The 72,089-nt window shown below is 39.0% G+C and overlaps 4 protein-coding genes and 2 long non-coding RNA genes across 7 annotated transcripts in view; 2 read left to right on the top strand and 4 right to left on the bottom strand.

Annotated features, from left to right (window-relative positions):
• The window catches only part of LOC124264919 (uncharacterized protein K02A2.6-like), a 1,115-nt gene extending 986 nt beyond the window's left edge, over positions 1-129 (bottom strand). The window contains exon 1 of the mRNA XM_046699700.1: positions 1-129. This exon is cut by the window's left edge and continues 986 nt beyond it. Coding sequence (XP_046555656.1) covers positions 1-91 — 91 coding nt within the window. The 5' untranslated portion in view covers positions 92-129.
• Positions 130-16,907: 16,778 nt separating this feature from the next.
• On the bottom strand, positions 16,908-22,103 carry LOC124264885 (glycoprotein-N-acetylgalactosamine 3-beta-galactosyltransferase 1-like). The gene is made up of 3 exons (XM_046699663.1): positions 21,386-22,103; positions 19,275-19,933; positions 16,908-17,753 (listed from the first exon to the last, which is right to left on the bottom strand). The coding sequence occupies exons 1-3, from the start codon at positions 21,654-21,656 to the stop codon at positions 17,580-17,582; spliced, it is 1,104 nt and encodes a 367-aa protein (XP_046555619.1). The 5' UTR covers positions 21,657-22,103; the 3' UTR covers positions 16,908-17,579.
• Positions 22,104-24,532: 2,429 nt separating this feature from the next.
• On the top strand, positions 24,533-35,182 carry LOC124264888 (glycoprotein-N-acetylgalactosamine 3-beta-galactosyltransferase 1-like). Its single transcript, XM_046699668.1, has 4 exons — positions 24,533-24,694; positions 27,194-27,651; positions 33,089-33,747; positions 34,423-35,182. Exons 2-4 carry the CDS (start codon positions 27,381-27,383, stop codon positions 34,594-34,596), a joined length of 1,104 nt encoding a protein of 367 aa, XP_046555624.1. The 5' UTR covers positions 24,533-24,694; positions 27,194-27,380; the 3' UTR covers positions 34,597-35,182.
• Positions 35,183-42,977: 7,795 nt separating this feature from the next.
• On the top strand, positions 42,978-43,553 carry LOC124264889. Of its 2 annotated transcripts, XR_006895285.1 has the most exons (3): positions 42,978-43,249; positions 43,432-43,476; positions 43,523-43,553. It is a non-coding gene; the product is annotated as an uncharacterized LOC124264889 (long non-coding RNA). The 2 variants fall into 2 exon arrangements; XR_006895284.1 differs by having other exon boundaries at positions 43,432-43,553.
• A 4,836-nt stretch (positions 43,554-48,389) lies between these two features.
• Positions 48,390-58,144, bottom strand: LOC124264918 (glycoprotein-N-acetylgalactosamine 3-beta-galactosyltransferase 1-like). Its single transcript, XM_046699699.1, has 3 exons — positions 58,045-58,144; positions 55,184-55,842; positions 48,390-48,572 (listed from the first exon to the last, which is right to left on the bottom strand). Exons 1-3 carry the CDS (start codon positions 58,142-58,144, stop codon positions 48,390-48,392), a joined length of 942 nt encoding a protein of 313 aa, XP_046555655.1.
• Positions 58,145-60,949: 2,805 nt separating this feature from the next.
• LOC124264937 lies at positions 60,950-66,102 on the bottom strand. Its single transcript, XR_006895290.1, has 3 exons — positions 66,090-66,102; positions 63,857-63,861; positions 60,950-61,025 (listed from the first exon to the last, which is right to left on the bottom strand). It is a non-coding gene; the product is annotated as an uncharacterized LOC124264937 (long non-coding RNA).
• Between the last annotated feature and the right edge of the window lie 5,987 nt (positions 66,103-72,089).

The raw sequence follows: 72,089 nt of genomic DNA, 5'->3' as shown, positions 1-72,089 counted from the left end.
CAGAAAACAAAGTTGGATACTTGTCTACAATGCCGTGAAGTTCCTCAGATGCTTCTACCGACTTTGATTGTATTTGGTTAATTTCCACCATCTTGCTTTGCTCAAAAGTGAATATCCTCGCAATATCCCTTGGCTCAAGTTGCAGCACTTTAATCCAGTTTCGTCCCAGCAAACTTGGACGTTTCCCTTGGACGTTTAAGAACCTGGTTATGGTACTTTACTGGCACAACACAAACTCCTGATGCGAAGTTCTAAACTTGTCCTCAGGTTGAACCTCAAGATTTTTCTTCTCATTCAAATAGTTGAATGTTGATTCATCCACTACAGAAACCGCAGCTCCTGTGTCCAGTTCGAACTCTTGTGGTTGTCCATTCACTGTCAGTTTTATTACATAGGGGTCACTTCTTTCTACCTCTAAAATAAACATATTGTATCAAACGTCCTCTTGAACACTCTCACTGTATAGATCCATATGTGCTAAATCCATATTTTGTTCCTCAGAACTCTCCATCCCAGCAAGAAAATTTGTTCTATTGCCTCTCTGCGACTGTGAACCACGACTGCCTCGGCTGCCTTGATGTGGACCTCGACCTCTACTTGGACAATGATTAGTGGGAGTACGTGGCTTCCCATGATTTCTGTTTCTACATTTCTGAGCAATATGTCCAACTTGATGACAAATATAGCACTCTGAATCTTTGTAAAAACAAACAGATGATGAATGTTTACCTCCACAGCGAAAACAGTCTCCATTATGGTTATTACTTGAATAGTTTCCTCTTCCCCTCTGGATCCTATGTCCACCCCGCTGAATATGGTGATTTACAAATCTGCTGTATTCTTAGCTGTAGTTTCTGTTGCTCGTGCCAATTCCCATGCTCTTTCAAATTTCAAGGAATCTTCTGCTAACAAACGTCTCTGAATTCTTTTTATCATTTATGCCACAAACAAGTCTATCTCTCAACATATCCTCTAAATAAGTTCCAAAATTACAGAATTCAGACAATTTCCTAAGTTCTGCCACGTACTCACTCACTTACTCGGCGGATTTCCTACGGCGTGTGTGAAACTTGAACCTTTGCACAATCTCTGACGTTTGGGGATTCCGATGCTTTCTCACTGTTTCCACGAGCTCGTCGTATTTCTTGTCTCCTCATTAACGAATATGTTTTACTACCACAGACACTCAACAATATAGCTTTCTTCTTTTCCTCCTCTATCCCATTAGCCTCGAAATAATGTGACAGACGCTCCGTGTACTGTGACCAGTCCTCGTCTTCGTTAAATTCGCTGATAGAACCGAATGTCGCCATCATTCGACTGCTCTAGGATACGAAGTTAATCCTCGTCGCCAATTGTAGTGTATCACCTTCACATATCACCATACAACATCTTCTTGTTTCACACACTTTAATCGCCCCAAGAGAAACATTAGAGGTACATCACTAGGTTGGAGGATGGCCGCCGAGTGACGTCACATAGCACTCGCTTATATTTATACTCTACCCTAAAGTAATCTCTAATCCAGCCATGCGGCAAGCCCATGCACGTGAATAACATGAATATCCTCATTCCAAAGTTCAACCAATCAATACATTACAAGGTTTCGTTTTAATATTCTGCAATCCATTTTTAGTACTATCCTTCGGCCCGGATCGGCCCGAGTTTTTGGCACTTCTCCCTTCCCCCCCCCCCCGTAAATCGCAACAATTTGTGGTCGAATAGAATCACATTTTACAAAGTCTATGTATGAACGTCCCCTGGTTGCCTGATCACTACTTATTCCCACTACTTATCTAACTCCCGCCTGTCCGACCATCAGTGGGCAAATGTGACATGTTTAATATAAGTAACATAAGTTAAAGCTGTTACAGCTTTGCTAATTTACTAGAGTTACACATGAAGGCAAATGGTATTCTATCTATCTAAATAGCACTTCATAGAGTCTTATTGCGTAGTATTTAAAGCAAGCACTTTGCTCAAAGCGAAGTCCTCTTTTCTATTTTCTTAACATAGTTGCTATATCCGGCTTGGCCCGGGCTCTCAAAAGTTACAAAATGCTACATATAATGATGACTGGTCCGTTAAAGTGAAGCCGTTTTCCCTGCCAATTCCCAATATAGCCTCAGTCAAAGTGCCTGATCGGTACGGTTTGGCCCGGGCCGTCAAAAACAACTTAAACCTCAAACACGTATCTTGAATTCATTTTAAATCCATAGATTAGTATTATATCAACCTAAATAGCACTCCATAGAGTCTTATTGCGTAGTATTTGAAGCGGTGATCGGAAAGAAACTCAAGGTGTGTCTGAGAGTTGTGTCCTTATTGCCATTCAAATAGTTGAATGTTGATTCATCCACTACAGAAACCGCAGCTCCTGTGTCCAGTTCGAACTCTTGTGGTTGTCCATTCACTGTCAGTTTTATTACATAGGGGTCACTTCTTTCTACCTCTAAAATAAACATATTGTATCAAACGTCCTCTTGAACACTCTCACTGTATAGATCCATATGTGCTAAATCCATATTTTGTTCCTCAGAACTCTCCATCCCAGCAAGAAAATTTGTTCTATTGCCTCTCTGCGACTGTGAACCACGACTGCCTCGGCTGCCTTGATGTGGACCTCGACCTCTACTTGGACGATGATTAGTGGGAGTACGTGGCTTCCCATGATTTCTGTTTCTACATTTCTGAGCAATATGTCCAACTTGATGACAAATGTAGCACTCTGAATCTTTGTAAAAACAAACAGATGATGAATGTTTACCTCCACAGCGAAAACAGTCTCCATTATGGTTATTACTTGAATAGTTTCCTCTTCCCCTCTAGATCCTATGTCCACCCAGCTGAATATGGTGATTTACATGGTGAATAGAAGATGTAGGATTCCCAGAAGGAAGTTGTAAATCTGCTGTATTCGTAGCTGTAGATTCTGTTGCTCGTGCCAATTCCCATGCTCTTTTCAAATTTCAAGGAATCTTCTGCTAACAAACGTCTCTGAATTCTTTCATCATTTATGCCACAAACAAGTCTATCTCTCAACATATCCTCTAAATAAGTTCCAAAATTACAGAATTCAGACAATTTCCTAAGTTCTGCCACGTACTCACTCACTTACTCGGCGGATTTCCTACGGCGTGTGTGAAACTTGAACCTTTGCACAATCTCAGACGGTGGGGGATTCCGATGCTTTCTCACTGTTTCGGTAATAAACAGAATATTATATGAGTGCCCATATCATACTATGTTTACGACACTCGTGCCTAAATATCGGTATATCCCTCGCTCTCGCTCGGGAAATACCAATATTTAGGCACTCGTGTCGTAAACATAGTATGACATGGGCACTCATATAATATCCTCTATGTATTGTGACTTTTTTTCCTGTGTTTTTTTATCCGTGACTTTTTATCTGTGACCTTCTTTCCTGTGACTTTCTTTCCTACATTCTTTGAAACAAACACTTTGCTCAAAATGAACCACTCTTTTCTATATCAACTTAGTTGATGTATCAACAGTGTTCGGTCCGGCTTGGCCCAGGCTGTCAAAAGCAACTTAAACCTCACACATGTATCTTGAATTGTGTTTAAATCCGTATATTAGTATTACATCTACCAGAATGTCATTCTGTAATGTCAGGAAATGCCACATGTAAAGATGACTTGTCCATTACTGTGAAGCCCTTTTCCAGCGTTTAAAATTCCCGCCTGCCTGACCGCCCGCGCGGAACGGTTTGTTTTCATCTCGGACTGTCAAATTTGAAAAGAAGCCTGTCTGGTGGTCTGGTAGATATATTTACCCCTAGCATTAAATATTTCATAATATCAGACATTATATCTTGTCGTCAGTTTGAGGTGTTTGAGGTATTATGAAAATTATGTTAAACTACTTATGATTGGACAGTTCATGTTACGATAACCAATCACATCACGTGTCATTTCAGTTCATTGTTTGTATCCGGACTGGCAATTTTTTTTAAGTTACCAGTCCGGCTGTCTGGCTTGGAATTGTGTGAGTTTTAAACACTGCCGGATTTTTCCCTCTCCATTACCAACATGGCCTCAATCAAAAGTGTTCATGCTGCGTTTGCACAAGGCCACGATTATGCTGATCCGACACGAACCAAATATCGTAGTACGAGGGGATATCAAAAAGTTCCAGTTTTCACCAAGACATATTAAGGGTAGAAACTTTATTTTGTTTTCTTGTCCTTATGACTTCTTTACATAGTCACCATCTAGATATAGACATTTCTGCCATCGTTCTTGACCTTGCGCAGACCGCCTGAATAGAAGACCCCTGATCTCAGAGAAACCAACCCTCCACCTCTTGAATGACGTCATTCGTGTCGTCAAAACGACGTACACGAAGTGGGTTTTTCATCCCTGGGAACAAGAAGAAGTCACTTGGTGCGAGTTCAGAAGAATAGGGTGGATGTAGTAATATTTCGAAGCCACAGCGTCGTGCCTCCACAGCAGCTGCTTGACAGGTGTGGGCTGGTGCATTGTCAGCTAACAGGCGTACACCTTTGGTGATCATACCGCGGCGTTTTTGTTTGATGGCATCTCGTAACTTGCTCAGAAGGTTGCAGTAGTAAGCTCCGGTGATGGTCTGACCCTTTGCCTGATAATCTGTAAGAATAACTCCACGACAGTCCCCCAAAAACAGACACCATGACCTTCCCTGCAGAATTTTGAATCTTGGCCTTTTTCGGAGCTTGTGACGTTGCATGTTTCCACTCTTTGCTCATCTCTTTTGTCTCAGGATCATACAAATAGACCCAGCATTTGTGCATGGTTACAAGACGTCTAAAGAAATCCTCTTCATCCTGCTCCAGAAGCTGCAACGCCTGTTGTGACATGTCCCGTCGAGTTTGTCTTTGAAAAAGAGTCAGTAAGCGAGGTACCCAGCGTGCTGACACTTTGGACCCGTGCAGTTGGTTACTGATGATGTTCTACGCGCTGCCGTAACTCAAATGGGTCTCATGCATAATCATTTGTATTGTTACACGGCGATCTTCCTGAACCAGCGCCTCGACTTTGTTCACGGTGTCCATATCATCAGCAAGTGAGGGGCGTCCACTTCTTGGGTCATCTGTGGGGACATGTGACTGGTTTGGAAATTCCTTTTCCATCTCACAACAGTATCATAGGATGGGCTATCATCACCATAAACAGGTTTCATCTCATCGTGAATTTGTTGTGCAGTGCAGCCCTTCAAGTGCAAGAACTTATTACACTGCGCGCCTCAATCTTCTCCATACTTGGGGGTACTGGTGTGTAGGGTCAACTAGCACAAGACTAAATGTAGTGAAAGGGATAGTTCTTGGTCCAAGATCTAGATCAGGATGTTACAGTCAAAAAAATTCTTGATTGCTCAGTAACTTTTTGATGATCGTGGAACATTTTGTATATTTTCCCCGCTCTTGACGCTCTTTTACGATTTCATACGCTCTGCTAAGCATAATTACGATCGGATATCCGATCAGTTACACTTTAACCCTTATCCCACCAAGTGGGTCATTTGAGGCCCGAAGTGCACTTTGATGGTATGCCAAAACTTCATTTCTTTATATAAAGTTCAGTGTTCAATGTATTCCTGAAAATTACAATACTGATTGCAGAGAAAAATTTCAGTTTAATTATTTTGAAATAATTACCATTAATTTTAAAAAGCAAATATTATTGCATTAACTGCTTTGCCGGGCCTCTGAGGCCCGGTCACCCCGCTCAGCGTCCAGTCAACACCCTTGATAAAGCTTTCTTATGAAAACATTGCATAGTAACTGCAAGTCAAAGATGAATCGTCGAGCAAGTTTGAGAAGAGGAACACTTTTTATGAATAGACAAATTCTTTACTGCAGTGGATGCGACGTTTCTGTGTAGATCCTAACACCGTTATCAAGCAAATGATACACAACATATGCACAAGGAGAATTATATACATGAAGGATATTTGGGTTTACATGTACGAGTCTCCACATTTGCATTGAATGTAGTAGACAACGCCTGAAGGGTCTTCTTTGTTGCTTGTAGCTGGTTAACGGTTGGCTTTTAGGATATGCTGAATTGATGTTCCTCTCTGGAACACAGCATCTATGTGCGGATATGGTGGCTGGTTGTATCGACATATGGTATACTGGTGATGAACGGGGATGATTGTTGACGTGGTGGTTTATCTTTTGGATTGAGGGTGGTCTTGATGGTTCTGTTGACTAGATTAGCTGGGTACTGATTAAGGTTTATGAAGACATGGCGAAGGTGTTCTAACTCGACTTCAAGGCCTTGGGTTGTGGAGCTGATGTTCTTTGCTCTTCTGGCTAGGGTGGCGGTTATACCTCTCTTGACTTGCAGTGGGTGATTATTGCAGAAGTGAAGATAGTGGTCTGTGTGGTTTCCTGTAGACAGTTGTTTGGAGTTTGTTGTTGTCTTTATCTACTTGGCCGTCGAATTTCATGCGTGGATGTTGGGCATTAAGGTGTTTGAGAAGGCAGATGGGATCATCGGTGGGGTTGATTATGACAAAAGTGTCGTCTTCTTTCCGGAACCAGCATAATGGTGTGGCGGGTAAGGTGAGGAGGGTCTTGTCTTCGCGTTCTATCATGTAGATCTTGGTGATGATGGGGGAGAGAGGTGATCCCATAGGTAGACCATGGGTTTGTTGGTAGATTTTATCAGACCGGGTGAAGTATGTTGAACTTATACAGGAATGGATGAGGCGGATGATGCTTTCTACTGTGAGATGGATGTTTAGGTTTAGCGCGGATGTCTTCAACTTTTCTTCTATGATGGCTAGGCCTTCGTCTCTTGGTACATTGGTGAATAAATCAACCACATCATAACTGATTATTTTGCCTGGCTGGGTGATGGTGCTGATCTTGTTGCAGAATTCGTTGGAGTCCGAGATGAAGGATTTAGCTAATTTACCTAGAGGGTCGAGAAGGCAGTCGAGATGCTTGGTGGTATTGTAATGGACCGTGTTTCGTGAACAGACTAGGAGACGGGCTTTGATGGGGTCTTTGTAGACCTTGATGGTGGCTCGTGCGTAGGGTGGTCTAGGATGGGGAACTGTGAGCTGCTTGTGTAGAGTCGGACCTATCTCGTTTTGTCCCTAAGTTCTTACAGGAGGGTTTTATGGTCTCGTGGAAGCAAGGCTGTGGGGTCTTTCTGTGTCGTCTGCTTTCCGGAAACAGCATATTGATGTGACGGGTGAGGTGAGGAGGGCCTTGTCTTCGAGTTCTGTCATGTAGATCTCGCTGTAATGGGGGAGAGATGTGATCCCATAGGTAGGCCATGGGATAAGAGAACTCTTAGAGGCAATCAACATCAAACGGCTCAACCCGACAATCAACAGAGATCAACGTTATTACATACGTACATCTTACGATCAACTAATCAAGAATAACCCATCCTTTGTCTACTGGCTTCAATCATTTCTTATCACAACAAGCCTCATGTCAACACACATCAACCTCTTCTATTGTATAAACCCAAATACCCGTCATGTATATATTTCTCCTTGTGCAGATGCTGTGTATCTGGTAATGGATATGGAGAAAGCTTGGTGGGATAAGGGTTAATGAAGATCTGTTGCGAATAATTAACTATCTGTAGCGACATTTTACGACCATCATGATTTAAGTATACGATCTGTTGCGATTTCGTACGTTTTGAGACGTTCATAATGATCTGCTGCCTTTTGTTCCCTTCTGTTTAGACAAAGCTAAGAAGGGAGCATGATAGATCGTGGACGTTATTCGTAGTACAACGTGTTAAAAGGTTCATAGAGATGCATTGAATCGTATTAGATCGAGATAGATTGTGTACAACGTAACACAAAGCAGGATATCATAATAAAGTCGTAATAGATCGTAATCGATCTTTATAGAATCGCAATAGGTCTTGGTAGAATCGTGGGACAATGGGAACTAACATCTCATACTCGTTATTACGATGTTTTACGATCATACTGACATGCTCCATTGCGCTTTTTCACGCTTTCACAAGATCTTATACGATTTGTTCCGATCCCCACATTCTACTACGCAGTACTACGTTCTGAAACGATAGCTAAACATGTTTAATATTTTGCCACGATTATCAATTCAAGATGCCTCACGATCATGGAGATCTCCTGCGATCACCACGATTTAGATCTGCGAACTCTCACGCTCTGATCGGTGTGATCACTAACGCCTTGATCGGTCCGACTTGGCCCGGCCGTCAAATCAACTTAAATCTCACACATGTACCCTGACTTGTATTTATATCTATAGAATAGAGTTATATCTACCTAAAAGCCTATGAATAAAGTCTCAGATCGAAGTTATTTAAACAATCACGTTGCTCAAAGCAAGCTCTTTTACTCAATCCCAACATATTACAAATCATTGGTCCTGACTGTCATATGAATCCCTGTTATCATAATTGTTAGGTCTCACTTTCATTTTCTACGATTCCTTGCTCCCTGCATTTTCTGTTTTGACGATTCGCATTTGTTTGATCAGAAATTCACGAGGGAATAGTTACCAGGCCAGGCCACAAGGAGGCACAAGGAATTGCTGGCCCCAAAAGTGTATTACTGCAAGTTCGTTCGTGTTGCTGCGCATTACTCTTCCTGAGCACGTGGCTGTCATGCGTACTGCCTGGCCATCTCGCCACTAAGTTATTACATACCGAGGCAAAAGGATCAATTTTAGTACAATTCCATGGTATCATTGCACCAGGTGCATACAGCAACCACTGCCATTATAGTATATAGTATAAACATGCTTCGAAAACAACATATGGTGTCAAGATAATGAGTCGTTTAATCGTTTCAGATATGTCAATTTTCTGTTGCCGATACGTATTTCAACTTTGTGACAATACTGCCCTTCCTTTTATTCAATCTTGGCAGACGGAAGCTTAGCTTATTTCTTCCCTTCTTAAATGATTTTGAAAGGAAGTCCTTACCATATATTGAGTTGCGCTATTCTTGACAAAGAGCTGGCTGCCAGTTGCAACAGCTGACTATTGTCAAGACAAATGCAATCATAACATGTTTTCGTCATATATGGTTTAAACAGTATTTTATTTCCCGAAAGGCACGTAATATACATTACACATTAATAAGTTACAAAAGGAAAAACGATCGGCAAACAGGCTGCATCAGCCTGTGTAAATGCTTCTCCTAAACATAGACTAGTAAAGAAAGAATTCGTAAATACATATGGGGAAATAAATAATTTCAAACTAAGTACAGCATATGGTATCACACTTTATGGAAAACGGCTGGTATCATTCAAGAAATTATAGACCGATTTTATTATCATCAATTCGTTTTCATACTGAGACAAAGATTAATTGTCGTTTAGAATAGCATGTAAACTATTTGTTAAATCTAAATCAGCCATATATATAGAGGACACTGAAGGAAATAATGGAAAAGATCGTCTCGAGTGTTTCCACAGGGGCAAGTTCAGCTGTATGATAAACATCTATCAAACAAGTGGGAGTTAAGATCATCGCAGCCCAGGCGCGAACGGCAGAGAAGAATTTGACCTCGCCTAGGACCATACGATGTATAATTATTAAATGTCTCGTCACAAGATATACATTTCTTAAATTGTAATAATGACTCAACATTTCTAATATTTATGTCTAGCGAATTCCATGCCTTAACAGTAGATGGGAGAAAAAATGATTAAAGTAAGACATACACCCTGCATTGAAGATTATCGGAGTTTCGCAAATTATAGCTGCTTTGATTTGAAACATTTGGTGGTACCCATATTGAGAGATATTGTGGGATCAACCCATTTACCATTTTGTAAAACACACATAATTTATGATAGGGGCGCCTTTCGACTAAGGAGCTATATCTTGTCTCAGCACAGAGTTTTTCGTGACTTGTGCCTCTCACTGCACCTGAACTAGTCTTGAGGGCATCTAAATGTAGCTTCTCTATCAGATGAGCCTACTCCTTGGTACAGTTATCCCAGATGGTATCACTAGTCAAAATAAAGGATTTATACATAGTTTCAAGCGGTATTCTGTTCAGCCTGTATTTCAAACTTCTCAGACAATGTATTAGTGGACTTGTTTTGACTAGTATATAATCAATACGTTTCTGCCATTTTCCATCATCTTGTAAAATCATACCAAGGTGTTTATGTTCACAAACTTCAGAAATCGTAGTATTGTTAAGTGTTAGTTGCATTAGCCTTACTGGAGAGTAACATAGTTTCAGCCTTACTGGAGAGTAACATAGTTTCAGTCTTACTGGAGAGTAACATAGTTTCAGTCTTACTGGAGAGTAACATAGTTTCAGTCTTACTGAGAGTAACATAGTTTCAGTCTTACTGGAGAGTAACATAGTTTCAGTCTTACTGGAGAGTAACATAGTTTCAGTCTTACTGGAGAGTAACATAGTTTCAGTCTTACTGGAGAGTAACATAGTTTCAGTCTTACTGGAGAGTAACATAGTTTCAGTCTTACTGGAGAGTAACATAGTTTCAGTCTTACTGGAGAGTAACATAGTTTCAAGTAACATAGTTTCAGTCTTACTGGAGAGTAACATAGTTTCAGTCTTACTGGAGAGTAACATAGTTTCAGCCTTACTGGAGAGTAACATAGTTTCAGTCTTACTGGAGAGTAACATAGTTTCAGTCTTACTGGAGAGTAACATAGTTTCAGTCTTACTGGAGAGTAACATAGTTTCAGTCTTACTGGAGAGTAACATAGTTTCAGTCTTTTCAGGACTGAAATTATCCTGCCACTTGCTAACCCAGTCTGAAATTCGTTCTAGGCCATTATTAAGCAATGTCTGAGTCTGAAACGGATCTTCAATTGCTAGATATAGGGAAGTATCATCAGCGATGAGTTTAACGTTACTTATTATTCCATTTGTTAAATCGTTTATATAGACGAGAAATAATAGTGACCCCAAGACAGAGCCTTGAGGAACCCCAGCTAATACAGATTTTGGACTTGATTTGTGGCCATTAATAACACTCACTGTTTTCTATAACTAAGTTAATTTTCAAACCAAAGCAATAGTTTTCCAGTTATTCCTATGGATTCACGTTTTGATACCATCCCTGCGTGCCAAACACGATCGAAGGCCTTGCTGATATCACAAAAGATGACTTGTCACATTTGGCATAATATGATCGGAATATTGATGGATGCTTTCGCATCGTTTGTCTTTGACAATCAGAATTTGAGAAAATTTACATTCTCGTTGGCAGTTAAACACTTTAAACACTTGGTGGGAATGGAGAGGGAAAAGAGTTTTACTTAAACGGACCAGTTATCTTTGTATGTGAGATTTTGTAACACTACAAAGTGATATTTAGGTTGTTATTTGCTTTGTTTAACGTCGCACGCACAACTAAGGTAATTCGGCGACGGGGTAGTACACTCATTAAGAAATGATGGGGAACAAAAAATAGAAATTTTGAAAGAGTGGTGGTATAGTACTACCGCCAAGAAAAACGACCCCCAAAAACAAACAAAACAACAACAACAAAAACTGAGTATTAAGGGAAATTTGAATGGGAGGCCGAATTAAAAAGGTAAAACATATGAAATAAATAAAGATTAATAGAGATTTGGAATTTAGTATAGATGTAGTGTAGTAAGTGGTTATTGTTATTGTTATTGTATTTTGTTTAACCATCCCATGTTTAAAAAGATATTTATTATGTGAATAATGATAAATGTATAAAAGGTTAAAAAATGAAGTTGATAAACTAAGAGAACACTTTTGAAAAGTTAAAAGAACATATATACATATTTATTACAGTGTTTAAAATGGTAAAAGTGGTATTATTGTTTTTGTTGCTATATTGTTTGGTATAATTTTGTTTGAATGAGACATTTAGTGAGTGGTTTAATTAATTTGGGGTTTGTTAGAACGTGCTTGGGATCAGAAGAGTTAGCATTGTTGAGGTACTGTTTTAAAGCATTGGTAAATGGGGTTCTTTGTTCATTATATTTTGAGCAGTAAAAGATAGTGTGGGCTTTGTTTCAGGAATTTGGCAAGTGATACATTTTCCGTTTGGATGAGGATTGATTTTGTGTAGATAGTGATTAAGATTGCAATCTTCTAATCTTAGTCTGGTTATGGCAACATCAATTCGGCGTGTGTGGTGATATTTTTTACATTTTGTATTTAGTGTTTGTTGAATTTGGTAGAGTAGATAATGTTTTCCTATTTTTTGCCTGTTATAATTGAATTCAATTATTATTACATTGTTAACTTTGTTTGTTAGGTCTGTTTTGGAGTAAGGTACTTTTACTTTGTTTTTTGAGTGGAGTCCAAGTTTGGCAGCTTGGTCTGCCATTTCGTTGCCATGGACACCGATATGTGACGGAACCCAGATAAAATGTATTTGATTATTTTTATTTTGGTGGTATAGTATATTTCTGCATATGTTATTTATTAGATCTGGTCTCTACCTCAACAATGCTAACTCTTCTGATCTCAAGCACATTCTAACAAACCCCAAATTAACTAAACCACTCATTAAATATATCATTCATACAAAACTATACCAAACCATCTAGCAACACAAACAATGATTAAATAATTCCCCTTATTATCATTTTAAAATATGTTAGAAATATGTATAAATGTTCTTTTCACTTTTCAACTCATTTTTGTAACTCATCTTTCTTTTTTTAACATCATTTATAACCTGTTATATGTTCATCATTATTCACTTAATAAATATGTTTTTGGTTTTAAACACACTAACAAGTTTCTGTTCTCAAACAATAACAATTTATTATACTACATCTATATTAAATTCCAAATTTCTATTACTCTTTACTTATTTCATATTTTTCCTTGCTTTTTTAATTCAGCCTTCCATACATATTTCCCTTGATACCCCGTTTCTATTTATTTTGGGTAGTAACACCATTCACCAACTAACTAACTAATGGATGACATATGCTTAGGTTGTCTCATATTTGCCTTATGCATTAACGTACTCTAATATAACCCTGTGGATTGAACCGTATAGGTTGTTGGGGTCCAACATTGCAGCAAGGGAGAGTGTATCGCTTTTCTAAGATTTTGTCTGATGTTAATATAACGGGGACAATCCAAATGGTAGTGTTGAACTGTTTCAGGCGTCTTATCACTGCATTGGTCACAAAGAGGTGATACTTCTTTATCAACACTGACTGACTGACTGAGTTTGGTTTTATGCCGCTTTTAGCAATATTCCAGCAACATCACGGCGGGGACAAGTCAAAGTCAAAGATATTTATTGTACTTAAGGCCTCCGGCCCATATACAAGTAATACAAGTATATATACAGCACATGTTACAGACATTTCACAAAGAAATTACAGTTCAGATAAGATATTGCTTCTAAGGAAAACAGCATGTTTTACATAAAGCGCAAGATTACGTATTACATTTTCATTTTTGGAGGATAGAATGGAAGCAAAGGCAGATGAAGGATATTTTAACAGGTAATTATTTGGGATATTTTTTTTCTTAAATCAGCATAATGTGGGCATACAAAAGCGAAGTGAATTTCATCTTCTATAGCCGAGTTACATAATGGACATATCCTTAAACGTCTCTCTATTGAAAATCGTCTGCCCTTATTTACTGATAAGTCTAACAAGCCCAATCGAAAATTGACAAGTGTGCGTCTGATATTTCTAGATGTCAATACAGATAGATATAGTTCTGGTTGAATTAAGCTCTTATGTGATCTATACAACTGGTATCTTGAACTATTGTCTAGACAGGAATGCCATTCTTGATAATACATGCTAACAGATTGTTCTCGAAATTGCTTAAGAAATAGATTAATATTACCAACTGTTTGATTTAGCCACACAAATCCAAAGCCATGAGAAAATAAAAGAGTTCTAATATGAGACGCCCATGTTGTCTTACCCCTATCATCTAAATGTACAAGCATGTTATAAGCTAGTTTGGGGATTCTTTGTTCGTGCATTCCAAGGATCTTTAACCAATATTTTAAACATCTGATTTGTGAATTTATATATATCGGATATCTACCACATTCTCCATAAACCATACAAGTTGGTGCTGCTCGCGCTACATTTAAAAATCTTTTACATGCTAAAAGGTGTAGTTTCTCTAGACATTCATGACGTTGAAATCCCCAAATTTCAGACCCATAAAGCATAATCGGTTGGATTTGTGCATCAAACAATTTAAAATATATTTTCGGGGTTAAAATTCCAAAATTCTGGGAAACTGACATAACATTAATAAGAGCCTTCTTAGCACGTGATTTCAGGTCTATAACACTCTTTTTAAAGTTCATGGTATGGGAAAACAATAGTCCGAGATAGGTATACTGATTAACAATAGATACGTTTTTGCCACTCAAAAACCATTTTTCTTTAGAGGCGACAGGCCCACCTCTTCTAAAGATAACTATGTTTGTTTTTTCAAAATTAACAAATAATTTCCATTCATTTGTATAACGTTCCAAAATATTCAGTTGGTTTTGTAGACCGACGATAGTATCTGACACTAAAATTACATCATCGGCAAAAAGGAGGATAAAAATTTCAATCATATCTGGAAACATTTGCACACCATGTTTACCTGCATTGGAAATATCATAATACAGTTCGCTTATAAAGAAGGAAAACAATACAGGGCTTAAAATACACCCTTGCCGAACTCCCATGGGACAGTCGAAAAAAATCGGTGACATCATCACCACAACGAACACATGATTTAATATTCAAGTACATAGATTTTAAAATAGAATACATTTTCCCTTGTAAACCAGACTTTCGTAAGCAGTGCCATAATTTACAACGATCCACAGAGTCAAAAGCTTTCTTAAAGTCAACAAATGCTACATAAAGTTTGTGTTTATTACGCGATAGACACTTTTGTATTATTGCATATAGTGTAAAGATATGGTCAGTAGTTGAATAATCTTTTCTAAAAGCCGCCTGACATTCAGGAATTAAGTTTCTTAGATTTGACCAGTTTGAGATTCTGTTGTTTAAAACAGTTGTAAATATTTTCCCAATAACACTCATTAAAGATATTCCTCTATAATTATCTGGATTGTCTTGAGCCCCTTTTTATGTATAGGGACGATAATTGAACGAAAACAGCATCATTAGAAAAAACTGTCTTGAAATGTGTCATCCATTCACATTTTGAAATATTACTTATTACAGTCTGACTTGGCCTATTACCTGTCATAGTGGCCTGGCGGTATGAATCCTTGGCATGTCTGGAATACTTAACTCCAATCAACCTAGAGGCTTGTTGGAATATTATTAATATATAATAGAATCTATCCTGCCGCCATACCTACGAAGTGATTCGGTCTGATATTTAGCAGGTGAGAGTTGCAAACTATATATGTTGCATTGAAGCCATTGTGTAATGGTAATCAGATAAATAAAATATCCTATATGTGCAGCAAACTCATTTAAGGGTGGTCACTAAAGTTAAACCTAGCGCAGATAGTTTGGTGACACAGCGGATTACCATCGGCATTAAGCTCATTGATGTTGCCTGATAAAAGGAGTATGGTAAATTGGTGAGTGACACGTGTCACTTCTATTATAAATTAATTGTCGTGTGAATGAAAACAGTAATTTTGACAAAAATTAACACACTGACGCATGATTGTTTTTTTACTGCCCGCGATTGAAGATGTCTTTAACTGCGATGAGATAGTTTGCTTTTCCGTGCTTTACCGGATGTTGTCTTTATTGATGAATAAAGAATATGATGACCATCAACACGTTGGTCAGTCGTATTTTACGGCACACGCAAGATCATTCTCTGGTTGAAAAGGAAAAGTTCTCAAAACAACATACCACACAATACTGGTCTTCTTGTAGCTTGAGATATAATGTAAGATGAGGGAGAGAGGCAAGAGTTAACCCCAATAATATACAAAAACAATAGACTCCAGATTCCCTGTGTCGGAATAAATGTTTAGTGGAAAGTGTAGTACTATGTAGTGCCTTCCAAAACTATGTGTAAATATAGCACGTCTTAATTTAGCACACCAGTGTCCCTCACTGACTATCCACATGTACAATGTATTACATTGTTACACAATAAATAACACTGCTACACAATGATGAGTATTACGTTGACCTACATAGGGGCCTTGAGATGTGATGTTTACCCATACCTTAACGCTTCCATTCCAAACTGTCGACGTTGAGCAACGCACGCGTCAGCATACCGTTCACATTGCCCTGTCATCTGAGCTGTCCAGATGAAATCTCGACTCGTCAGTGAACAAAACACCATACCAATCTTGCCTCCTGTACCGTAGATGCAACTGCACCAGGCAAGACGTTCCTGTCATTGGCGCTGGAGCTAAATTAGGCGTACTGAGGCTGCCGGGCCGGATCGTGTGCTCCCACAGTCGGTTACTGATTGGACTTAAGCCAGGAATGGTCCGAGCAGTCAAACTGGCAGTCTGGAATCGATTCCTTAGATTGAACAGCCGAATGTGGTTGTCTTGATGACGTGACATTACGCGAGGACGGCCGGTCCGAGGCAAATCTCTCGTGTCCCCATTACGTTGAATACGTCTCCGTAGAGATGAGAGCGCGTGTTTCGATGGACACCAAAACCTTTGCCAACTTCATCTTGGGCCATTCCAGCAGGACCCCGGAGCGGAGAAACTGATATTCTGTAAGCCGTGGTATGACGTACGCACAACATTCAGAGACTACAGAATAACCAACCGTTCTTCAATTTCCAGTATCAGGTGTGTGAACTTCAGGCGTCAAAAAGCATGCCAAAAGTGAATAAGGTCATTGTGCCATGCGCGATACGGGACAACAAATTTCATTCAAAGTGCTTTGGTACACGTTATTTAGGGTTATTTTCAAATGTCTTTTCAAATAACTTGTATTTTATACAATTTTATGTTATGTACAGTCCCTTTTTCCTTTAGTATATATCACCAAACAATTTCATACCGCGACAGTAGTAGATGTATGCATTTCAACTTTCCAAAGACGAGTGAGTGAGTGAGTGGGGTGTGTGGTTGGGGGCAAAAGAGCATGTCACCACTCCTGAGTGACGGCAAATATGGGGTTCACACAGTACCAACCTGAGAAATCAAACCAGTTACGTCCACATAATTTAATACAACTTGGCTTTCAACTTCTCCCACATAACACATGCATTTTGGTGTTCAAAGACACTTGTCAGTAGAGTGTAGTGTACCTATATACCCTTGTCAGATGTATGTAAAGTACCTATATACACTTGTCAGTGGTATGTAAAGTACCTATATACACTTGTCAGTAGTATGTAACATACCTTTACATCATACTGATGAAATGATATAGGTACTTAACATACTTCTGACTAGTGAATATAGGTACCTGACAAGTGTATATAGGTACGTATAATTGTTTCATAGTGCCTTTACGTTATCATATCGATTTGTTATATCATCATAAAAGCTATATACATGATCAATAGTATTAATACTGTTTAAGGCATTTGGAAAAATACGAACAGAACCAAATAATGGATGGAACTTCTCTGTCGAACAAGACATCAGACGAAAGACGTCCTCTGTGTCAATTCTCTTATGGATTGATCTCCTTGGTTCCAGGTTTCACCTTCTCTTTTCTGTTAAGCTCCTGAGTGCCGGACACAATGCCGTACGGTCGTAAGTGGTAGATGTAAAACTCCAGATCGTACATCGTCTGTGGGGGCACGTAGTGGAAGGATATGGAGTAGTCAGAGATGCTGTCTATACCCTGAAATATATAAATTTATTTGTGAGATCCTAACATGAAGCTAATAAATATTTACATGTCGACTTTCATTCTATACCTAACTGTCTATAATTATCATAATTTGATTCGTTGTTAATAAAAGCGACAAAAAACTTTCCAAATACATAAGTATTCACTGCTAAATGCAGAATCAATTTCATAGGTGACTGCATCAAATCTTTGTCAGACAGACCAAATTTGGGTAACATCGGGATATCCAAAATCTTTTGCAGAAATAGTACCTGATACAATCTAAAAATTTAAACAAAAACGACAAAATGCTTTCCACATATGCATAAGAAATCTCAGTGCCATACCTAATGTTGTTTGTAAACAAATCGGGTCTGAACCAGACAATTCCCGTGATTGTCAACATGCGATACGATGACAGAGCATGTGTTTATGAATCACTATGAAATAATGATGATACCAGGTGTCCGCGAAAAGGTGCCCGTATCCTGCCTGGACGGTGTCACCCGTCATAAACATATGCTAAGTCTAGTCAATTGTTCACCTGAAATAATTCGGGAACGTATGGTATAAGTCAAAATAGGGAATTGAGTCGGACATATTTTTTGGCACTGTAGCATCAGATTTGGAAATGACATCCACATGTCAACCATAACACTATTTGAAAGAGTTACTGAGGCTTGATGCAATTGTAACTTTGATCAAACAACTTCCGAGCAAGAGTGGTATGAGGCTCTTTGAAATCTTGGTAAAAAGAGCTTGCTCGATTGCATCTCAAAAGTTGTGAAATGTAAACACCAACGGCTGGAGTTGTCGGAATATTGCTCGACATAAAAGGAAAGTTGACTATTGGGAAGTTGAAATCATCCCTTTTGTCATACAGCCTTGTGAAGACTTATGACATCAACTCTGTACCCTATAAACAGGGTGAATATATGTTTACATCGTAACATTGTTTCATATAGGTGGAACTATGTCATTGAAAATCTGAAAATATTACGACTAATATGTATTGCTAAATCTTTTCAGGTTTAAAGATTTGTTCATTTTTTATCATTGAAAATATGCTTTTGGTTGATATGAACTAGGCTGTCCCAGCGATGCATACAATTACCCCCCTTCTTTTTTAAAAATGTGAGTTAAATCCCATGATGTGTGTAGGATTATGAAACCTTAAAACCATGAAATCTTTGTATTCTTGTGTATTCTAAGACTTAGTGTATATTCCACTATTCCAATTTTCATTGTATTTCCGAGAAGCAATGTATATATACAGTACAATAATCACAGATTTGTCTAATACAGATGTATCCAAATTTCACAACAGGTTACACTACATCTGACTTATTTAAAACCTCTAGCATAAACTCCTTTTTGTTTGAGATGCTTTAAAGCAGTATGATACAAGCTTCCACTGCCGATGATGATTGGAATTTTCACCTGACCAACCGCCTAAAAAGTGAAATTTCTGATTCTGATGAGATAACACAGATTATATCGAGATACATACATAACATACTGTGTTTCACTTACCTTCTTAGCACCATTTGCATCGTACTGGTAAAACCACTCTGGGTATGTACCCGCCAAATGCTTCTCAGGCCAAAAACAGTGGAATCTGCTCCTCCCGAGAGCGTCTGTTGTGTTGACTGTCCTTACCCCCAGGTTCTCCATACATCTGCCGAACTCTACATCTTCTCCAGCACCATCAGGCCTGCACACTTTGGGATCGTGACCCTTCTCCCCATATCTCCTCAACGCCTCCTTACTCAGCACATACCCTCCTCCGCCACTGTAGTACCCTTGTTTGACAAGTGTCTTGAAATGATGACCAAAAAATACAGGTTCGGATTTGTTTTGGGACGTCAGAAAGTATCGGAGATTTTCTAAAATAACATATGAGTCATCGTCAGCTTTCATGAACCAGTCAGCATCATCAAAGTGGTTTTCGTAGATGTAGCGGAAAGCCTGCATCGTTTTGGCCGTCAGATGCTCCCGCCCTTCCGACACGTTTAATCCGATTATAGGGAACTTTGGATCTGTCACAGAGCTCATGAAGAGGACTTTGTTGCAGCGCCTAGCCCACGTGTCACGAACTACACGTGCTTTAACATCCAGGTTCTTTGGTGACGTCATAATCCAGCACAGTACTCGCTCCTTTTGATACAGAGCCTTGGATATGGCATCATTATCTGTTCCCATAAAGAAGGAATTATCTTTGATAGACAATTACACACGGCGATTGTGATAGATTGCGACTATTTAAAGAAGAGTAAGTTGGTGGGTGTTTGAATGGGTTGGTTTGGGGCGGGCGGGTGAGTAAGGGTTGTCGGTAAGAAGAAATGGGGACATGCTAAAAGGGGAGTCGCACTGTGTAGCGTAGTAGGAATCATCCTTGAGCTATTTCTCCAAACAATTTCACACAGTGATTGTGGAAGATTGATATTCCCGAGGCACAGCAAAAAATGGGATCCACCCACAGCCAGTCTGAGAAATCAAACCGGTTACGTCTGCATAATTTATTACAACTTGGCTGTCAACTTCTCCAACATATTTGTGAGTTCAAAGACAACGAATGTCTTGGTTTTGCTTATCGCAGTGACATTACTGTCGCAATGCCCTAGTCTCGTTCTCCTTCATGATCTTATTGTTGCCATATGTTATCTCATCTTCTCTAGGGGCGGTGGGGTAGCCTAGTGGTTAAAGCGTTGGCTCGTCACGCCGAAGACCCGGGTTCGATTCCCCACATGGGCACAATGCGTTACGCCCATTTCTGGTGTCCCCCCGCCGTGATATTGCTGGAATATTGCTAAAAGCGGCGTAAAACTAAACTCAGTCAGTCAGTCAGTCATCTGCTCTAAGTGATGTTAAGTGTAGTCATAACTAAGTAAAGGAAATGCCGTCTTCGCATACCAGACATATTAGTGCCACCCTATCTTACACATATTACATGCCACATCCAATAGACAAATAACCTTTTTACATATCATCGTAAGACATTCATGGGGTATTGGAACGAGTATCTTAATGGCCAAAATGAGTTATTTATTTCCCTTCAATGTATAAAATACATTACTTGATAGATGAATAGATTATTGATCCATTTTGATGTGTCCCGTCGTAATATTCCTTGACCATTGCTAATCGCAGAGATAAACCAAACTCACTCATTTAACGTAGTTACACGCGAATGTTATAAGAGTAAGAGATGTGGTTACTCTTGTACAGTTGCAATCATTTTGAAACGTGTCTTGTTTAGATGTCCTGATGGCAAAAGCCCTGCAAACTATGATCAGGGAAAATATCTTCGAAAAATGTCATTTCAATTTTTGGACGTGCATAATTCTGTTTACATCTAGTACGCTTTCAAAACTGCCGCTGTTACAGGTCATTGGCTCTCTCCCTCTGCAAGCCATCTGCGTTCTGCTGTTTATTTTGTTGACAGTTACATAGACAGATTCTTTAATACAAATGCATAAAATCGGTGATTTACAGTGTGATTAGGTTGTCTGAAAAAACATCCACTTGCACAGTTTGAGACCGATTGGGTGATTGGATGAAGAGATATTTACAAAAAAACGGGTCCACATGCATTTCATGCCAAACTATAGGATGGAATACTATAATGTCAAATTGGAACTAACCTTTATGGAGATGCAGGTCCTCAAATTTGATATTTCCAGACAAATATTGTCCCAACGACTTCTGAAATCCTTCATTGAGGCCATTGGATAGATTGTGCATCCCCCTTGAATGAACAGCTTGTGGATGTTCAGAGTTAATAATAGACGAGACGAAATGAAAGTCGGAATGTTCCATTGTAAAGAACACAACAAAAATGGACGCCAACGAAAACCCTACTGTTAAACCTAACACAGCTGCAGATAGTTTTGTGACAGGAGCGGACGTAGCCATTTTCCAGCAATGGCGCTTTTACATCCACGTATTTGAGTTGAATATCCCTTTGCAACATATGCCTTATAAATATTTCACTCTTCAAGGTTATGTGTAACGTTTTAAAACCTGATCTTCGTGGAAGCCGCATTTATCGATACTGGCTTTCAACTATGCGTTTCTCACATTTATGGCTGACCGTTTAACTGACACATCAGGCAATGGAAATTTGGACAGAGATGATACAGTTTTGAGAGCCTACTAGATGTAAACAGAATTATGCACGTCCAAAATTTGAAATGACATTTATCGGAGATATTTTCCCTGATCATAGTTTGCAGGGCTTTTGCCATCAGGACATCTAAACAAGACACGTTTCAAAATGATTGCAACTGCACAAGAGTAACCACATCTCTTCTTGCTAGGCTGGGTCTCAGAATGTAACACAGACAGACAGACAGACAGACATTTTACGAATATTTGCGTTGGTTATATAAACGTACTGAAATGCTGAAACATTTCGTTGTTTGCAACTGCAGCTGCCACTGTTGAAATCAGACACGTTTTATTGCACACAAAAAAGTTATCAAACATATAACAAATAATGATCAGTTGTGTTAAACCTTGCTGTCAAGCCAGGCGCAAATTCATTTGACAAAAATCGATGAGTCCATAGTCCATGATATTAAAAAAAGATAACTGTGTAATGCACAACGTGCTTTGAACTATACACTATATTGAACGTGTAAATTATACAATTACAGACTGGTGATGAGGTCAATACCTGTTTTTATGGACCCGCGAAAAGCAATATTGACCGAAACCAAAGCATGTCCATTTAGTCAAGAAAATTAATTTTATTTTCGATACAAACCAATAAAGTTACGTCAAAATATTTTGGTCGGACCTGCGTTGGAGTCAATATGCTTTTCTGTCGGCGGTCACGTGACCACCGCTAGACCAATCAGGTAGCCGGAAAAATATGCTTACACAGTAGTAGGTGTGGCATTTCAAAACAATTTGCAAGGTGTTGACAAGCTGTTGTAGTTGATTGACAATGTCATAAATGTTATAGGCCATAATACTTTGGGATTGTTCAAGACACATATCGAGAATTAATTAACAGACAATAAAAGGTATACTTCACTTCACTTCACGATTACTATCTTTGAAGGGGCGGCCGGGTAGCCTAGTGGTTAAAGCGTTCGCTCGTCACGCCGAAGACCCGAGTTCGATTCCCCAGATGAGTACAATATGTGAAGCCCATGTCTGGTGTCCCCCGCCGTGAAATTGCTGAAATAATGCTAAAGCGGCGTAAAACAAAACTCACTCACTCACTACTCTATATGAAACATGAATGCTTTGACTGACTGCAGTGCCTCATGTTGACTTGTGCCCTATGATGTGTTTTCAGGGGAACACTTGACTTGCTGTTGCATGTGTTTGTGATGGTGGCCATGAGTGTGTCATCTAATTGTGAACACATACACACACACACAGCTGATTGTGAATAATACAACCTAATATCTTACAACACTAATTTAGCATAGTTTCTAAATGTTTAGACTGTCAGATGTGTATTTTGGCTGCATGAGCCTGTGCACGATATTGTATACTGAAACCACACTGTTCCTCAAATGGGGTGTTGGGTGATGTCCGATCCTAATTACGCACTGCCCTACGTGCACATTCATTTTGGGTTTTGCTGTATTTTGATAATTTGAGTTATATTTGGTAACACTTTGTAAAGAAAAACGTATACCGAAACGCCTTTTATGTATGCGTACTTGAAACAGTGATGTCATCACAATACGGCATAGTGGATTACCCGCATGTGAGTGAGTGAGTGAGTTTAGATTACGCCGCTTTTAGCACACCAGAAATGGGCTTAACACATTGTACCCATGTGGGGAATCGAACCCGGGTCTTCGGCGTGACGAGCGGACGCTTTAACCACTAGGCTACCCCACCACCCCTTTTATTATTGGAACTTAAAACGGGATGTACCGTTTGTGCTACTCGGGTCTTCGGCAACCCACATGTGACATTCTACGAAGAGTACATTCTAAATGGAACAGGACAAAACATTTCTGAGAGCACCTGGTATCATCGCTATTTGATACTGGTTCGTGAATCATACTCTTCACTTTTCTGGCAAGTTTATCCCATGAATATGACAATACTGAAAAATTCTGAAACGGAGATCAAGGTGATATTGAAATGACACGGGCGGTACCAGGTAATGGGGAAACATGACACAAGTGTGTTCATTTAACATATGCATGTATGAGTTATGTGGAGGATATACAGCGTCCCACTTTAGCATTCTATGATTTCTAGGTTTATGAAAAACAATATAAATGATGTATTGTTTCATTGGTACTTTGGAAGTTTGTGAGTATCAATCTAGGCAAGATACTTTATACGTTTCAGCATAGATGTAGATGTCTAGGACAGATGTGGTTATTCATAAGCTAATATGTTCTCAGATAGAATGTCCAGGAGGCATATGATAAATACATCGTGCAGATGCACACAATATCCTCAGTATGTTCATGCGTCAACGTTTGACGTCACCTTGATATAAGTTAAGCGATGAGAAAAACACACTAGAATGGAATCAAGGTGACGTTTTATCTAACTTTGACAGACAGGTAAGAACACGTTTGAAACATTTTAAAATGTATGGCAAAACTGTGTAATGGATTGATTTGAGACCATTGGTCTAAATCTTGAGTGAGTGAGTGAGTGAGTGAGTGAGTGAGAGATCCTATGTGGATGGGTGGTTGCAACAGAGCCATGAATTTGAAAGCGTAGCGTGAAAGCGAATCATTGATTTGCATTGAGTTTTACGCAATGCAGCAATGGTGGATCAATTACAATCTCACAACAGCAAATACAGCTGTAGTAGCTAACAGCTCCAGCTATGCGTGTACCACAGTCGAGTACTGGCTGCGACGATTAATACGTGGTCTGTCACAAAGATTGCTAGCTGACAAAGGGAGATAATTACTTCAACGTCATGATATATCTATAAGGAAATCCAAATAGATCGAACTGTAAGTATACACACCTTCTCATGTGATGCTGAGTCTGTTTCGAGAGGAACTTAAAACACTGACTAAAAAGAGCCATCTGTTTTACAGTTACCGTTTTGATAATCTACTGATACGCAACATGATCATGTTTTGCGTTATTACCCCGAAGACACGTTACACCATGGAATATGCCAAGGGGAACTTGTATCACTGGCAAACACCGCTGGAAGTCTGCTTTAGAGTTAGTGAGTTTAGGTTTAGGCCGCTTTTAGCAATATTCCAACAATATGAAGCGGGGGAACACAAAAATGGGCTTCACACATTGTACCCACGTGGGGAATCGAACCTGGATCTTTGGCGTGACGAGCGAACGCTTTAACTCACTAGGCTACCCCAATCTCTCGTCTGCTTTACAAGTAGTGTCTTACTTTCAGTGTTTGCTTGTAAGCAACGACTTTATTTTTCATGCTCGGTAATTTGGTTCATTGCCCGTCATCTACTGGACAACGTTGGTGGACGCTTATAATATGCATCATCATGAACGACCACAAATCACAAGTAATAGTATTGGTCTGTTAAGTTTAAAATGTACCACGTCAAACGTCAACCATGTGCACGTTTCACTTTATTTACATAAACCAAGTTACTTATGATTGACCTATTAGTATTTGTTGGGCACGGGACATATCATTTGAATACTAAATTTAATTCATATTGATATGGACATTTCTCGGTAGTTGTGATTTATGTGTCTATTATTGTTACAATTGAAAATAAAAATGGTATATATCGATGTACAGTACAGAAGAATACCAAGTCTTCACTGTTGTATAAAATGAATTCCTTTCGACATAACGAGAAAACTACCTGTGAAGATTATGATTGAATCACTGAAAGATATTATGAAATATGTGCTAAGAAACTATAATGAAACTATATCCGATCGACTCTGACAGTATAGATACGACATTTGGTCTTACGTTGTGAGTCTTGTGTAAACGAGTGAGTGAGTGAGTGAGTGGTTATTGTAGTCATGCTCGGTAACTTTGTTCATTGCTCGGCATCGTACACACTGGCTACGACATTGGGTCTTCTGTTGTCTTGTGGCCATTATCCAATGATATCTATAGAAACATATTGTTTGTCAATCATTATAGCTAAAATACATGGAATTATCATGAAACGGCCCTCCCATTATCAGAAATTTGCGGTCCGCTGCAAATGATATTGGACCGCTCAACCTTAACGACGGGCCACTATCAGTTCTGTTGTCAAGTGACGTCATAGTTCGACATTAATTTGCTTTCGACTGGCAGATATTCTGGGTCAAACAAGTCAAAGCAACCCAAATTCCCGCTTCAAATAGCGGTAATATTGGCTTTCTTGTTGGTGCTAACCTTAACAATTGCACTATTAAGACTGTTGATGGACCAAAACCGAACACTGTCATAGTTTGACATGTTGCAGGCTATGGTCTTGTCAAAGGCCAAGGTCGAATATCGTCACTTTCTTTTGTGACGTCACTTGAATTGTTCGATGACGTAATTGCATTCGGGCAGTCAAGCCCGTCAGAAGTTGATTTTGGTAAACTTACAGTCAAATTCCTTCATTGTTTCCTTTTTCTTTTCAACACAAATTCCATGTATTTTAGCAATAATAACGGTAATGCTATTTTTTGAGGGCATTATCATTTGCAGAAGCCCTCGGTCTTTTTCAACTGCACTCCTTCGTCGGGCAGTTAATGGAAGACCTCGGGCTTCTGCAAATGATAATGCCCTCAAAAATAGCATTACCCTTATAACAGTCACTAAATGACTTGCTTAATGGTTTCAGTTATACAACTTTTTTATGACGTATTCACATATCATGATACGCCAAACAACAGTTTAGCTCTCGCTGTTTAATGAACATCTGCTACATACTGACACAAACTTCAAAACGGAAATGTTGCCGATTCACAACTACAGTTATATATACACCTAGGTTTGGGAATTTTAAACGTTTCTTATTGAGATGTCCTGATGGCAGATACGACCGCCTCCGTGGTGTAGTGGTTAGAGCGTCCGCCCGGAGAGCGGAAGGTCGCGGGTTCGATCCCCGACCGCGTCATACCAAAAGACGTTAAAATGTAGTACTTGTTGGTCCCTGCCTGGCGCTCGGCATTAATGAGTACAACAAGGACTGGTCGGCTCGGAGATAGTATAATGTGTCTGAGTGGGGTATTCATGCTTCACTGCGGCATGGTATCTCAGTGGGCTAGAACTATAAAACCAGCTTAAGTCTGGGCTAGTACAAGCAGCCACACATACACATACACACACATGCACGTCGTCATGTGAGCGAAATATTCTCAAGCACGACGTTAAACCCAATTTCACCTCACCTGATGGCAGATACCCTGCGAAAGGTGATCACGGAATACATGAAGGTGAATAATTTTGTTTAAATCTTGTAACCTTTTAAAAAAGCATCATAACTGCCCAAATGACCACAGTCTGATTGATCGTTGTTTCTTTTCAGCCTCTTTAAGCGATCGGCGATTAACGGTGAGAAAGGCGTTGGAGAGTTGAAAGCCAGTATCAATACTGTGGCTACCAAGGAGATCAGGTTTAAAAACATTACACATAATCCTGAAGAGGTACAAGTTACAAGTTACAAAGGGATATTAGTACCAGTTACGTGGATGTAAATCAACAACAGCGAAATAATGGGTGCCTTCCCTCCTGTCACAAAACTATCTGCTGCTGTGTTAGGTTTAACAGTCGGGCTTTCTTTGGCGTCCATTTGTGTTGTGTTCTTTAGAATCGAACATTCTGACTTTCATTTCGTCTCATCTTTTGTGAACACGGTAAATTCACAAGCTGTTCATGCAAGAGAGATGCAGAATCAATCGAAGGACCTACACGAAGAATTTCAGAAGTCTTTGGGACAATACTTGTCTGGAAATATCAAATTTGAGGACCTGCATCTCCATAAAGGTTAGTTCCAATTTGACATTATAGTATTCCAGCCTAATCAGTGACAAGGTTTGCTTTAACACAACTGTGAACAGTTTTGCAAGCACATCTCCATAAAGGTTAGTTCCAATTTGACATTATAGTATTCAATCCTTATCAGTGAGAAGGTTTGCTTTGACACCAATGTGAAAGTTATGCAAGCACATCTCCATAAAGGTTAGTTCCAATTTGACAATGTAGTATTCCATCCTTATCAGTGAGAAGGTTTGCTTTGACACCAATGTGAACAGTTTTGCAAGCACATCAGGGTGTGTGGAATGAAACCTTGAAATAACGGTGGTCAAGTATGTTTCTGTCTTTTTGAAATTGGAGATGGCGTTGATCAACCCAGGATCTGACTGGGACTTCGAGGTAACGATCAGCGTCAAACGGAGGCAACTGTGAACAGTAAGCTACCGTACGTTTTACCACTGTGTGCTCATGTTCGTGTTTCTCAATGCATCTGAAACATGAACATATGCATTTCTATTTATGCAAATGATTCTCGGACGAGTGGGTGAAAAAAATAGGTACCCATAGAAAATGTATTTCAGTTATATCTAGAGTTGAAACGGGTAGTAACTGAAAGTACTCGTGTTCTCGCCTTCAACTGCTTGCGAGTACTCCAGTACTCGTCCTCGAGACTGCGAGTGAGTGAGTGAGCTGAGATCTGCTGGGGGGTCCTTGGATATGACCCATGGAAACTTGTGAAAATTAGAAGCTCTGAAACCGTTTTTTCTTGTTTTTTGAATAGTAACTACGTCTTTATTTCAGGTACGAATTTTAAGCTATTGAGGTACGTTCATTTAAAAAATAATGATCCCATATGACCACCCAAGTTATTGCGTACATTATACTATGCGTACGTTATATTTGAAGCTCATTGAATAAGAAATAAACAATGGACCCATCCTTACGTAACGAACAACATGTGCTATGTTGTGATATATTCTCAAACTGATTAGTAATTGCATGATCTACGGGTATGAGTAAATGACACAAGTTTAAATACAGCTCCAAACTTTGGAGCGTGGTTGCTCAGCCATGTTGGGGCCGACACGACTACACGTGGAGTGAGAGGGGAGATAACTCTTCTTGGACGAGTAATGCTCCTACCCGCCTCGTAGTCAAGTACCAAGGTTTCAGCCCTTGTTATATATACTATGTACACTTTGCTAAGGATCAAATCATGGATTCAATAGAAAACTACCATGTAGGGTCAAATTTGGTTTAAATATCTAAGCTAAATGTAAGCATGGATCCTAGGTTTCAGTATGTGACTGCTTCGTGTTGATCTCATACCTGCTATTGACAGGTCTTGTTTATTTGTCAATGACTCATTCCATGATTTGCAAAATGGTTGATTGGTGCCATGAACACAATTTCTATGGTTACTCATGTATCAAGTGCATAAGGTTAGATTAAAGTGACTGTTTGCCTAAAGAAGGGTTACCATATTATTATTTATCTAGTTTTAAATGGATACTTTTTCAAATTATAAATCTACGTTTAAGTAAAGCTGTGAATTTTTGTGATCCTTAGCAAAGTGTGAGTAGTATATCATGGCGTATAGACTTTATGTGACAGAAAGTCCAGCAGTATTGCAAATCTTGGACGTGTAGTACAGCGAGTGGACAATTGAATGCATGTTTCGTTTGGCAGTGAGCAATATTAGGGTAAGCCACAGCAGAGTGTTTTCGAGTCGTTACCAGGCAACCGTTTTTAAAAAAACTATGGCATGTTCATACAATCGGCGCATGGTGACACATAAGCAAAGTCATAGTGTCTGGTGACCCGATAAGTAGACACATCTTGGGGGTACCTTTGGGTCATTGTTACCCGGTATCCCACCCGGAAACGAAGAGTCCCACAAAGTAACGCAGTGTTTACGTGGTTTCGCGTCACTATTTCGGCAATGTCATGGCGTCTGAGACGGTCACAGTTATGATGTATTAACTGAGCATTGGCTAAATGACATGCCTAGAGAAATAAGTGGGGTGTCAATATTTATATTTTACAAACAAAATGAATAAATAAGAAACCCTCTGGCAACGTAAGTAAAATATAATATTTCCGTTTGTTTTATCAATGGTCGTCTTCAAGAAGCTTGACATTTGCTCAAGGCAAAATTATTGATAGTGTAAATATATTTTGAAGTAGAACTGATCTGACACGTTTCTCTTATACCATGATCAATTTATTCCAGACAAATAAGTATCCACTTTAATAAGACTGTCCATATTTTGTCGCCATGTGCTCTGTAAATTCAGATAAATCATTTTATAGCTAAAATACATCATGGAATTATCATGAAACGGCCGTCCCATTATCAGAAATTTCCGGGCCGCTGCAAATGATATTGGACCGCTCAACCTTAACGACGGGCCACTATCAGTTCTGTTGTCAAGTGACGTCATAGTGGGTGCATAGGCTTACGGTTTATTCGACATTGGCTTTGGACTGGCAGATATTCTGGGTCAAACCAGTCAAAGGAACCCGAATTCCCTCTTTAAATAGCGGTAATATTGGCTTTCTTGTTGGTGCTAACCTCAACAATTGCACTATTAACGTTGTTGTTGGACCAAAACCGAACACTGACATAGTTTGACATGTTGCAGGCTATGGTCTTGTCAAAGGCAAAGGTCGAATATTGTCACTTTCTGTTGTGACGTCACTTGAATTGTTCGATGACGTAATTGCATTCGGTCAGTCAACCCCGTCAGAAGTTGGTTTTGAGTAAACGTACAGTCAAATTCCTTCATTGTTTCCTTTTCCTTTTCAACACAAATACCATGTAATTTAACAATAATAACGGTAATGCTATTTTTGAGGGCATTATCAGTTGCAGAAGCCCTCGTCTTTTTCAACTGCCCTCCTTCGTCGGGCAGTTAATGGAAGACCTCGGCCTTCTGCAAATGATAATGCCCTCAAAAATAGCATTACCCTTATAGTATTATTCATGTACATGATATCAATGTATGTATAACCATGACATTGTAGCCTTGAGTGAATAAAGTAATCTTATCTAATTTAACCCGGATCTTCACGGGTATGGGGATGGGACAGTTCAAAACACGCGATGATTTGAGATTTCATATGATTTCTGTGTACGTGGTTATTTCTAATATACACAAAAACAGTTGTTAATGTATGCACGACTGGATTTGTGTATATTTTCCTACCCGTGAAGGTCTGGGTTAGAATATTGATCTTCAGTAAACCATGCTTGTCGTAGGAGGCGACTAACGGGATCGGGTGGTCAGGCTCGCTGACTTGGTTGACACATGTCATCGGTTCCCAATTGCGTATATCGATGCTCGCGCTGTTGATCACGGGATTGTCTGGTCCAAACTCGATTATTTACAGACCGCCGCCATATAGCTGTAATATTGCTGAGTGTGGCGTAAAACTAAACTCACTCACTACACTGACTTACTGTGGTCTTTAGGGCGTTTCATGTTGCATTGAGGAAGTGGCTTTTTTGTGAAAATAATCTACTTTATTGGTGTTTTATGAAATGTCTGATCGGCATTTGTTTTGCCCTAGGCAGTCACATGTCTCAGTTTATCTCATAAAAGAGGGCGTTATTTCTTTCCGGGATCTGGTGACACCTAATAAATATTCCATAAATACTCACTCACTCACTCACCTATTCTCACGAAATGTGCACCAACTTATAGCTGGAAATGATAAAAAAAATAAAGTTCTTCTTTTTAATGATAAGTCATTTTAATGTTAGAATATCATTTATTGTTCACAAAATTCAAACTATCAAAGGTCAGATGTCAAGGAGAACACGAAGATCGCCAATCATGATTGGGTAAACTAATTTGCATGAACTGATCATCAAACATTACTATACAGTTCTCTACAACTTTAAACCTGTGAAGCATCATGGTGATACATCGGCTGAAATTTATTGCCTATGAAATTGATATTGTATTGTCCCAACATAAAACTGCAAATAAGGAATACTATCTAATGAATACATAGAGATTATTAACGGAGTGTGTTTCCGTATCATTTATATCATATCTTAGGAATATAAATTGTATTATGCGAGCCTTTGGCAATGACCTCTGTCATCAATTCTTACAGAATCACCAATTTTGAGAAAGGGGGCAGCCATGTTTGTTTACAAACAGTGTAAACTCGCGACGACGTCATCAGTGAATACGTTAACGTTTTAGGATTCGCATTGCGTGTATGGAGTTTTATGAAAGTAGTTCGTGGATTGACGTAATTTGCATAGCTATCAGATTTGGATACCAACTTTATCAGATTGCTTTATTGCACCGATAACACCCTCCATTAATTTTCATAATAATTATATGTTCATTTTCATGGGGTAACGTACATTATACTTTTTTGGAGACATCACATTAAACATAAATCTAAAAAAATTAAACCAGATGAAGACATGTTCTGGGTACGAACGAAAAGGACAATACCTAATGTCGAAAATGTGAGCTGTTTTGTTCACATTAGATGACTATTTACTTTGACATATTCACTCAAAATGTTATACTATCATTGGAGACAAGCACGTTTTGGTGATTTTGACTAACTTTTTACCCTGAGTCACACATGAATAACAGATCATTAAACAATTTCTATGTCTCGGGTACCTACTAAGCCTGTCGCCTAATATAAACATGAAATGAAAAAGTGAAATGAGTACATCAAAGTATTTTTAAAGCGGAGACACGCAAAATTACAAATGGTGTCCATTTCGTGAGAATAGGTGTATAGTATTAAACAGGTTCGTCCTAAACTATCTGTTATACGAAGACGCTATGCCTTTAAGGATGTGACTGCACTTATCATCTCTAAGAGAAGATGAATGACACAAGGCAACTGTAAGATCATGCAGAAGAACATGATTCAGGTTGTGCGGTATTATTGTCATTGCGATAAGCAAAACCAAGACATATCGTTGTCTTTATACACCAAAATGCTTGTCTTTTGGGACAAGTTGAAAGCAAAGTTCTATTTAATTATGCGGACGTAACTGCTTTGATTTCCCCCATCGGTGCACAGTATGTATCCCGTCTCTGCAGTCCCTCGGTACAGATAGCACGTCCCCAGCACCCCATACCCCAACCCAGCCCTTCCTGGCTAAGGTGTTCTTCACACTCCATTCACAATTCTGTGTTCTATTTCTCACATCGGCTCACAATGAGAATCCAATTTCTGGGATCACCGCCATAATCTTCTTGGAATATAACTATATGCGGCGTAAGACCCAATTCGCTCACTCGCCTGACCTACCAACCGAACCAACCAAACCCACTGAACCATCCATCAACTCACTCACTCACTCATCTTTGAAACTTTGCAACGTATCAATCTACCAATATCACCGTGTGAAACTGCTTATCGAAATAGCTAAAAAATAATTCCTTTTTTATTTGAACAGATAGTGATGTCATATCCAAGGCTCTGTATCAAAAGGAGCGAGTACTGTGCTGGATTATGACGTCACCAAAGAACCTGGATGTTAAAGCACGTGTAGTTCGTGACACGTGGACAAGGCGCTGCAACAAAGTCCTCTTCATGAGCTCTGTGACAGATCCAAAGTTCCCTACAGTCGGATTAAACGTATCGGAAGGGCGGGAGCATCTGACGGCCAAAACGACGCAGGCTTTCCGCTACATCTACGAAAACCACTTTGATGATGCTGACTGGTTCATGAAAGCTGACGATGACACATATGTTATTTTAGAAAATCTCCGATACTTTTTGACGTCCCAAAACAAATCCGAACCTGTATTTTTTGGCCATCATTTTAAGGTAATATTAAAACAAGGGTTCTACAGTGGCGGAGGAGGGTATGTGCTGAGTAAGGAGGCGTTGAGGAGATATGGGGAGAAGGGACACGATCCCAAACTGTGCAGGCATGATGGTGGTGCAGAAGATGTAGAGTTCGGCAGATGTATGGAGAACCTGGGGGTGAGGACAGTCAACACAACAGACGCTCTCGGGAGGAGCAGATTCCATTGTTTTCGGCCAGAGGCACACGTGGTGGGTCACTACCCAGAGTGGTTTTACAAGTACGATGCAAATGGTGCTAAGAAGGTAAGTGAAACAGAGTATGTTATATTTATCTATAGGAAATCTGTGTTTATCGCATCAGAATCAGAAATTTTACTTTGGTACCGTACTAAACCTTTTTGGCGGTTGGTCAGGTGAATCATCCAGTCAGCATCGGGGGTGGAAGCCTGTATCATCCTGCTTTATAGCGACTCAAACGAAGCAGTTTAATGCTGGAGGTTTTTAATCAGCCAGAAAGTTTTTTAAATGTATTTCTGCATTATGAAAGAAAGGTTTATAATCCTATATATACATCATGGGATTTAACATTTTTGACAAAGAAGGGGTTAATTCTATCAAGCCTAGATCATATCAACCAAAATACATATTTTCAATGATTAAAAACTAAGAAATCGATTATAGATTATCAGAAGATATAACAATAAATATTAAAGGGTTTTTTCAATGACATAACTCAATTTGCATGAAACAATGTTACATTTTCCGCTCTTCTATATCAAATAGACCACAAGAGAAGTAAACATAAATCCACTTTGTTTATGACAATTGGCTTTAATGTTGATGTCATAACGATTTTAAACTACGAATCAAACGGCTAGAATTTTGATAATTCTGGACTGTTAGGTATAGAATGAAAGTTAACATGTAAGTATTTCTTGGCTTAATGTAAAGATCTAACATTATTATTACATATTTTAGGGTATAGAGAGCATCTCCGACTACGCAATAACCTTCCACTACGTGCCCCCACAGAAGATGTACGATCTGGAGTTTTACATCTACCACTTACGACCGTATGGCATTGTGTCCGGCACTCAAGTTCTCAACAGAAAAGAGAAGGTGAAACCCGGAACTCAGGAGATCAATATATAAGTGAAGTAACGCAGATGACGTCATTCGTCTGATGTCTTGTTCAACTGGAGTGTTCCACCAAGTATTTGGTATTGTTAGCATGTTTCCGTGTGCATTAAAAAACATCACTACTATTGGTCATATATATAGCTATTATGATGATGTAACAAATCGATACGATTACTTAAAGACACTATGCCACTATTATACTGTCACTGGGAAGCCTGTTCCATATGTTGCATGTGGCACACGTTGCGGAACAAAGAGCTTCAACGTGTTTCCCATATGGTTCACTACTTGTCACAAAGAACGGCCTCTCTGTACGTGCGTAACCAACACTGACAGCTGTAATTACTTACATCTACTATTGGTGTTAGTGACAAATATTCTGTTACTAATATTCCTGTGTAAGGACAAGATTATCTCATTTGGTGATGGTTTTTAAGGTGTTGCTGGTGATTTTAATCTAACCCCCCAACCTCCCTTGGATACATTTAATTATCATCACTTAAACAATCCTAATGCTCGAAATCAGGTTTTGGATACAATGGGGGAGCTCGATCTCGTTGATGTTTGAAGAGACTATAATCCCGGCCTTTCAAAATTCTCTTGGAGACGAAAGTCTCCAATAAAACAAGCTCGTCTGGATTTCTTTCTATTCTCACAAAATCTGTGTCCATATATTATCAATCCTAGCATCCGCTTGGGTTATAGAACGGATTATTCTGTTGTTGACATTAATATCAGATTCACTTAAGAAGAAGGAAAGAATACTTACTGGAAATTGAATAACTCTTTATTAAGAGACAAAGTATATGTTGATGCAGTTAAGGAGGTAATCACCATTATTGTCAATCAGTGTAAGGTCAATGTTGCCAGATGGTGATGTAAATGAATCTGACCTAAAACACTCAGACCCAGAAGTTACATTCAAAATCAATTATCAATTTTTTTTTAAATTTTGCTTATGGAAATTCGTGGTAAGACGATTCCATACTCTTCTTATGTTAAACGCAACAGAAATAAGAAAGAAAAAGATCTTGAGACTGAAATTACAGATTTAGAACATAGCGATACTTATATTGACTTTAAATTGCTAGATTCTAAGAGAAAAGAGCTAGAAGAGATTAGGAAAAAAAGGATGGAAGGTGTCATTATTCGGTATAGAGTGAGATGGATTGACGAAGGTGAGAAGGCTTCTAAATATTACTGCAATTTAGAAAATAGAAACCATGTCAGTAAATCAATGACATTTATTGAAAGTAGTGATGGAATACACAATATATTGCTCAAGAAGCTAAGCTATTCTATGAAAATATTTATCAATCCAGGGAACACTCAGTTGTAGAAAAGGACTTGGATGATCTTTTGTTTGAGGATGATCTACGCAAACTGAGTGATGATGAGAGTAAGCTGTTAGATGGTCCAATTACCTCCAAAGAATTCACTACAGAAATGACTTGGTTTCCTGAAACCTGGAAACCATCCGCATACTGAGTAATCCAGTTGGTTTCTTTAATGTGTCTTCAAACGGATGATACAAAAAACAAAAGACACATTGAATTTCTTCACATTCTTTTTTATTCACTATCAACTCATACATGTGATAGGCAGAGAAATGAAGCAGTATCATGTTTCCGCTACCTTACACACAAACTTCACAATAATCATACTAAACATACAAATGGTGGGATAACGGAACAACAACTATAAATGGCCTTTGTCCAGCTCAGTTTTTTTTGTTTTTGTTTTTGCAGTAACACCACTCTTTCAAAATTTCTATTTCTTCTATTTTTTGTTCCCCTCTCATTTCTTAATAAGTGTACTGTTCCACCCCAAAATTGCCACCCCGGACAAAATCCACCTCTTCTTAACAAAAAAATGGACATAACCCTTCTCAAATTGCTATTGTTAAAAGTTTTAGTGTGTCCTGATCTTTGAACAAGTTCCTTTTCTCAAGCATTGTTTTGATAGCATTTACGTTTTCCTAAGTGGCTGTTGTTCCTAGATGTTTTTTCAAACATTAAATGTTTCTCCATTTGTCCCATTTTGATCAGTCCTCTTTCATGTATCATTAAGTAGTCTCACACTTTGATCAGTACGTAATCATTCAATTATGAATGACTGATATGAATAAAATTCATCTGTGACTAAACACGTCATTAGTTTGTTTTTTTCTTAGGGGTGGATTTTGTCCGGGTGGATTTTGTCCTAGGTTGCAATTTTGGGGTGGATTTTGTCCGGGTGGATTTTGTCCTGGATTCAGGTGTACTACCCCGTCGCCGAAATACCTTAGTTGTGCGTGCGACGTAAAATAAAGCAAATAACTACTACTACCAGGCACACTTAGTCTGGATTGGGATAAATGAGGCAGGTCCAGGGTTCAGTTGTCTGCTTTACCAAACTGAGGATGAGACACTTTCTTTATCTAAAAATAAAATATAAAACAATGATTAATATATACAAGTTTAACACTTTGAACGGTGAACTGACTCAGCATTTAAAAAGGTACATACTTTTTATTTACTTGTTTTGTTGAACCAAGATGTTGAGTATGTGAAAAGAACTGATACTGTGGGACACCAAATCACTATACTGTTATAATTTTGATATATAATACACATATGACTACATTTACCTATGAAGTGCTTTACTTGTGTACGACAAATAACTGTGAATTCTGACAAGCTTAGATGAACAATATCATTTATTACAATCTTAATCTTAATTGTTATTAATACCAATTATTTATCGTCATTTCATATCATGGGGGCGGTGGGGTAGCCTAATGGTTAAAGCGTTGGCTCGTCACGCCGAAGACCCGGGTTCGAATCCCCACATGGGCACAATGTGTGAAGCCCATTTCTAGTGTCCCCCGCCGTGATGTTGCTGGAATATTGCTAAAAGCGGCGTAAAACCAAACTCAGTCAGTCAGTTCATATCATGAGGAATTGTAAAAATCTAAATACATATAGATGGATGATATTCTACGATGAGTAACAATTTTCACTGCAGAAATGGAAAATCTTAAACGTCAAAAAGTGAAATTTGAGGTGAAAATCGGTTTAATTATGTTTGCTTTAGAATGTGAAAGAGTATAAGCAATTAGGAAGTTTAGTATAATGTCATTCAAACAATTGTCAATCCGGTTCTTACATTACCGGATTTCTCAATAACTAGAATATCAGGGAATTGTACTATGAATTGAGGTAGTGAGTAATGTTTACCATTAAAAGCATTTAAAGTTAGTATACTTTGACAGCGAGTTCAAGTACTTGACAAACAATCAGTGTCATGTCATTTGTGTGTCGGGGTCCGTGTGTCGGCTTCCTTGGGGTTGTCTCGTCTTAACGGGCACCTATTAACAAAATTAAATTGCTGTAAAAACAACTGGATCTTACCTGATTCAGGTGCTGACAAACGAAATCGGAAGTAATGAGTCGGTAATCCGTGGGCACGCGAACTCGTGACATTTTATTAAAGCAACGGTTTTATGTACTGAAGTGGTCATTTTCGTCTTTTATGTCTTGAAATCACAATCAAATTGGGTCAGATAATGTTTTCATACCTGCCAATCGAAAAAAGATTAGGTATTTGTTATTACCCACAATGCCCCAACACACAATTGCCGCCATTTTGACTTTTGATCTCATGAGAAGTTGTTTTGAAGGTAGGCCAAATCTGTTTCTCCCATATAAACACAATAAGGAACCCAGCACAATGCATTATTCCTTCGCTTGTCCATGGTATCTGAATCAAGAAAATGGCAATGAGAATTACACTAGAAGCTTTGGAGGCTCGGGTACGTGAAAACTTGAAAACAGTGTAAATTTCTTGAATTAAGCAATAGCTCATTTTATTCGTAATGTTTAACGTAAATAAGTAGCTAGGACAATAAATATGAAATTAAAATTTTAGACTTGATGGAAATGTTGGCAAGAGATAATATTACTTGAGTATTTGAAAAAGTCATCCAACAATATGAGCCCAGGTTCAGATGGGTTTTCCTATGAATTCTACAAGCTTTATAAATGATATTTCAGAGTTCGTTTTACGTTCGTTGAACTACAGCTTCTCAAAAGCCAGTTTTCAGTTACTCAAAGGCAAGGTATTATCACTTGCATACCTAAAGGAGATAAACCTAAAAGATTCCTCAAAAACTGGACACCTATATCACTCCTTAATTGTTCTTACAAACTCTTATCCTCCGTTCCTGCAGAAAGATTAAAGAAAGTTCTTCCTAAATTGATTAGTACTGATCAAACTGGGTTCATGTCAGGACGATATATTAGGAGATAATATTAGACTTCTCCATGATATCATACAGCATGCAGAATCAAAGGAAGTTCCTGGGATGCTTTTCCTGATAGACTTTGAAAAGGCTTTCGATTCCGTCTCGTGGTCATTAATAGATATAACACAGTCGTTTTTTAATATTGGTGATGACTTTAAGAAATGGATCAATTTCATGTATAATGATATCAAATCTTGTCTTGTCATAAATGGTTCTTTGTCAACTTGGTTCTCCATTCAAAGAGGTTGTAGACAGGTATGATCCCTTATCGCCATACATCTATATTCTTTGTGTTGAAATCTTGGCTGGGTTAGTAAGACAAAATCCGAACATCAGAGGCATCACAGTTGGTAGTGAGGAATATCTTCTCACTCAGTATGAAGATGACACAGAATTCATCTTAGATGGCTCAAGAACTTCCTTTGAATCTACAGTTGTTATTCTAAATCTTTTTGCAGATATTTCAGGTTTAAATACCAATTATGACCAATCTGAAGTTGTATGGATTGGCTCAAAGAAAAACTGTTCTGTAAAATATATACCCAAACTAAAAGTAAAATGGAACCCAGACACCTTTAGGATTCTTGGTATCAATTTCGATACAGATATGAATAAGTTGTTGGGAAAGAATTATGATAGCAAGTTGGTCAAAATGCGTCAGATCATTAGCCGATGGAAGAAGAGATTGGTTACCTCACTTTGTAGAATTGCAAATATTAAATCTCTACTTGTATCAAAACTCAATTATCTATTCTCAAGCCAACTATACTCTACCCAACTCACCAGGGCACTTTTTGAAGGAATTGAATCAAATTGTATTCAAGTTCCTTTGGAGTGGTAAGCCTGGCGAGATTAAGAGATCACTAGATTGTAAGTCACATAAGGACGGTGGTTTTGGCACGGTTGATATTCACAAATTCAGTGGAGCCCTCAAACTGAGATGGGTCAGGTTAGACCAGTAGCACACTCCCAGCCATCGGTATAACACCATATTAAGTTTCTCACCCAAATCTATATCACAGTACATAACATCAATGTGTCATATCATCCACCATGTGCTAGTTATTTACCTTATATACTATATACTTCATGTAATTTGCTACCTATTCTGTCAGTGTGTATGTGTGAGTGAATTCAGTGTACTTGTCTAATGTCTTAAAAAACAAACAAAACAAAAACAGAAGCCTGCTGCTTCAATCTCTTTTCACTTTTCACTGGGGTTTCTGCTTCCCTGGCCTGGAGCCCAAATTTGTAACAGGTTTTTCTGAAATAAAAAGATAATTGAAACAAAACAAAACAAAACAAACCCCAAATATTCTGTTGTTTCGATGAAAACACTATCGTTACAAAACTGTCTGACAGTTGTAATTTCTTCCATCTAATAAACAACTTACTTGTTCACACTGCGATATATATCTTCGCAAAACCAGTTTTAGTTATTGTTGGACAGTTCGGGATTTCCATCCACATCACTTTAAAGAAGGATAAGAATGAATGATGGATGAATAACTTCCTTATAACAACGGGAGTGACGTTTCGGCATAGGTTCTATATACTCCTGTACTTCCTTTGTAGTCCAACCTCTAAATACCTATAGAAAAGTCGAAGTTATATGCCGTGTTATAACATAATTAAAGTTAAATCAAACTCGCTCACGCACCTTTCGTTAAAGATAATTTTTTGGGTAATGAGTGTAGATGTACGACTATACGACAGGTTTATACAGTGCCATTGCAAGCACATCAAGGGGTGAAAATAACACGATTTGCTTTAGTGTAAACGCATCTATTTCGGATGATTTTACAAAAAGTGTTCAAAACAAAACTTAGTCATAGAATATTTAACAATCAAACTTTAGTTGTGTTCAAAACTACGAAATAAACGCCAAACTAATTTTATTTGTATTTCCGTGAGTATTTTATTATTATTAGTTATTGTTGAACAGTTGGGGATTTCCATACCCATCACTTCAAGGAACGATAAGAACACATGGATGAAAAACTTCGATATAACAACAGGAATGACGTTTCGGCATAGGTTCTATATATGCATATCCTTCCTTTGTACCCCAAATTCTTAATGCCTCTCAGAGAAGTTATACACATGCTATAACACGATTCCAGTTAAATCAAACTCACTAACTCATCTCTCTTTAAAGATCCAGTATTGGGTAATGAGTGTAGGTGTAAGAGAGGTTTCTATAGTATCATTGCAAGCACATCAATTTGTGTCTCTGGTATATCTTAGTCCTCTGTAAGAAAAGGAGTGTGATGGAGAGATATTATTGTCTTCATCATCAGTAACATGTTGATCTATAAAAGTTGGTTCTCGATTCTCCCGATTGAGTTGTTTTGTCTCTGCATTTCATAACGTCATACCAAACCAACTGTTCCCCTGAAAACAAAACCGGATAAGCACGGAACATTTGACACAAATGAAAAAAACCGCTTGTCACTTAGGAGATAAACGTACTGTGTTTGGAAATTAGATGAATGTTAGACCGAATTGACAGTCTCTAAATTTCATTTGAAGCCGAAGTCAAACATTCATCTAATTTCCAAACACAGTATGTTAATTCCATTCTGCCATAACCGATTTAACATCGAACTTCCTCGTCCTGCGGAAGACACTGCATAATCCGGCATGGGATGAGAAGCGAATTGAACTCGTCTGATAAAGGAGTGGTAGGTTCCGTTCGTATTTTTTTTAATATTGCAACATAAAACATATTCTGTCAAAAGAAAACACACTACTGTTTATTGACTGCAATAATGTAACACCTAAGAGCTTGGTTTTATAATCATAACTCCACAAGACCGAAACCAGCCTATTGTTTTGTGTGCCGTGTTACTGTACCCCCCTGGCCACACTATAATGGAATTGTCTGACCTACTTATTTTCTTGGAAGTAAACAGTTACGCAACAGTTTGAAATGGCGGACGAGCCAGTGTTTATATTTTGCGAAAGGTTGAAATTCGAAGTGACAGTGGAAAATACTTGACTGACTGTCGAACCTGAACCCTGCAGAATCGAAGAATAGATCCTTTTCTGATCGACTATGACCTGTAACTCATCAAAGACTGTTGATTTTAATGACCGGCGAGTGTCGATCATGATTTCACGTACGGGCCTCCACCCCGGCATGCGACGAAAGAGGGACAGCCAGTCGACCCGGCCCGACTTTTAGGCCATCCCGAGTGACAGTGCTGCTTTGTGTACATGCGACTAACTTGTGATTCCTTGGAACATTGTTCTCATCAAATTTTGGGACTGGATTGTGGCCAAGCTTTTCAAAGTGTACGAACATAGCAGTGACAGCCTTCGGGGCAGGTGGCAGAGAACCGAATTCTCTTGGTTCAGTTTTTGACATTTTGAACGATGCAACGGGGCATGATGGAGTATGAGTGGCAAATTTTGTGTTTCGCCTGACCGTTATCTTGCGAATTTCCCATTCTAAACGGAAACAAATATACCATTTACCAGGTAGGTAAATGTTTACGAACGTTTTTCCGCACAAATAGGGATAGATAGGGATGTATTCTTACAAGGTTTTCTCATTTATACGTTAGATATTGTTTGTTAATGTTTGGGGCTGTGTATTGTAAATGAATATTTTTATAATAGAAGGTTATAATTATAATAGTGAGGTCCCCTAATAATTGTGTAGGAGAAATCGTATAATTGTTTTTTTCGAGTTTTAATAAATGTTTCATCAGCATTTCCATCACGTCTGTTGTGTTGATATTAGTCATGTTGGTGGCCAAGCTGAAGTAGTGCGGCAGTGTTGTATACGTGCGCAGTGAAGAGCCGTGAAATCAGACGCATTTTCAATCCAAATTGATACCGTCTGATTTTATGGCATGTACAATATGCCAGTACTGAAACGTATTATCATGGCTCGTCAACATACACAATATGCCAATACTCACACGTATTATCATGGCTCGTCAGCATATACAATATACCAGTGCTCACACGTATTATCATGGCTCGTCAACATACACAATATGCCAGTGCTCACACGTATTATCATGGCTCGTCAGCATATACAATATACCAGTGCTCACACGTATTATCATGGCTCGTCAGCATACACAATATGCCAGTGCTCAAACGTATTATCATGGCTCGTCAGCATATACAATATACCAGTGCTCACACGTATTATCATGTCTCGTCAGCATATACAAATACCAGTGCTCACACGTATTATTATGGCCCGTCAACATACACAATATGCCAGTGCTCACACGTATTATCATGGCTCGTCAACATACACAATATGCCAGTGCTCAAACGTATTATCATGGCTCGTCAGCATATACAATATACCAGTGCTCACACGTATTATCATGGCTCGTCAGCATATCCAATATACCAGTGCTCACACGTATTATCAGGTTTAGCCAGCATATACAATATGCCAGTACTCACACGTATTATCATGTCGCAGCATATACAATATACCAGTACTCACACGTATTATCATGTCTTGCCAGCATATACAATATACCAGTACTCACACGTATTATCATGTCTTGCCAGCATATACAATATGCCAGTACTCACACGTATTATCATGGCTCGTCAGCATACACAATATACCAGTGCTCAAACGTATTATCATGTCTCGTCAGCATATACAAATACCAGTGCTCACACGTATTATTATGGCCCGTCAACATACACAATATGCCAGTACTCACACGTATTATCATGGCTCGTCAACATACACAATATGCCAGTACTCACACGTATTATCATGTCTCGTCAGCACACACAAAATGCCAGTACTCACACGTATTATCATGGCTCGTCAGCATACACAATATACCAGTGCTCAAACGTATTATCATGGCTCGGCAGCACACACAATATGCCAGTACTCACACGTATTATCATGTCTCGTCAGCACACACAATATGCGCGTACTCACACGTATTATCATGGCTCGTCAACATGCACAATATGCCAGTACTCACACGTATTATCATGTCTCGTCAGCACACACAATATGCCAGTGCTCACACGTATTATCATGGCTCGTCAACATACACAATATGCCAGTGCTCACACGTATTATCATGGCTCGTGAGTACACACAATATGCCAGTACTCACACGTATTATCATGGCTCGTCAGCACACACAATATTCCAGTACTCACACGTATTATCATGGCTCGTCAGCACACACAATATGCCAGTACTCACACATATTATCATGTCTCGTCAGCACACACAATATACCAGTGCTCAAACGTATTATCATGGCTCGTCAGTACATGTTATATACCAGTGCTCACACGTATTATCATGACGTCTCGTCAGCACACACGATATACCAGTACTCACACGTATTATCATGGCTCGTCAGCACACACAATATACCAGTGCTCAAACGTATTATCATGGATCGTCAGTACATGTTATATACCAGTGCTCACACGTATTATCATGGCTCGTCAGCACACACGATATACCAGTGCTCACACGTATTATCATGGCTCGTCAGCTTATACAATATGCCAGTACTCACACGTATTATCATGGCTCGTCAGTACATTTAATATACCAGTCCTCAAACGTATTATGATGGCTCGTCAGCACATACAATTTGCCAGTACTTCACAGAACATCTGACTCAACCCTTCTCTTCCCACAGAGGTTACTTGTCATATCTTCCTACGGACCTCTGTTCTTATACGGACCTGTCATGGTGCGAGTGTTTAGGATTCGAACAGGATTGGTTGCAAGCAGATTAAGATGTGCAATCAGAGACGTTGTTTCAAAAGTGATCATTCGCAAGGCCTCGGTAATTTCCGTATGCTTCGGGAAAACTAGAACCTCTTCCCATGAGCGATGCGCAAACGTTTCTTCTAGACAGAACTTAGTCATGTAATGGCGGATCAATGGCGTCTCCATCGCCCTCGTTGACAACAGACAAGGTGGCCATTAAATGTCTTGTGTGTCACATCAACATAAGTCCCCGGCAGAGGAGTGATATTTGTGGTCCCATGTGTTCTTGCATTAGTCAAGTTGGATCTAAGACGATGTAAAACGTGTTCTGATTGGACAAAAAGAAGAGAGATAATTCGAGTTGCGATTTTTTTACCGCTAGGAGCTTTTACGAGAACCGGGAAATATGGCCGTATTAGAACAGAGGTTCGTAGGAAGATATGACAAGTAGCCTCTGTGGGAAGAGAATGGGCTCAGCCATCAAACACTGAAAGCAAAATCACTGAACACAAGGGATCACATTTCATTTAGATTATATATAACATCGTGTACAAACCACAGGTTAATACTTGACTCGAGCGCACCACAACTGAGAATGCACTTCGATCATCATCATCATTATCATCAGTTAGGTGCTTTTGAGGTCGCCTTCGCCACTACGCATGTCGGCAGGCATATCCCGCCTGGGGATGCATTGTGTGGGGCCGTGGGTACGTGGTGTCCGTGCTTGGGACTCTTGATGACGTGTCGAACTCGCGCCTTTCCTTATATACTCATAACAACGCCATCTAGCGGGCATTCTTACATCAACATGTAGTACTTCCCTACGCAAGGAGAAAATAGTTTCAATCTAATTCGTTCTTTAAACTAAAGACATTATATTTCCTACAATGCCAAACAGCCTCATAATCAACAACTAAAAACAACTACAATTGGATCAGCTTTTATTGTCACCATTCCCAACATGATACAATGCCAAAATCTCTATTTACCTTGACATTACAAGATATATGTGACGTTATGAACAATGCTATGACGTCTGGTTTCTTCTATGACGTTGCGTTCTACATGTACATGTCAAAACGGTCGAAGGTAGTTGAGCCCGACACGTAAAATCAGAGATAAAAACCTTTTTGAGAAAAATCTCCGGAACTGTGTTCCCTCAAAGAATGCAGCACTACTTCCTATCACATGAAATCAACAACCATGAGTATTGCACCAGCTCTGCAGACAACCAATAACCGTGAGTATTTGCGACAGATCAGCAGCCACATAGATCATATAACGGTTCCGTGGCCATAAAATATCCATGTGAGTGTTATAAAGGCTCTGCAGCCATGATATGGAGCACATATATATAAAGACCCCACCCCATGCTTCTGGGCATGGATAAATGATAGAAAATGAAAACACTGCATAGCCCAGCTATGCTCCTCATGCAAACCCCACCTATCCTTTCATGCTTCAATACACCTGAAATAACAGAGAGTATATACATATATGTACGTGGTCGCATATGGATACAGCTAAAGATCCATTAAACTCCTGCCCAGAAAACGTGTGGGCAGTTACTGGACTAGTAGCACCACCATAAGGTCCATCCGATTTCCGTAGGAAAACAATAACTTAGTCTAATACTTACTTGTTTTACATTTTTTAATCTTGCTATCTAACATTGTTCTTGGAAGAGGAGTGTTTCCTGAGTTCTTATATCCTGAGGGATGAGAATACCATTACACAAAAGTGGAGTTAAAACAGATTCAAACAACTACTACATTTCAATTTTGATCATCTTACGGATGGTTTTCACGTTAATTCTAGATAAGTTGGGTAGCCTTGTGGTTAGAGCGTTGGCACGTCACGCCAAAGACCCGGGTTCGATTCCTCTTATGGGTACAATGTGTGAAGCCAATTTCTGGTGTCCCCCGCCGGAACCAACAGATACTTGTCCAAAGAGGAGCCAAACTTGATCGTGTGGTTGATGCATGTCATCTCGATGATTAACAGCCCGCCGCCATATTACTGAAATATTGCTGACTGTGGCTAAACAAAAACACAAAGCCAGGTGGAATCCCGGGTTAAACTTTATCCCCTTTACTGTTTTACAGTAGACGAAACAAACGTCCTGGTCAACCTGCTGAGAGGCTTGTCACAATATTTTGGCACATAATACAATTTATCCTTCCACCATGTCTGCGCTGTCTGATATTGAGCAGGTGAGAGTTGCAAATTATACGTGCCCTGATTCAATATAAGTTCAACAACTCTGCCCGGGATGGTTTGCAGTGTGCAATAGATGTTCTTTGTAAGGCGAGAGTCTATCCTCTGAAACAATGGTCAAGTTTCCAGAATATCCCCTTTTATTTGATCTATTTCTGTTCTGACGGATGGACACTTATTGCAGCAGCTCAAGTTTTGTCAGTTTCTGATATTATCTTCATCCATGAGGTGCTGCAGAACAGAATAAGGGACCGTTCATAATTTATGGCCAGGGGTGTGATGATTATTTTTATGGAGAAACCCCCCACACACACACCTTAAATGTATGTACAAAGTAAGTGACACCCCAAAAACACACACTGCATGTCATGTTCCAAATCAATGCCCCCAACCCCTCCTCTTCCAATATTTGTAAGCATAATTTTTAATATTTTTTTATGTAAATAGCTGCCCCTTCCCTAGTTACATGTGTACAAAATTGATGACCCCCTACCTCCCCAGAACAAAATGGGTGACCCCTACATTAAAATCATCATCACTCCCCAGCCATAAATTATGAACGGTCTCAAATGCGTACATGATATGCCAAAAAGCCAAACGGCTTTAGACATCATGATTGTAAAGACCACATTGATCAAAGGATCAAAAGGGATTGCGTTCATGAAAATTTCAGTTACATACGTGCACAATAATGAGTATGAAATTAGTTACATTAGGATAAAACCTCGATGGCCGCACCAAGGGCGAGGAGTGGAACACGGGCCGATAAGGGACAAGTTCTTAGCTTGATTTGTGCCAAATGTTCCGTGCTTATTCGGACTGGGTTTCAGGCGCACGATTGACTTGCTGTAACGTACACTGGCATGCAGAGACAAAACAACTCAATCGGGAGAATCGAGAACCAACTTTATACACAAGAGCATGATGCATGCGTTGTTACTGATGATGAAGACGCTGATGCCGTTCTGTTACTCACATTCTCTAACAGGGACCTAAGATATACTAGAGAAACAAGTTGATGTGCTTGCAGTGACTTTATAAACCTCTCTTATACTTTTACACCTACACTCATTACGAAATAGTAGATTCTTAACAAAGGGTGAGTGAGTTTGATTGAACTATCATGTTATACCGTGTAAAGCTTCTTTAAGAGGCATTTAGAGGTTGGCGTATTAAGGAAAAATAAGAATTATGAACTAATAACCTCTATATTACACTGATGAAGAATATTGGTTACTAACACAGTCAATTCTTGGAGACAAGTAGTAGACCGTCTCAGATGCACCGTTGAAGCTCTTTGTTCTGACAATCGTATCACATTTAACATAATCGAACACAAATCTTCCCAATGACAGTATGATAGTTCCATAATCATTTTTCTTAATCGTATTTAAAGTAAATACCAAATACGTGTGTGGGTCTACTGTATCATCACAATAGCTATATATATGATAATATATAGTATTAATACTGTTTAATGCATTTGGAGACATACGAACAAAACCAAATACTTGATGGAATCTTCCAGTCGAACAAGACACCAGTCGAATGACGTTCTCCGTGTCACTTCACTGATGTATTGATTTCCTGAGTTCCGGGTGTCATCTTATTTTTTCTGTTAAGCTCCTGAGTGCCGGACACAATGCCATACGGTCGTAAGTGGTAGATGTAAAACTCCAGATCGTACATCTTCTGTGGCGGCACGTAGTGGAAGGATATGGCGTAGTCGGAGATGCTGTCTATTCCCTGAAATATACACGCATTTGTGAGATCTTCAGATTAAGCGAACGAATACTTACATGTCGAGTTTCATTCTACACCTAACAGTCTAGAATTAATATAGTTCTAGCAATTTCATTCGTTGTTAAAACTCATTATGACAAGAACATTATACCCGATTATTATGGACTATTAGATATACAACAGCAGAAAATCATTGCTTCAAAAAAATGGTATTGTGTCATGAAAAATCTAAAACTATACTACTAATATGTATTGTTACAGCCTAAAAGATTCTATAATATATTTTTTGTTTGAAATATATTTTTGGTTGATATAATCTCGGCTGGCCTGCTATGTACAGAATTAACCCATGCATATGACCCCATTCTTTTGTGAAATGTAAATAACCTCGAATGGTGTATGTATGATTATAACCCATGAATCCGTTGGTAAATGACCAGATGGTGGCTACATTAATACATGCAAACACCTAGTTGCGGGTACAGCAACGTGCTGTAAACTACTGTGACCGTGTGTCCCAGTCCACCCAGCTGTGAAAGGGTATCTCGTAAGGATGGGAAAGTCACATTAACTCCGTGCGCCTTGTGGCTGCAAGACTTGTATTGGTCTAGAAGCCAGACCCCCAAAATGGTGAAAATGTGGTGCAGTTCTTGCGACCAAACGGGATGTGATTTTTCACAATCAGGAATGATTTAGCTTTGATTTGAAGCCGGTTGTCATCAGCTACCGTGCAGGGGCCCTTTTAAGGTGCAACATGTCATGTCAGTTATGGCAATATTTTAACCGATAACTGGATGGTTTAATAAATAACTCTGGTTTGGTTTGACCGATTTTCATAAAAAAAATATTTTTGGAATGCTCAGACCATGATTTAAAATTGTGGATAATAATATTACATATATGCTCATCGCAAAAATATTTTGGTAAGGTTAAAGGTCAATTTTAATAGAAAGGGCATTTGATGAGAAAATATGAGTTGAACTTTACAAATTAAAGGTAATTTTTCCAAAATTATGTTTTTCAGCTATATCATTTGAAGATCACATATACCTTTGGTTGGCATTGTATTCATGAAAAACCATTACAAGGAAACAAATGTTGGTACTTTGTATTTAGATCAGCAAAATATAAAATAATTTCAGCTCCATGCTTTACAAAGTATCAACAATACTAAATATGTCGAAGATACTGTTGAACTGTCATACATATTTGCGTTTATTGACATTCTGGCAGAAACAACAATTCAGCTGATGTCAGAAGGAGATATATTTTGTAAAGTGTCAGTATTGCACTGACATGCCGTGAAACCCTTAAAACTGATGGATAATAATATGACATCCTAATGAAACATTGCCTTCATATCAATTCGTATTTATTTTTCTTAATAGTAATAGTGTATTCCCAGTTGACATGTTAGTTAATGTCAACATTGTCAAGATCTTGGGAACATGTTTTAAGTCCACATCCACATGCCGAAATACACAACAGGTTCAACCTCTTGCAGCTACACCTTCCTGTACATTGACGTTTACATGCACAGATATGTTGAAGAAGGTCCACGAAAACGATTTAATTTGCAACTTTATCACAGACGAACAGAGGAATATTTGATGAAGATCTTTTACGACAGAAACGCACTGCTTTAAATACAAAACATAAAGTGCCTGCTTTTATGGACAACGCAAAGGAATTCCTAGACAATATTCGTGTCTATTGTTCAGGCAATCTAGACAGGCTTCACATTTCTAATAGATTAAATAATTAATGGATTACCGTAACCGGTAAAAGACTGTTCCTACGCTAAACGCCAAAAAGAAACGTTACCCTCCTACCATCTATGAATTACGTTCATAAAAATATATGTTAGAAGGTATTAGTTTACAAGAAAACTTAACAACACAGCTTTATGCAAATCACGAACCAAATTCTCAAACGCATTCATATTTAGGTGAACTGCATCTTTTTCAGAAGAGTTAAATTGTCCTATTTTCGACCATGCCGAAATAAACCAATAACAGTGATTTAGATGTCCAAAAGAAAGGTTGAAATAAAATTCTGCTTAAGACAGAGATAAACCATTTAAAGTCACCATTTTTCAATTATTAAAACAAGAAACAACTGTTGTAGAGTGTGTAAAATTGTAAAAGAATCATTCCTATGATTTCAGTCTTTTAAAACATTTTCTGCTGATTTGCATTAGTGAAAACAAGTACAACGTGTCTTTGATATTGTGAAAAAGTGTTTAGGAACACCGAAAATGATCTTTGTTAACATTTTTGCTTGCAAAGTAACATTTACACACAGCAATATCAATCGCCAAAACGTAGCAATATTCAAGCAGTATTTGCATCAATTTCACGTGTAGAATGATTCTATAGGGTATAAAGAGAGGCTCAGCCTAGAATGCATGATATGATACACAAGCACGAGAAATATGCCACGATTAACAGCGGAAGAAAGGGAAAGAGTCATTGGGATGTTGCCGATGGGGTCGACATACAATGCTGTTGCCAACGCCCTCGGATGCCACCATATCACGGTTATAAGACTTATTCAGCGCTACAGACAGACTGGGGTCACCGTAGATAGACCACGAAGTGGACGTCCACGCATCACAATGCAGCAGAAAGTTTTCATAAGAAATGTACACATGGCAACAAACTAAACCATTATCATTATTATTATGTTTTTACAGATTAAGATTTTTTATTATAATGTTATGATATTATATGTAATGTTAGTATATTATATTGTGCTAATTATAGAAATAAAATCTGTTGTGATCTGAATAAAATTATGAGGAAACATGTCTTGTTTTGTTAAATACGGTAACCTGTTTGAATCACTAAGCATGTTTTGACAGCATAGCCGGGAGAGCCACATTCCATGTTCACGCAACCATAACTATTGCCGGGAGAGCCACATCAATTTTGGCTATCTGTTTCGGAAATGTGGCTCTCCCGGCCTGTAAATCACAGCTGGTGGTTTCATAATATCTGTTGGAACAATGCAGTTGACTACAGCCGACTTCGTAATGGTCATCAGGGTGAAGTCTGTCAATATTTTAGAGCTGACGTTGTACTGTCGACCTTCATCAGCTGATGAAGATAGTGATTCACGTGAGCCAATTCCATGAAGCGATAACTATTGACAATTCATTCACTCTGCTTGAAGGACAACGTAGTCATGCGACATACTGAAATCGGGAAATAAACGACAGTTGGTGTTTTAGTATCCATCTAAACGAGGTCACTCAATACTTTCAATATGTATAGACGATTCAAGGTTTTCCGCGCAAAATATAATTCTAAAGCGTCTGTGAACTTAAATACCAACTTCTGTGCGTGTATTAAATAACTGATAGTAATTAAATGTAACTTGACAATTTTCTCTCTGAGGTACGACTTTTGCAGAGACCAGAAAAGATATTGGCGACATACATTCAATAATAGCATTTGGAATGATCTACAACAGATATCATGAGACTGACTATGCATTTATTCATTAACCATTCTCACAGGTTCACAAATATGTTGGGCCAAAATTGATGTTCAGCAACCCATGTTGTAAGAGCGAACTAATATGATCGGGTGGTCGTTCCCACTTACTTGTTTGATGCACGCCATCGTATCCCACTTGTGAAGATCGATGCTCATAGTGTCATGACCATGCTATGTTTTGTATTTAAAGCAGTACGTTTCTGTCGTAAAAGATCTTTATCAAATATTCCTCTGTTCGTCTGTGATAAAGTTGCAAATAAGTTAAGACTAAATTGTTTCCGTGGACCTTCTTCAACATATCTGTGCCTGTAAACGTCAATGTACAGGAAGGTGTAGCTGCAAGAGGTTGAACCTGTTGTGTATTTCGGCATGTGGATGTGGACTTGAAACATGTTCCCGTGATCTTGACAATGTTGACATTAACTAACATGTCAACTGGGAATACACTATGACTATTATGAACAATAAGTACGAATTGATATAAAGGCAATGTTGCTTGTGTTATGATGACATGACAGACTCATCATTCTTTGATGAATAAAGAAAGACATCTTGAATAATTGAATTATACATTTGAGAGCTTTCTGTTATGTTGTGTGATTTTAATGATAGTCCAACAGTATCTTTGACATATTTAGTATCGTTGACTATGTAAAGCATGGTGCTGTTACTGTTGAACAGACATTGTGTAATATTTTGCTGATCTAAATACAAAGTACCAACCTTTGTTTCCTTGTAATGGTTTTTCATGAATACAATGCCAACCAACGGTATATATGATCTTCAAATGTTATAGCTGAATCTGAAGAACATAATTTTGGAAAAATTACCTTTAATTTGTAAAGTTCAACTCATATTTTCTCATCAAATGCCCTTTCTATAAAATATTTACCTTTAACCTTACCAAAATACTTTTTGCGATGAGCATATATGTAATATCATTGTCCACAATTTTAAATCATGGTTTGAGCATTCCAAAACTACTATTTTTATTAAAATCGGTCAAACCAAACCAGAGTTATTAAATTAAACCATCCAGTCGTCGATTAAAATATTGCGATAACTGACATTACATGTTGCACCTTAAAAGGGCCCCTGCACGGTAGTCACGCACGGTAGCTGATGACAAACGGCTTCAAATCAAAGCTAAATCATTCCTGATTGTGAAAAATCACATCCCGTTTGGTCGCCAGAACTGCACCACATTTTCACAATTTTGGGGGTCTGGCTTCTAGACCAATATGCTCCGCTGGGAGTTGAGATTGAGAATACGATGTGTCGTTGAGATTGACATCAAGTGATCGAGGGAAAGACAAAGCGCCTGTGAGCAGCCTAGCTGGAACTCGGCGCTGTATAAATAGAGTATAATACTCTATAATCTGAAACGTGACAAGGTAATTAATGATGGATCAGTCAGGTTACAAGGGGGAGGAGTTATTGAGCATCTTGTGGAAGATCAGGCATACACATATCTTGGAATGCGAGTTCGACACAAGCTCCAGAATGCCCAGATTCAAGACAAACTTCGGGCCGAGTATAACGCTCGCTTAAAGAAAATCTGGAGCTCAGAGCTAAATGCTCGAAACTAGGTTAAAGCCACCAATACGTTTGCTGTGCCAGTCCATTCCTATTCCTTTGGAGTAGTTGATTGGACAAAGCAAGATATCCAGAGTCTTGACTGCCTGACCAGAAGGATCATGTCTGATAACAGAGCCCACCACCCTCGTTCCTCTCTCAATCGTTTAGTTATGCCAATCAATTCTGGAGATCTGGGTTTGATTAATGTGGAGGCTCCTCATGATAGAATTTTATTGTGTACTTTTGCACGGATGATCCTCTGGAGATGCATGTGAAGACTCATGATGGAAGCAAGGAATTCCACAGCTACGATAAGCGTGCCAAGGTTGTTGGACAGATTCTGACATTTGAGGTTGATTTTGTTGATGGCGATGTACAGCTGGACGGTACAGCGATGGAAGTAAACCAGGTGAAGTTATTCACCAAGTCTGCCCAGAGTCGGTGATTTGTGGAGAAGCTTTCTGAGAAGCCATTGCATCGTGTGTACATGCAGTATGTCGAACAGAACAGTAATCTAACCGACTCCTTCGCCTCGATCAAGTCGGCTGGTTTTAAATGTAAAACTGAGGGCTTCCTTTTTGCTGCTCAGGACCAGTCACTTCCCACTCGTAATCGCCAAAATGTGATTCTTAAAGAAAAAATCAATATGAAATGTCGACTGTGTAATGAGTTTACAGAGACTGTCCAACACCTTGTCAGTGGATGCCCTTCTTTGGCACAAACAGCATATGCTAAACGACATGATGGCATGGCTCGTTGCCTTTGACTCTGCGTTCCATCCATGGTACGACCCTGAACATGTCCAGGGCTTCAGGAAAAATGTTGCTTTCAAACTTCTTTGGAATGGGCCCATATACAGCCTCAGAAGAATTCCAACCAACAAACCTGATCTTGTCCTTTATGATAAAGCCAATGAATGTATTTATACCATTGAATTTTCTGTCCCTTCTGTCCCAGAAACGTGATGGTCATAGATGGTTCCAATTACAGATGGTTCCAAAATTTTCTACAGGTTACACTACACCAAATCAGAATCCTTACTTTAGCCCCCAGTGTAGAATTAAAACTGACCATGCATTTTAATGTTTAGTGCACTAAACTAAAATGTTCACTTTTGCTGAATGTGGTCATTTTGCCTGGAATTGGTCTTTTTAGCTTCCTATACTCTGGCTGAGATGGTCTTTTTTATTCTGAGACTATGCACACATGCCTATGTAATAGCTGTCAAATGTTATAAAAATACTTAGTTATCATAGGAATCAATCAGTCAATATTTGGCTTTATGTAACCAATAATTGCTTGGTCGCTGAGCATGACCCTATAGTTACCTTCCCTCTCTAGCGAACTGAACTGTGAAGAACTAGCGTATTGAAGCCTCCGGCATAAACTGTTTCGTTTGAGCCGCTTTAAAGCAGGATGGTTCACCTGACCAACCGCCAAAAAGGGTTTGGCATAGTGCCAAATTAAACTTTCTGATTTTGATGAGATACATACATATTTCTTCCAGATAAATATGACAATTTATGATTGTATTACCTTTTTAGCACCATTTGCATCGTATTTGTAATACCAATCTGGGTAGCCACCAGCCAAATGCGACTCAGGGTTCAAACAATGGAATCTGCTCCTCCCGAAAGCGTCTGTTGTGTTGACTGTCCTCACCCCCAGGTTCTCCATACATCTGCCGAACTGTACATCTTCTGCACCACCATCAGGCCTGCACAGTTTGGGATCGTGTCCCTTCTCCCCATATCTCCTCAACGCCTCCTTACTCAGCACATACCCTCCTCCGCCACTGTAGAACCCTTGTTTTAATATTACCTTAAAATGATGGCCAAAAAATACAGGTTCGGATTTGTTTTGGGACGTCAAAAAGTATCGGAGATTTTCTAAAATAACATATGTGTCATCGTCAGCTTTCATGAACCAGTCAGCATCATCAAAGTGGTTTTCGTAGATGTAGCGGTAAGCCTGCATCGTTTTGGCTGTCAGATGTTCCCGCCCTTCCGTCACGTTTAATCCGATTGTAGGGAACTTTGGATCTGCAACAGAGCTCACGAAGAGGACTTTGTTGCAGCGCTTACTCCACGTTTCACGAACTACACGTGCTTTAACATCCAGGTTCTTTGGTGACGTCATAATCCAGCAGAGTACTCGCTCCTTTTGATATAGAGCCTTGGATATGACATCACTATCTGTTCAAACAAAGCAGGAATTATCTTTGATGAACAATTACACACGGCGATTGTGATAGATTGCGACTATTCAAAGAAGAGTGAGTGAGTTGGTGGTTGTTTGAATGGGCTGGTTTTGCGGGGCGGGCGGTTGAGTAAGGGTTGTGGGTAAGTGGTGCTGGGGCATGCAGAAAGAGGAGATGTGACAGAATGGTCAACTTTCACAGAGAGTGAGTGAGTGATTTTAGTTTTTAGAATTTATCAATATTCCAGCAATATCACGGCGGGGGACACCAGAAATGGGCTTCACACAGTGTACCTATGTGGGGAGTCGAACCGGGGTCTTCGGCGTGACGAGCGAACGCTTTAACTACTAGGCTACCCCACTGCCCAACTTTCAAAGAGAAAATATCCTAAAACGTGAAGTACTATTTCAATTAGCGTAGTAATTCTTTGTTAACGTTGGTTTTATCGCTCAATGAGCAGTCATCGGAGTCCCAAAGGAGACCGGGCGATACGGTCATTTTGATATGTATATTACTTTGCCATGCAGTTCACTGTCACAGTTGTAGTTGCATGTCTTTGCTATTACACAAAACAATGTGTAGACATTTAGCGAAAGACTTGCATTAGGCCAGTTTGTACTGATTTCAGAATAAGCGCGTTTGTGTACAAACAAGAATGAATTTAAAGTTCGATCTCGTGATATGCAAATGAGCCTGTCCAAGTGATGTTATGCTGAGTCGTCACTGCGCCGGAGTAAGGTAAGTTCAATTCTACTTCAAAATATCCTTACACTATCGATAAACATGTCTAGAGCAAATAGCATACTTCAGCAGAAGAACATTGATAAAACAAACAGCAAGTATTACACTTAAATATATTTTCCAAGGGTTTTCATTTCTTTCTCCAATTTTCTTTTCTTCTTGTAAAATACAAATATTGACATCCCCGATTACGTTTCTAGGCATGTCAGTCACCTCGTCCCCTGTAATTTATCATTACTTTGTCCATCTTAGGCGCCATGGCATTGCCGAAATATTGTTCAGAGCGACGTAAACAACGTTAACACTGTGTTACTTCATCGTTTCCGGGTAGGATACCGAGTAAAAGTAACTCCAAAGAATCCCAAGATGTGTCTACTTTGTATCAGGGTCAACAGACGGTGACTTTGCTTGTTTTAAACATATTTTATTCATGAGAAAAGGATTGGGTACAAGTTATACAACTTAGAACACCCTCTCCGTAGTATTTACATAGTATTATTTACATTCATTCTACAAGATGGACAGAGAAGAACAGAACAGAAATATGGGAAAAATAGGAACAATTGCAACAATTAAGAAAATCGTTTTGAATGACAAATATATGTTTGAACAATTTTAAATATGTTTTGATTTATGTGAACAGTCAGATCTGCATTGCCATGCAATAGTAACTCATAGGTTATATCCACATTTGTAATGCTGCGTAAATTAGTCATCATGGTAGTTCTCTGTACTGTATATAATTGACAGTCAAATAGGTAATGATAAGAATTTTCACAAACATTTCCACAAGAACAACTTGTGTTATCTCTTAAACCAGCACGGAATAGATCACTTTGCTTATTATCTGTCGTCATTTGAAAATGGCATAACACCATGACATATTTCTAAAACACAGTTGCCTGGTCATGACGAATACACGCTGCTGTGGCATTCCCTAATATTGCTCTGTGCCATACGAAACATACATTCAATCGTCCACTCGCTACGTGCTGCACTACATGTCCATGACCTGCAATACTGATGACGTTCCTGTCACATAAAGTTTACACGCCATGATATAACTGAAATACATTTTCCATGAGTAGTTACATGTTTCACTCACTCACCCGAGAATCACACACATCTGTAAATATATATATGTGTACATGCTTCAGTTGCACAGTGAAACACGAAGGGTTCACAATGGTATAACGTACCATTGTTCACTTTACACATGGAGTTGCTTCCTTTTGACTAAACAGGATCCGCTGATCGTTAACTGGAATTCCTAATAAGATCTTTGCTTCGTCTTCATGAATTTCAAACAGACATAAACATACGTAACCTACGTTATCTCAGGGTTTCATTCCATGCTTAGAAATGACACACCTTGGTGTGCCTGAAATACTGTTCACAGTTGTGAAACCTTCTCACTGATTAGGGTGGAATAATTCAATATCAGATTGGAACTAACCTTTATGGAGATGCAGGTCCTCAAATTTGATATTTCCAGACAAGTATTGTCCCAAAGACTTCTGAAATTCTTCATGGTAGGCCTTCGATAGAGTTTGCATCTCCCTTGAATGAACAGGTTGTTGATGTACAGTGTTCACAATAGACGAGGCGAAACGAACGCCGGAATGTTCCGTTTTAAAGAGTATTACACAAATGGACGCCAACGAAAACCCGACTGTTAAACCTAACACAGCAGCAGTTAGTTTTGTGACAGGAGGGAAGGTAGCCATTTTTCAGTTATTTCGCTTTTGATGATTTACATCCACGTAGTTGGAGCACCTTGTACCTTATCAATATTTCACTCTTCAGGATTATGTGTAATTTTTTAAAACCTGATCTCCTTGGTAGCCACAGTGTGGATGCGGGATTTCAATTCTCCAAGGCCTTTCTCACAGTTAATCGCCGATCGCTTAAAGAGGCTGAAAAGAAACAAACAATACATCAGACTGTTGTCATTTGGGCAGATATGATGCATTTTACATGGCTACTAGATTTAGAAAAAAGTATTCACATTCCTTGATTACCGTTCGCAGGGCTTTTGACATCAGGACATCTAAATAACACACGTTCAAAATTACCATGCTTATAAAAGTAGTTAAATATATATAATTGTAGGTGCGTAACTGCAACATGTTTCTTTCTGGCGCGTCCCATAATGTCACAGGTGTTCATTGAACGGCGAGAGCGAAACTTGTCAGGCGTAGCATGATACTTGATTCTTTCATAAAAATGTGTATGACGACCATGAGTAAGCAAGTTCTTCAGTGGCCAATTTAATGACTGTTGGTAGGCTAATATTATTTTTCTATAGAAATCATTGGGTACTGGGCACACGACTCAGAAAACAGGACCAAATGTCGTCGCGTTAATTTGCTATATGAAATGTCCAGTACGATGACGGACAATGTACCATATAACCGAGCACAACAACAGGATCCATTAAGTCGTTGCCTGCAACAAAGTGATGGACATTAATTCTATTCCAGAATTTCGACGGGGATTGAAATACATGGGGCGGTACCAGGTAGTGCGTAAACATGACATAAACATTTTACATATGTATGTTTGCGTTATGTGGAGAATGTACATTGTCCAATTATAGCATTCTCTCCTTTCTTGCTTTTATGAAATCCAATTTAACATATTTATTATTTGTTTGATGGTTTGGAGTTTGGTAAGTGTCAACAGAGGCACGGTACTTTATGGATGACAGGTTCATCAGATCGTCACGTCTCGGTATAGATGTTTGGTAAAGACGTTGTTATTCATGCGCTAATATGTTCGCAAACAGAATGGCCAAGAGGCATATAATGAATATATCATGAAGATATACGCAAATGTATGGATTCTAGGACTACACGGTATACCGGTATATCAAAATACGCCTTTCAAACGATACGTATTGCAATGTTTTCTCAGAACCGGTATCCCTCATTGTTTGCTTGTAATAATAATAATAATAGGCCATTTATATAGCGCCTTTCCACGTCACAGGGATATGCTCAAAGCCCTTCCTGAGCTCAAGTTAAAACTATATACAGTTGGCAGGTACGGATGATTGGAAGTCACTTGTAGCGAAGAAATAGATGAGTCTTTAGTCGTGTTTTGAATGTACTTAGGGAAGGAGATGATTTTAACTCGATAGGGAGAGAGTTCCACAGAGAAGCTGCTGCATATGAAAAGGTCCTTGAGCCAAATGATTTGAGATTGTAGCTCGGGACAGCAAGTAACAGTTGTTGTGATGAGCGCAGAGTTCTTTCTGGAGAGTAATGTGTCAGAAGGTCTTGAAGGTAGGAAGGTCCTGAGTTGTAGAAAGGCTGATAGGTGAGGCAGAGAATCTTGAAATCAATCCTTTCACGAATACGGAGCCAGTGTAGAGAGTTTAGAATGGGAGAGATGTGACAGCGAGTACTGGTGAGAGTGATGATGCGTGCAGCTTTGTTCTGGATTTTCTGAAGACGATGGAGTTGAGAGGAAGAGATGCCAAACAGTAAACTGTCGCAGTAATCCAGGCGGGATAAAATCAGTGTCCGCACAAGGGTGGCAGTGGCTTCTTTTTGTCTGTTATGTGTTGGTGAGCGTGTCCTGCCCCACCGGTGGTACCCTCATAAACATGTGCAAACATGTGTGGCAGCAAGAGTTGTCTGATCCCCAGGGAGCTGAGATTGATAATAAGATGTGCCGTTGAGATTGATATCCCATGATAGAGGGAAAAAGTACCATCGCGTTGAGTATGCACTAGTGCGTGGATATGTGCGCTATATGAATATCCAATATTAACTGATTAATATTCAGTTGTTCACCTGAAAGGAAAATCAGGAACTTATGGTATATGGTCTATTTCAGATACTTCCATGAAGCCTTCTACATATTTTGGCGACGCCATCATGTTGTTTAAGATTTTGTGTTTGTGTCAACAGGGGTCACTCAGTGACAAGGTGTTGTACATTGTCATTAAACTAATTACATAAACTACATTTCATATTTTCATTTTGAAGCAAAATCACACCTTGAGGGTTACGATTAGGAAATGACTGGTCCTGGGCAGCAAACAGAAAGCCTCATATGATTCCCAGTAATGGGAAGGTTACAGGGCGCCATGAGACCCTACCAGCTGTTATCAAGTAGAATGGCCAGGAGCATGCAGATATACACAATTCTAAAGACTCGTCTCAAGATTTCCATGCGTCGACGTTTGGCATCACCTTACTATGATTATAGCGATGAGACAAAACACAAGAATGGAATCACAGCGACTCTTTACCTAACTGTGAGAGAGGAAACAAAAAACAGAAAAAAACAAGTTCAACTGAACATGTGAAACCTTTAGAAGTGCATGCCAAGGCTGAACTGGTAGTAAACTATCAGGCGCGTAGCAAGCCAATATATTTCGTGTAAGCCCGACATGTTTCAAAGCTTATATTTAGATAGCATTGAAGGCTTGTCCAACCTTTTTAGCAAATATCATGTGTAAGCCCGGGCTTTTTTTTCATAATGGTAGCTACGCCCCCTGACTATTTAAGTGTAATGATTGATTTGAGAACAGTGGAGAGTGTGCCCTTTATCTTGGGTGAGTATGGTGGGCCTTCCTAGGGATTACAGTTGGCCTTGGTTGACAACAGGCAAGTGAACTGGGAAGGACTGACTTGAGTCTGCTACTCAAGAGCAAGTTGTACACTGTCATATACATGTATGGACTTTGGGTGGAGAGTTGTTCTAATATCAAAGCTACTGTAACCCTAGTTGGTAAGTAAAACCCTTTCCACATCCAAAAGAAATATCTGCTTAACCGAAAGTCGATTCCGACAATATTCGTAGCATGTGTTTGTTTGTTGTATGTTCGAGAAAAGGGGCAGCAAACACAAAGCCTGCTGTTTCACAATTTAGGCCAGTCGACTTCATCCGGTGAAAGGGCGGTGGGGTAGCCTTGTGGTGAAAGTGTTGGTTTGTCACGCCGAAGACCTGGGTTCCATTCCCCATGTGGGTACAACATGCGAAGCCCATTGCTGGTGTTCCCCGCCGTGATGTTGCTAGAATATTGCTAAACTCAGTCATCCAGTGTAGGACTCAACTTGGTTGTTCATCTTCTCAACACACTGCACGTAAACAATGGTGCAGTGCAGTTGTCCTTCTGGGCCTGGTTGTTCAAAACTCGGTTATCATTTAACCAGCCGTTAAGTACATTTAAAAGACTGTTAACTAATAACAGGGTTATCTTGTTGTTCAAAACTCTGTTAACTTTAAACAGGTTGTTAACGTGACGTTAAGTTAACACACCTAAGGACCGCAAATGGCGTTCATGGCTAACACTGCTTTCATGAGGTCAGTTCAGCAAAGAAAGGATAGGGTGTATCGTGGACTGGACTTCGATACTGGAAATTATTCTGACGAAGAGTTACATACGAAACTGTAATTATGCACTTCATAGGAACTAAAATACATGTTGTACAAGAACATCATGCCTACGTTTCATCTTTTAACACTTGTGTAAAGGTTTATATGTGTTTTACTACACTAAATGTGTGAATTTCTTCTGTAAATATTATTCAAACAAACACTTTCAAAGAATCAAACATGTACACCCCATACCCACGTATGATGTGATATTGAACAAGGCTAAATGTAGATAATTAAATTAGCTTCATGAAAAAATATCCGAATGATGATACCGAAAGTGTAATCGGCGGGATATGGTGATTGTGTATACTCTTATTCTACCGACCTTCACCTCAGAGAAATTGCCAAATATGTACAACAATGTTGACGTATGACATCACTACCGTTGAGATTTCTTAAAAAATGGCGGCTGACATGGGTTTTGCGAGGACCCTTCCCTTGATTCAGGGATCGTTTGTACATAAATCTGAGATGTAAGTAATCAGAATGATTCTGACTATCTGCGTATTGTTACATGTTTTATCGTTTTCATTTTAAGAAAGAGAAGAAGCGGCCAGAAATGCCGATTATTACCGTTGTCGTTCTGCGTGATTTTGCGTCAGTCATGGCGTCACGCTGCACAGAAACTTGACAGTTTCGTATAAACATATCAAATTCCTGTATTGTATCTATTTTTAATTTGCAATTTCTTGCTACTATGCTCTTTCCATGCAAATGGGTGTCTGAAAATTGAGAAAATGCTTCACAGTATAAAGTCTGAAATTTTCTTTGTTTACATTTCAAACAGGTGTTGTCTTTCGAGCACAGCATTTGTTTCCACACCCAATATCTTTCGTTTCAGTTTATCTAGACACTTGGTATTGGTGACAAAGACCAGTTGTAATTAGATTCTAAAATGTATGAGGAATTCAGTATTGCTGGGACGTGTAGGAAAAAATGGAATCGAGTACCCGCATGTACTTCCCCGAATCGGAATCGAGTACCCGGAAATGTAAGAAATACATTCGGGTCAACCTCTGAATATTCAATCACGATTTGACAGAGACTATTATAGAAAACTTGAAAAGTGGTAATAAGACATTAAAACTGACCTTAAGCTATTTAATTTACGTCTGTTTAACCAATATAGAGAGTAACACCATTACTTACATTCCTCGTTATAACAACGAACGTTTCGTTCCAGCTGCTACTGTAACTTAACTACTCACTGCACATGCACAGATAAATTACATTAAAACTATGCTCCATTAATCGGACAATACCAATGATGTAAAAACCCGTGAATTTCCGGGTTAGAATATTGATCTTCAGTAACCCATGCTTGTCGTAAGAGGCGACTAACGGGATCGGGTGGTCAGACTCGCTGACTTGGTTGACACATGTCATCGTATCCCAATTGCACACATCGATGCTCATGTTGTTGATCACTGGATTGTCTCGTCCTGACTCGATTATTTACAGACCGCCGCCATATAGCTGGAATATTGCTGAGTGCGTAAAACTAAACTCACTCACTCACTCACTCAATGATGTAAATGTGTGTTACGTCAAAAACTAAAAAGACAAGCTATTGTCTGCCCTTGCCATTACAGAGCTCTCTCCCTTTCCGGGCACTCGATTCCTAGAAATAGGACTCGATTCCAGCTGTACCCGACCCGGATTCGAGTACCGTAGTACCCGTCCCAGCCTTAGAATTCAGTGATGCATTTGTCGCCGCTGAATATGAAATATATGTGATGTAATTGGCGTCTCAATACCGGCCTTCGCGAAACGTTGTGAGTTGTGAGTGATATATGCAGGCCTACTTCGTAGTCACTTTGATTAATGTTATATTTGAATATCGAAAACTTTTTTTGTCACAGCGAACACAACACTATCTCTTGTCATTTTACACGATAATGGTTGGAATTTTAAACTTATTTTATAACAATATCTGAATGCTAATGTTATACACTGATATATTTTATATAAGGAATACAATGGCACAATAGTATTTCTCTGCCGAATCCTTGCAGCGTTCTATAATACTCTTATGAAAAATAATACATGTTTTCCGTCCTTGAAGTTATTGAAAAGAACTATCTATGCATTTTCTATAGTCACTTGTGAATTGAACTAAATGGAGGTTCATCTGATCAATGAGTATCGAGGAAATTATGTTCATCTATAAATTAGACGCAGCTTCATGTTTTTCAAGACATCTTTCCGGAATATGCGTCTGTGAAGGCGTTCAGATAATGACGATATTGCACAGTTTTATTCATGAGATTCCTGTCAACAGTAAGGTCGAATAATAGATCGATTTTATTCAGCAGTGTTGGCCCTGGGGCCTATAGTACAATTACAGTTTGATTACTTTCACGAGGTGCTAGTAACATATTACGTTTCTATTGGCATTGAATGCATATTTCAGATAAAAAGCTAATGGTATTATTGTCACAACATCTACATTGTTTGATGTTAAAAGATTTGGCAATGTGTGTTCATACATTACAATTGTTGACAGACTTGGCAAAAAATGATATTGATAGCATCTTAATGACTTGGCCATACAGTCATGACAACTTAAGGAGTGAAAAGTGAGCGATAGGTCTTGTGGGAATTCAAAGATTCATTACGACTGTAGCCGTCTAAGCGTAACTCCTGTGTGTAATATTTGTAAATATTCTATCCAAAAAAACATGCTTCTACTATTAATATTACATGTATTTTCATGGATTCATCATATTTTATCTATAGCTGTGCTATAGTTTCTCATTAAAATGTCTTTTCTGTTGTCGGAATTGAAGTAAGTCCCAAACAGAGCTGGGATCATATGTCTTTTGAAATAAATATGCAAACGTCTGGAACCTTGTGTTCCAATACAAGCGTTCATAGAGCTACGACATTCGCATGCCTATGATAAACTATAGAGTTGGTCTCAACCATTGACTGGATTACATTCTCATCGTCAGCAGAGAAATTTCGACTTCTCTTTTTCCTATGAAAGCTAACCAGTGACGTTAACCACACTATTAAACTTTGACGGCGACGTTAGCTAACGGCATGACTAACCATGTTTGAACAACGCATATTTAACGTTCGGTTACCTAACGATCGGTTAGGAGTTAACCGGCGGTTAAGATAACCGAGTATTGAACAACCGGGCCCTGGAAAACTTCCCTTGAAAACCTGAGCCGAATTGATATGGCACTTCACTCGGTTGACACACATTTCTGTACCGTCCAGCAGTGCAGAACCATAAACAAAATCAACACTGTCATTGCTTGTATGTCCCCTGTCCTTGGCTCGAGGGATGACATGTTTTCGTAATGAGATTTCACATGCTTCATAAAAAAAATCAATCATCAGAATGTTAAGCGGCCTTCACACGACAACACATGTTGTCAAACTAGAGTTTGAGAGTGTGACCATTTCAACAACTTGCCATCAGCACCAATATCAGAGTTGTCAAACTGATGTCGAGAAATAGGATCGGTCTCTATTCTCAACAACTTTTCCATCAAACTTTCCGTGTTGTCAAACTCGAGTTTGACGTCTGGAGTGTTGTCAAACTCCTGTTGTTCAGAAACAACCAATCGCAGTCAACGAAACAACAGTTGTTTGACGTGTGATAACGCGAGTTTGACAACTTTTAAAATTTCAGCAACATGTATTGTCAAACTTTAGTTTGCCGTGTGAAGGCCGCTTTAGACATGTGCAAAGGTGCACAATACAATTCTGTCATGAAAAGCCTATAAACGATTAGGGGAAGGGCGAGGTGGCGGGCTAAATTGTCTGACATGGTTCTTCGTATGAGGGTGTCAATACTCTGAATTTTTTGTTTCGTATTACGCATATTGCCCTCTGGTTATTGTGAATATTGTACAAGTTCCCTACCGGTAGATATAGGTATTACACATTCTTCGGCTCATTCCCACTTTCCCAATTTACTGGGGGGATTAAAAGAGATTAACAGTTACGGGTCAGTGAATGTGCAGGGTGAATTTGTTACCCCTGCTTTTGGCTGTGACATAACTTCACCCAGCACTCCAATCAGGGACAATCAGAGCAATCTCATCACCACCGGTGAACATATTTCACAAGATAAACTGATAACCATACCACTTGTCAACAATTATATTTGATCTGGATGAACTATATTCATAACATTTGCTACAAATTGAATTTTAATTGAGTGAACTATGCCAACGACAAGTATTATAAAGTATGACTATTTCCTTGTTTCTCCATTGTACTATGGCAAACGTAAACACTCCTTTCATTCCAAATGGACGCGGCAGTCAGTACTTGGTCTGTAAATTGCAGGGGCTGTAAGTTCAGTATCAACACCAGGCGAAATACTTGCATCCGTTGGAAGTGCTGTAAGAAAGACTGTCGATCAACAATCAACACTAAAGATGGCTTTGTGACATCCATCTTCACCATGTTATACACAATACATGCTTTTGTTATACACAATACATGTGCCGCGAAATGTGGAACCATTTCAGAACCGAAGCTAAGAAACGATGCCAGACCGCCAACTGAGAAGTGAAGATATGTTGAAGTGAACCATGTCTTGGATAGGTACATGAGAGAATTAACAGCTGGTGCCAGAACTCTAATGTCCTACTACATTGACTCTGTATCACATTTAACTGGATATATAATATGTATTGCTGTGAAATATTGACCTTCTTTTTATCACACACAGACTGAGTTTGGTTATACGCCGCTTATGCATATATACACATTCTGAAAATAGGGACCTTCTGTCAACCCTGCCCAAGCCAAGATCGATTGTGCATGGCATATCAATCGGAAAAAAGTATGTTTCGATGACTTTGAGACTAGTTTTGATCATGTCTTTGTTGCTTACCGAGTGTGGTGACGTGCGTTGTCCTGTTGAAAAGTATGGACATCTTGGTGGTGATTGAAGACAGATACAATGTGATTCTGAAGAATCTGCTCACGGTAATAAAGGGCATTAACTCTCTATTGTCAGACATGAAGGCAGTCCTGTGATTGTAATATATTCCACCCCAGACCATGACACTCCCATCACCCAAAGGTCTGTCTGAACCACACACTCATCAGCATAACGTCTATACCAAACACATAATCGGCCGTCAGCATTACGTTGATGTAGACGTGACTCGTCAGTGACTACCACACCATGCCATTGTTGTAACCTTTCTGAACATGCCTGCTAGCCCACTGTATACGCTCATTACGGTGTCTGTCAGTCAGAATTGGTCCAACGTAAGGACGTCGAGCATGGAGCCCAGTAGTGTGTAGACGGCGTCGCATGGAGTCAGCGCTGATGACCCCCACGTCAACCTTGAACTAGCGCAGCAGTCCTGGCAGTCGGCAGTGTTCAATCACTGATATGGACAAGGTCAATATGGCGATCCTGATGGAGCATCGTAACACGTTGTTGCCAAGGTCATTGAAAGTCACGGATGCTGCCTATCTACTGATGTCGTCTATGAAGCCTAACGATGGTGGAGTGGCCAAGTCCAAGTTGTCGAGCAATATCCCTGCTCCTGGTGCCAACCTGAATCATGCCTAGTGCACGTTCTCCTTCGTGAGGTGTTAACCTCGGCATCTCTGTCCCTCGTTTCACAATCGTTAGTGAAGCAATGGGAATCGGTTCTCATACACCTGCTTTTAATGTCACAGTCAGTATGATTTCAGAATGAAATTCGCGCTTTTCATGGCGCGGCTGCATGTTGATGTATTTTGGCATTAAGAGTCATACTGTGGTCCAACGTAAGGAATTTGTTTCTCAAGTATTGTTTTCCACTGGACATGCCCTTCGACTTCATGTTAGTTATATTCATTGATCATTGTCATGCTGAAATCCATTTTGATGAAAATATGGACAATTTTAGACTGGTGCGTTTTCAATGATGTTCAGTATATATGTGAAATCTTAACAAATGAAGGTTTCTTGTTACAGGTGGCATACAGAGAAAAGAATCCAGTTTTTCGATTTATTTGGAAACTGATGGCCTTGCCCTTCATCCCAGCTTCAGAGATCCGTCAGACGTTTGAAGAGCTGACTGAAACCGTCACCCCCACCAGCAAGCTTTGTGAGCTTGTGGGTTACATGAGGACCCAATGGATCTACAAGAGAACCTGTCCCCCTTCAGGCCTATCTTGCTTCCGACAGACAACAAGAACAAACAATCACACCAAAGGTAAATATATTTTAAACATTATTTCTTTCAGCTATTTAAGTTATGTTTAATTTAGAAATATTGACGAATTTAATGTGAGTTAATTATGCTGAGCATGACAACATTTCTTTTAAAATTTCCCTTTATGTTTTCAGGTTGGCACCGGCGCCTAAATGGAAAAGTCGGGGAGCAACAGCTGGGACTATACCGACTTATCAAAGCCCTACATCGGGAGGCGTCCCTGCTCCAAATCAAGATCCTCCTGCTGAAGGAGAGCAAATTGAGAGCAAGAATCAGGGACTGATCAACCACAGCCCAGAAGGAGACCTTTGCTCTGTGGGCAGAGTTCAAGGAGGACCAAATTACAGTCCAGCAGCTCTTGTCAAAAGTGAGCCGCATTCATGGACCAGCCCGCCATACAGACGAAAGTTAAAAAGAAAAGAAAGACATATAACTTCTGTATGAGGAACATCTGTATGAGGATTATAATATCCCAGTGGACAAAGCTCGAGATTGTTTTATAAGTATTATACCAAACTTGTTATGATTACACAGTGCCATTTGTTGACAAAAAACTATGCATTTACAGCATTTACAATAAACATATTATACAAACCTTTTGTTTTATTCTTGTAATTCTTTACCAAATAATTGGTATTACAGTGGTGCCTATACATGAATATTACTAATAATATAACACATAATATTATGCAAAGAATATAATATGGAAGTCAACAAAAACTATGCATTTATGGCGTATGTTAAACCATTTTAATTAAATTGGGGCATTTTGACTACCCCCGTGGGGCGATTTGACCAAACCTGGGGCGATTTGACCAAAAATTTGGGGCATTTTGACCAAATTTGCTGGGGCGTTTTGTCGCTGGGGCGATTTGACTGGCACCCGTATTGATACCTACATATATTACAAAAGGCATTTTAAACTCACATTTCACTTAAAGAAAGAATATTATTTTCAAAGTCAAAGAAATAGACTCAGTGAATCAAGGAATGATCCAAAACAATTTTGGAAAGTGTTAAAATCATGTAACATGAATCTTTCAGCTACTCCGGGCATATCTGTAGATCAATGGTTTAAGCATTTATAATGAACTTTTAAACTGTGTTTCCTTTGATGATAATATTGAAGATGTGTGGAGCAAAGTGGATACCGACACTGATATAGAGGATGAACATTTAGCTGTATTAAATGAACCTTTTTCGGAAGAGGAGGTATTTCTAAGCTTGAAAAATATTAAAAATAATAAATCACCAGGACCGGATGGATTAGTCGCAGACTTCTTTAAAGCTTCTAAGAATTGCATATGACCTATATTAACTAAACTCTTTAACAAATTGTATGATAGTTCAGTTTTCAAAAATGTTGGGGGGAAAGCATCATATGCCCTTTGCATAAATCTGGTGATAAAGCAGATCCAAATAACTATAGAGGAATTTCATTGATCAACTCCTTATGCAAGATTCTAGCCTCAATAGCTGATAATAGACTGAAACAATGGTGTGACAATAATGATACAATTTCAGAGGCACAGCTGGATTCAGATAGGATTATTCAACATCAGACCATATTTTCACCCTGCAAGCTGTGGTCACTAAATATCTGTCAAAGAAAAATGGAAGGTTCTATTGCCTTTTTATTGACTTTTCCAAGGCATTTGACTCTATTAACCATAAATTACTTTTCATGAGTTTGATAGAAAAGGGGGTAAAGGGAAAATTTCTAACATTTATTATCAACATGTATTCTACACTGTGCGCTTGTGTAAGAACTGATTCGGGGTTATCACCCTATTTCAAATGTAATATAGGTACCCGCCAAGGATGCACTCTGAGTCCGCAGATTTTTATTATATTCATAAACAAACTTGCTCAAATGCTGGAGGAAGATGGTGGAAGAGGTGTATTCATATCAACTCATATTCCTGATGTATTTTCGCTATTATTTGCTGATGATGTATCAACTGTATCAGACACTGCTTTACAGCTCCAAAATAAATTAATATTGTTGAAGAATTATGTGCAGATACAGGAATGAAAGTCAATCTGTACAAAACCAAAATTATTGTTTTTAGAATTGGTGGTCCTCTCCGTTCTTATGAGAAATGTTTTTTAAATGCTGAACAAATAGAAGTTGTGAATATGTACAGATATCTTGGGATTGTGTTCACTCCTAAACTGTCATGAACTAAAGCCCAATCCTGCTCAAGCAAGTAAAGCTATATTCTCCATCTATAATTACCAGAAACATTTTGGATGTATGAATCACAAGGAAATTTTTAAGATATTTGATTCCATGATTACACCTATTCTGTGTTATGGATCAGAGATTTGAGGAACCACTTATTGCAGACATATTGAAACTGTACATTTTAAGTTCTGTAAGACTTTCCTCAAAGTCAGCAAGTATAACAACAATAGCATGGTGTTTGGAGAGTGTGGCAGACTCTCACTGCAATACCACTATACCTCCAGATCAATAATGTACTGGTGCAGACTGTTGCAGCTACAACACCATAGACTTCCTTATCAGGCCTACCAAATGCTCAAATCTCAATAAATCTACCTGGGCTTCACACATAAGACAAATCCTTTTTCAGTATGGTTTTGGGTTTGTATGGATCTCACAAGAAATTGGCTGCATTAAAACATTATATCCATCTTCAAGCAGCGATTTTATGACTGCTTCCTTCAATATTGGCGTTCCTCACTTGACATTTCATCTAAATGTACATATTATTCACAATTTTAATCTTTACTTAATGTTGAATACTACTTGTCCTGTGACCTCCTTCCATACACATTCTAACAGTGTCCACTTTGGCATCAGTTCAACGGATCTTCAGAAACTTAAAAAAAACTACAGACCTCAGCAGCTCGCATTGTCTTCCTCTAGTCCAAGAAAGATCATATCACACCTTCACTGATGTCTCTAGACTGGTTGCCTGTCAAATTCCGGATTGACTTAAAATTCTATTTATCACTTTCAAAGCTATACACAAGGACAAACACCTGAATACCTCTCCAGTCTTCTGTGTCATTACATCCCAACCCGACCATTACGATCCGAGATGTTCAGTTGTCTCTCTGTCTTAAGTATTTTGTTCTCCAATTGTATTGTAGCGCCATGAACGGGTATTAGTACCTGGATGTAGCGCTATATAAATACCTACGTTATTTATTATTATTATTAGTAGTTTATTTTATATCACATTTGGTGAACAAGGGAAGAAAATAAGGGATTAAAGGGGATTATCACGCCCCACTGATTTCTTTTACTGAAACAATAGGAGTTGGGTAAGTAGGAAACCCCCATACTTCCGACAGTGAATATAGGAATTATAGATCTTCTAGGCCCGATAGTATTATAAGCAATATTCACAACTGGTCATTGTCCTTCCGTAAGACATGGGATAACAAAGTTCTACAATTATTAATTTTTGGGATTTACCTCTTGTTGATATGTTTGCATATTTCACCAATGGATTTCATTTTCATTAAAGAGAAGTTGTTTTGATATTGATTATTCTAACTGATATTCACAACTATGGTATGATACTGGCCGTTGTAACGACCCTCTTTATCAGAGTATCAACATATGTCCGCACTATTTTCAATAGGTCGCAACGAAGTACCCTTGCCGAACTACGATGTGGAACTTTACCTCTGGAGATTGAGCTTGGTCGGTTTTCACGGCCTAAAACCCTCTTGAACAACAGCTGTGTAAATATTGTAAGAATAGTGCAGTTGAAGACGAGGTCTATTTTCTATCGAAGTGTAATATATATTCCGATATAAGGTCAGTTTTATGGCAAAAGGCACGCTCTCTTAACCCTCTGTTTAGCTTGATGACTCCTGTTGACCAGACCATGTTTATTATGGAATGTGATAACCTAGTATATCCCTTAGCATCTACAGTGTTACT

This window comes from Haliotis rubra, unplaced genomic scaffold (genome assembly GCF_003918875.1).
Source record: "Haliotis rubra isolate DU_JTF1 unplaced genomic scaffold, ASM391887v1 Scf95, whole genome shotgun sequence".
NCBI lineage: Eukaryota > Metazoa > Mollusca > Gastropoda > Lepetellida > Haliotidae > Haliotis > Haliotis rubra.
The sequence above is the reverse complement of the archived record's forward strand: the minus strand, read 5'-3'. Positions and strand labels throughout refer to the sequence as shown.

Bases quoted from the DNA above. Each gene is read 5' to 3' on its own strand.
- LOC124264885 (XM_046699663.1), bottom strand. From the start codon at position 21,656: ATGGCTACGTCCGCTCCTGTCACAAAACTATCTGCAGCTGTGTTAGGT. The intron at 19,934-21,385 runs GTTAGTTCCAAT...TTATGGGAACAG, and splicing joins GGACCTGCATCTCCATAAAG to ATAATGATGCCATATCCAAG. The intron at 17,754-19,274 runs GTAAGTGAAACA...TATATATTTCAG, and splicing joins ATGCAAATGGTGCTAAGAAG to GGTATAGACAGCATCTCTGA.
- LOC124264888 (XM_046699668.1), top strand. From the start codon at position 27,381: ATGGGTGCCTTCCCTCCTGTCACAAAACTATCTGCTGCTGTGTTAGGT. The intron at 27,652-33,088 runs GTTAGTTCCAAT...TTATTTGAACAG, and splicing joins GGACCTGCATCTCCATAAAG to ATAGTGATGTCATATCCAAG. The intron at 33,748-34,422 runs GTAAGTGAAACA...TACATATTTTAG, and splicing joins ATGCAAATGGTGCTAAGAAG to GGTATAGAGAGCATCTCCGA.
- LOC124264918 (XM_046699699.1), bottom strand. From the start codon at position 58,144: ATGCAAACTCTATCGAAGGCCTACCATGAAGAATTTCAGAAGTCTTTG. The intron at 55,843-58,044 runs GTTAGTTCCAAT...TTGTTTGAACAG, and splicing joins GGACCTGCATCTCCATAAAG to ATAGTGATGTCATATCCAAG. The intron at 48,573-55,183 runs GTAATACAATCA...TGTATATTTCAG, and splicing joins ATGCAAATGGTGCTAAAAAG to GGAATAGACAGCATCTCCGA.